Raw genomic sequence first — 72089 nt, forward strand, 5'->3', positions numbered from 1 at the left:
ACATGCAATACTTTACATGCCCCTTGTATACCCACAATTAGTGGAACCTTAATTCTGAAGCATGTAGCCTCAATTAAAATCAAAATTTTTATGAAATGATGTAAATAAAAATTCCTAACAATTATCAATATAAGCCTATTGAATTCCAGTAATATTTTTTAACCAATTGCTAAACTTCTCCAGGTTGCATGGTCATATTTTTTGTGAATATTATTTAGAGTAATAACTTGACGATGTCAAAGGTTTCAGATGATGAGTTTGATTTGGATATTGATGTAAATGAACACAATGCATTGATGATGGGAAAAATGCATAGTATGAAAAAAGACGGACAACATTCTGACCTCGTCATCAAAGTAGTAAGTGAAGAGTTCCTGGTTCACAAGAACATGATGTCAGCGGGTTCTGATTATTTTAATGCGATGTTGTCACATGATAACTTGGAAAGCAACACTGGAATTGTTGATATGAAGGAAGTCGATGTCAATTCTGTGAAAGTTTGCATTGATTATATTTACACTGGAAAAGCTTCAATTACTTTGGAGAAAAGTGAACGACTACTCCATGTTGCAGCTTTGATGCAATTATCAGTACTTTGTGATAAGATAGCTGTGTTTCTTGAAGCCAAGTTGGATGTGAAATCACTTCTCATCATCAAACAAATTGCTTCTATGTTTGAAATTCAAATATTAAAAACAGCATGTGATGAATTTGCATTGACTAATATGGGAGCAATTTCACAGGAAGAATACTTCAATGAATTGGATGTGGAATTCATCTCTTTCATGGTTGGATCGAAAAATTTAGCTTATTCTGAGGATTCTAAACTTGCTGTTCTTCTGCAATGGATCAAAGCTGATATTGGCCAAAGAAAGAAGCTTCTGGTTGAAATGATAAATCTGATAAACCTGAACAATGTTTCATCTCGATATGCAACATTCTTAGTGGAAAATGAAAGCCTGTGTGTTGAATCACCTTTAATCATGAAATTATTGTTTCTCAAAATGACAGAGAAATTTGGTGTTAAAGGAGAATCTGCAAAAATCCCCGCTAATGCATCTGAATTCAATACTTTTGCTGTTTTTGACAAAACTTCGACGAAAATCAAAACATTCCATTCAGAACAAAATGAATGGCAAGAACTAAAAAATCTGCATGATAGTATGGTAGACAGCCTTTACACTGCAGTCATGGTGAAGGATTTCATCTATGTTTTTATTGATGATAATCGTTCTGTATATCGTATTAATATTTCTGAACCAGATTCAACTTGGACGAGATTGTCTGATCAGCAATGTGACCATGACATGTATTTACAAGCAGCAGTTTGTAATGAATTCATTTATCTGTGTGGCAATGGTACATTGGAGGAGTACATTATCAGCAAAAATATGTGGAGTGTGGTGAAAAGTGAAAAGATTGTGCTAATGTATTGTACATTAGTTGGATTCCAGGAATCACTTTATGTGATTGGAGGTTACTCAGGTCGTAGTTTAGCATCTGTGAATCGATATTTACAACAATCCACTTGGTCTTCAGTCAAAGCAATGAATGTTCCTAGGCAGATTCCTGCCGCTACTGTTTATAGAAATCGAATATTTGTGGCAGGCGGATATGGTCTTGGATCCTTATCAAGTTCAGAGTTCTATGATGCACAAACAGATTCTTGGACAAATTTAGCCTCTATGACTGTTCCTCGGTATGGTTTTAGCCTTTGCACTGTTGGTGATGAATTATTTGCAATAGGAAGTGATAAAGTCGGATCACAATTAGTTGAGAAATACAGTTTTGAATCAAATCGTTGGGAGCATCATATTAATATTCCAGAAAATATGAATATTGCTCCACTTGCCAGTCTGGCATATAAACTTCCGTCTTAGTAAATGCAATATGTATTGCATCAGCATTAAGAATATAGGAAACAGGCCACTATGAGTTCCATTTGATTTTTAAGTGTTTCAATTTGATTAAATTATCTATTTTGATATTATATGTAGCAAACAATGAATGATTATTATAGTACAATTTTCTGTAATTAAGACAAATTTTATTGATATGCTCATATATATGATCTTATTATTATGTTTGAAAAACTTAAACAAGTTGAATCACGTATTAATATTTCTTTTCATTCTATAGTTAGTCTTCATATGTATGTGTAGTTCTATATACTATATCGTTTAAATTTGGTTTGTTCCCTGAATGCATTTTTATTCAAAACATAACTTGATGGTGTGAAACTGGCCACTGTTTTTTATACCTGGTTTGCCTATTCTCTCAAGAGAGAAGGCTGTTGAAGAAATGAGCTTTGATAAATACTTTTCCAAGAGAATTTTAATTTAGAGAAAAGGCTTTCATCCTTTATGAGCCTTGCTTGCGGTTGAATTCAAAGGATGTATGTAGTACGTATTGATTTACTGTTTATTATTACAAATATTGCACTACGTTTTTCATTTGTTACATTTATCTTTACATATTTTTTGGCTTATTGTCTAAAAATCCCCTTAGCTTACTGTATTCAATATTGGTTTATCGCGTCTCCCTTCACACTGAAATGCATTTTTTTATCTTTTTTTATCCAATGTTTATTTTTCGGCATGTTTAAAAATTAACTACTGATTACTGGTGGTTACAAAAGCTTAATTTGGGAGTGAGAAGGGACATTACACCCATTACAGTTTCAAGAAAATCATATTTCAATGACAAATATGACATGGTTACTGGGTTCATAATACAGTGGCTCTTGTTTTTCTATTATCCTGTATAACATTGTGAGCACATATATGATCGAACATCTTAGATTCAAATCCCATGGCCACCACCTAAATTAGTACGCCTTTTATATCACAACCTAGATCAGTGGTTCCCAAACTTTTTTGACCATCGCCCCCCTAAAGTAGTTTATACAACTTCATCGCCCCCCAGCACTACAAAAAAATGTAAAGTCAGAAACGAATATATTACAGACCAAATGAGAAGACAAATCATAGTTTATAGTGTTTGTTAATGAGATGGATGAGCTTGGTGTTCTTCAGCAAGTTTTTTATTAGTAGCACGGCTCAAAAACGCTTTTTCACCATATATTAGGTCGGAAATGAAAGAATCCAGGGTTCTATCTCCTTAAAAAACGTCGTGTACTCTTGCCTTATAGCATTTCACTTCCTAAATTCACCAAATTTCACATTAAATTAATGAAAGCAAAGTTAATTTTCGCATATATTTTTTAAAAGTTAAAAACGGAACAACGCGCGAAAACTGAGACAATTCGTGAACTCAACTCAGTCGTCTTATTAAAAAATATTACAATGACATTTAATGTGACACTGTCATGTTGATGCATCACGCTTGATAGCTTTACGACGCCAAGATTGGAACATTTTCTAAATGGGCATCACTAATCCCAGTTCTTCGCTTGTTCTTTGTAATGTCTCCATTTTCGAAAAAAATTGTTTGCACAAAAATATGTACTTCCAAACATCTAAGTGAATATTCTCGCATGGTTTGTGAAATTTTGATAAAGATTTTTTTTAGGAAGATACTTTCTTACAAAAATTACGCAGTGATGAATCTCTCGAATAGAATATGAATTTTAATTCCTTATTGCATTGCAATATATTCGAGTACTTACTGCGCTATTGAACCCCTGCCCTCAGCATCAACTTTTTTTCCTCGTGTTTCCATTTGTCTAATTATAATTAAATTCTAAGCTCGTTAAACGAGTAGCTAGCTGTTTAATAGAATTTTTAGGCTATAATAAAATTTAGTCTAAACGTGTCTCACGATAAATTCTGTTACGTAAAAAAATGTAATTTACTCCTCGAGCGTAGATAAATAAAATAAATTCATCGTCAAAACCGCCGTTTGGATGTTTCCCCGGGCATAGACTTCCTTGCTTACATCGTGACATTGGCCAATCAGCAAGATGCAAAAATAAACGTAACAATGCCCCCTTTCGCATCCGCTCAGACAGACTTTCAGGCGTGGTCGTGAACATTCCTCATTTTTGAATTAAATTCGTTAGTTTTTAGTTGTTTTTCGGAAATTTAAATAAAAATCATATAAGTCAATGATTACTTTGTCCTCCTATGAGTTTCAGTTTAAATACGGTAATCAAAAATTGGTGTAGAAATAGCTGTGATGGACTATAGGCTAAATTTTTTTATCGGTACTTTTAAAAAACAGATTGTTGAATGGTATGAATTAGAATGATAGTTTGAAACAAATACCCTATTTTACAGGCAAACACTCGCGAAACCACTCTTAAAAATAAGCACCGAAAATTTAAAAATGATAAAGTATATAGGAAGAATTTTACGCGGTCAAAAGTCGGGGATAGGTCTATTCAGTGAATCGTCCCGGGCCATATTTTTTTACTTAAGCCGTATTTTGTCGACCACTGGGATACGCCAACTACCGTACCTTACTGCGGAGACGAGTCCAGAAATCCTTTCGCGTGTGATAATTGACCACGTGAATCAAGTCTGCGAATGCACACAGCGTAGGCTACAGAATTGAGTGCACGATACGCAGAGCAATAACAGATTTCGCGAAATCGCCCCCCTATCGCCCCCTTCGACTTTTTCGCCCCCCTCTGTATCGTTTTCGCCCACCGGGGGGCGATATCGCCCACTTTGGGAATCACTGACCTAGATGATGTAAATATCATTTGTTAGCTTTTTATACTTTGCTTTCTTATATTCTTCATTTAATATTTCTTATACTTAGCTAATTCATTGAATCAGACATATGCATCGATGACAATAAAATTTTGAGTCACCAACAAAATTTGTTATTGTGCATTCCCAGATAAGGTTTTTATAATTTTAAATAATTGTGTTAAGAAGTTGGAATAAAAATTAATCAGGAATTTCTTCAAATAAGTTATTACCGGTTCGATATTAAAAACATCACAAAAATATTCGATCTTGGACAGCCGTCCCTATTACCCAGTCAATTCAATTATATCATATTTTATATACATACAAGACATTACATAAATGCCTCTTGTCTACCCACAATTAGTGGAACCTTAATTCTGAATTCTGCTTCAATTGAAATCAAAATTTTTATGAAATGATGTAAATAAAAATTCCTGACAATTATCAATATAATCCTAACCTGTTGAATTCCAGTAATATTTTTTAACCAATTGCTAAACTTCTCCAGGTTGCATCACTTGCATGGTTATATTTTTTGTGAATATAAGTTAGAGTAATAACTTGACGATGGCAAAGGTTTCGGATAATGAGTTTGATTTGGATATTGATGTAAATGAACACAATGCATTAATGATGGGTAAATTGCATAGTATGAAAAAAGATGGACAACATTCTGACCTCGTCATCAAAGTAGGAAGTGAGGAGTTCTTGGTTCACAAGAACATGATGTCAGCGGGTTCTGATTATTTTGATGCGATGTTGTCACATGATAACTTGGAGACCAACACAGGAATTGTTAAAATGCAAGATGTTGATGTGGAATCAGTAAAGGTTTGCATTGATTACATTTACACTGGAAAAGCTTCAATTACTTTGGAAAAAAGTGAACAACTACTCCATGTTGCAACTTTGATGCAGTTATCAGTACTTTGTGATAAGATAGCCGAGTTTCTCAAAGCTAAGTTGGACATGAAAACACTTCCCTTTATCAAACAAACTGCTTCTATGTTTGAAATCCAAACAATAAAAACAGCATGTGATGATTTTGCATTGTCTAATATGGGAGCAATTTCTCAGGAAGAATACTTCAATGAATTGGATGTAGAATTCATCTCCTTCATGGTTGGATCGAAAAATTTATCTTATTCTGAGGATTCTAAACTTGCTGTTCTTCTGCAGTGGATCAAAGGTGATATTGACCAACGAAGAAAACTTCTGGTTGAAATGATAAATCTGATAAACCTGAATAATGTTTCTTATCGATATGCAACATTCTTAGTGGAAAATGAAAGCCTGTGTGTTGAATTACCTGTAATCTTAAAATTATTGTTTCTCAAAATGGCTGAGAAGTCTGGTGTTAAAGGAGCATCTGCAGAAATTCCCACCAATGCACCTGAATTCAATGCATTTGCAGTTTTTGACAAGACTTCGAGAAAAATCAAAACATTCCGGCCAGAAAAAAAAGAATGGCAGGATCTAAAAAAACTGCATGATGGTATGGTAAATAGCTATTACACTGCAGTCATGGTGAAGGATTTCATCTATGTTTTTATGGAGAATCGTTCAGTATATCGTATTAATATTTCTGGACCAGATTCAACTTGGAATAAAATAGCTGATTACCAATTTGAACATGGCCAGTTTTTGCGAGCAGAATTTTGTAATGAATTCATTTATCTTTTCGGCATGAAAACATTGGAGGGGTATGATATCAGCAAAAATGTGTGGGGCCTGGTAGAAACAGAAAAAAATACACTATTCAACTGTACATTAGCTGGATTCCAGCAATCAATTTACATACTAGGAGGTTCTAATAATGGTAGTTTATCATCAGTGAATCGATATTCACTGCCATCCACTTGGTCTTCATGCAAAGCCATGAATGTTCCTCGGGAGCTTCCTGCTGCTACAGTTAATGGGAATCGAATATTTGTGGCAGGCGGATTTAATAATATCTACGGGTCATTATCTAGTTCAGAGTTTTGTGATCTACAAACAGACTGTTGGACAAATTTAGCCTCAATGACAGTTCCTCGGTATTATTTTGGCCTTTGCACTGTTGGTAATGAATTATTTGCAATTGGAGGTGAAAAAGGCCGGTCAAAATCGGTTGAAAAATACAATTTTGAGTCAAGTCATTGGGAGAATCTTATAAATTTTCCAGAAAATATGAATATTGCTCCACCTGCCAGTCTGGCATATAAACTTCCACCATAGTCAGTGGCGCAGCCAGGGGGGGGGGGGGGGGGGGGGGGTTCGGGGTCGAACCCCCCCCCCCTTTTGAATTTTCCGAAAAGTGAAAAAGTTGCCGATAACACGCGCAATTGCCTTCTGCTGAAATCGCCGTTCGTTTTCATCAACGCGGCATGTTATTTATTCCGTGAACGCCCTTTACATTGGTGTTTATTCTCTTCAAATCACAAATTTGTGCCGCGGGAACAATGGTAACTATTTTATTTTTGTACCCGCACGGAAATGTGAAAACTGAAAAAGCGTGCAATTGCCTTCTGCTAAAATCGCCCATGTTTTCATCAGCGTGTTATTTGGGCCGTAAACGCCCTTACGTCGGTTTTTATTCTATCTAAATCATAAATCTGTGCCACGATAAACATGATAATTATTTTATTTTTGTACTTTGCACGAAATTGTGAATTCGTGAGTTATTATACGTTCATCGGTGGCGAGGTTCTAAAGACAAAAGACGGAGTAAAATCGCGATCTAAATTTGATTGAAATTATAAAATACTGAAAATAAAACCGTAAACAATATAAGTTTTGTTGAGTCCCGCGACAGTCTAAAAACGCTTTTCTAGTCGCAAAATCGCAAAATTTCTTGTGCCTATGGCGCACATTATGTTTGGTCACCGTTTAGGAACATACCGTCACTAAAATCGAAACACGGTTAATTGTGGGTGGGATTTGCCTTTTATCCATTACTTTAAAATTGTCGTAGAAAATTTTCGTGTTATCATTAAACAAGGTTGAAAACGTGATTTTTTTCCCGGTTTGTGATGATATATAAGATAATTAATCCGAAGTATATCCATCAATTTTTATTGTACTGAAATAAATTTTACTCCGTGAGAATTCACAGCAGATTTACGGATTTTTCAGGAGGTTTTATCTTTAAAAATAATCGGAGTGTCAGCATTGCGATTGAACGGAGTCAATGTTACAAGCACATCTCAAATTTGTCGAATTTGCAGAATAGAAAAAATACGGATCAAAACAATATATGATAGGCGACGGGCAGTTACCACAAATTTTTATTTTTATGTCAGCAAATGGCCGAGGTATTTTAAAATTGTGAATTGTAAAAAATTGTTTTGTTTTGTCGACGCAAACGCTGGTTAAATTGAAGACAATTAAATTAATAAAGCAAGACATTTTAAATATGCCCTTATCGGTCACGAATTGATTACTTTGCACAACAGAAAAATCATTTTTCGTTGTAAACGTCAGCTCTTTTAACAAGTGGCGTAATCGCGGCGATGAATATGTATTTTTGATTTAACCATATACTTCATACGCATTTTCATTGTGCGAAATAAAATTGTACTTTTCGGGATTTTATACCAGTTATTGAGATTTTTCTAACGGCGGTAACGAGTTGGCAAGATTCCAAAAATACGTATTAAAATTAAATACACCGTTTATCCTCATATTTTACTTATTTCAGAGAACTAATGTTTTAGTTTTGACGTAAGAAGAAGCAACCGCGAGTTACGTTGGACACAATTAAACTAATATATAAAGACATTTTAGAATTTTGTAGTTGTCAGAGATTGAATATTTCACGCGACAAGAATAATCATTATACGCTGAAAAGACGTCCCTTTAACGAGCGCGTAATTCGAAGACTGTTACAGACCGCAATGGGAAGTTATGATTATGAAACCCCCCCCTTTTGAAAATCCTGGCTGCGCGCCTGACCATAGTCAATGCTATATTTATATCATAAGCATTAAGAATATATGAAACAGGCCACTATGAGTTCCACTTGATTTTTAAGCGTTTCAATTTGATTAAATTATCTATTTTGATAATATACATAGACAATGAATGATTATTATAGGGCAATTTTCTGTATTTGAGCCGAATTTTATTGATATGCTAGTTTGAAAAACTCAAACAAGATAAATCATGTATTAATATGTAGTTTTACTCTATAGTCTTCATATCTATGTGTAGTTCTATACGCTGTATCGTTTAAATTTGGTTTGTTCCATGAATTTTATTTTTTATTCAAAACATAACTTGATGGTGTGGAACTGGCCACTGTTCTATATTCTCTTTGCTGACTGAATAGCTGAAGGAAGAGTTCTATGAAAAATTCACCGAGGTTTAATTTTAGAATGAAACTTCTTATCTTTTAAGATTTGTTTGTGGCTGAACTCAGAGGGATATGTACTGATTAATTTCTACTAGTATAAATATTGTTCGTTTTTTATTTATTGCAATTATTTTATATATTTTGCAGCTTATTCGTATTTGGCCAAGTTTCTATTAATCTCAATCTATGTGAGGAATTTAGGTCTCAGTGCTAGTAAACCATATCCTATAATTGTTACCTTTAGTATTTATATTTTTCTTTAGCGTAGTGTTGGGTGCAAAAGCTTAATTTGGCAGTGAGGAGGGACATTACGTCCATAATAGTTGGAGAAAATCATCTCACAATATATAACATTGTTCTGTGTAAAATTGTGAGAACTGGTGTTCGAACTGAGTTAGCATCAGATATTAATATCTTAGATACAAACCCCATGGCCACCTCACCGAGTACGACTTGTATATCACAACCTAGATGATGTAACTTTCTTTTGTTAATTCATATATACTTTGCTTTCCTATATTCTTCATTTGATAATACTCATGCCTGGCTATATTGATCAATCAGACATGTCTTGTAGCATTGAGCAAGCACTGTTATTGGCAAAAAATTTGTAGTCACCAACAGAATTTGTTATTGTGCATCCCCAGTGCATTCTCAAAGGAAATTTTTATAATTTTATATAATTGATTTAAGAAATTGCGGTAGGTAATCAGAAATTTCTTCAAATATATGCAACATTTTACTGCATTTAATAACTTGTTGTATTATATTTAGTTTTAAATCTAGTGAGTTGTCTAAATATTTGATTATAATGGAATTTGACTCTGGTATTAATGAAAATGAACACAAAAACATAATGATGACGAAATTTGATGATTTGAGAAAGAAGAATACCATTCTGATCTCACAATCAAAGTATGAAGCAGAGAGTTTCTGCAAAGTTTTCAATCTCAAATTTTGGGTTTCTCTGAAATAGAGTCAGAATTTTCGCCAGCATGGAAATGTATTCGAAGTCACAATCATTGTTAACCCAAATTGGATTTGCAAAATCAATAGGTGTTTGGAAGTGGAGTCAGTTGAAAGTTTTCCAGGACCACATAACTCTTCTAGTCCTATCAATAAATATCTAGAATGAATATTTAACAATTATCATTCTTTCTAAAGTAAATGTTTTTAGATCTTGACCGAATATCTGAATACTATCGCGTTCCGTTCCAACTTCTGAAAAACACAGAGGAGGATTTCTTTGCGAAAGGTTCGGTTAAAGCTCAGCGTTTGTTGACTTACGTACAGAAAGAATCACCTGAACATTTGAATGGACTTTTAGATGAGATTTTCAAAAGAATCTGGGTCGACAATGTTGACATTTCTGAAAATAAAAGCTTACGAGAAGCGTGTGAAGCAGCTGGATTGTCCTCCATAGAATCTTCCAATGCTTTGAATGAAATAAATCATCAATCTGTCAAGGAAGAACTGAAGAAAGGTACTTCATATGCTATTGAGTGCGAGGTGTTTGGCACTGCTACATATATATTACACAAAAATGGAAGATGGAATGGAAGGACATGTTGTTTGGTACTGATAGAATATTCCTCCTTGCTCATTATTTGAATGAGCCATGGCCAGTGTTCCCAAATAATGAATGAATATGAACTAATTCCTGTGTCAACTCTATTGATAAATATGATTAAGGGGACTTAAATATTATAAGTATGATTTCGGTTAATATTGTACACAGCTTATTGCTGACATACATAAAAACACAGCTACATAAAAATATCAATCGAAAAGCTGCCGAAAATTGAACAATTTTTCCATCTTTAATGCGATTGGCGAGTCTATTATCCACATGACAAACTACAGATGTCTTTTGTCACCTCTTTATCTATAATCTCTGATTTGATTGTTGTAAGCACAGTACCTCATTATTGCTGTTGTTTAAATATATATTACACCTTTGTTGGAGGTACTTAAACCACTGCTATCTTTAGATGTGACCGATTGAAGTTTAATACCGTATTACCCCGAATATAAGTCCTAGCCTGAATTTCAAAAATGATTAAAATAAGACCTAATCGATTATGCAAAATATTTTTTTGACTTAGTTGATAGCAATAAATTTCTCCTACACGTTTTGAAGGATTAGTCAAAAACGTATGAGAGAGAAAAAGGTTTAAAGATCTGAATAATCTATGTTTAGCAGTTTTTTAAACTAAAAATATGTTATTCATAAGTAAATTGATCTCGGTTTTCATATTTTGTATATTTAAAAATCTTTTAATTCTTTACTGTGTAATTTCGTTTTTGATAAATGAAAATAAAAAATCCTCTAAAAATAAGCCCTGGTGTTATTTTTTGAAAGAAAATTGAAATAAGACCCGGTCTAATTTTTGAGGAAACACGGTATACTTCTTGTATTATATTATTTTGACTTTGTAGCACACCCATTTTGTGCACCAATGTTGTCATAAAAATTTCTTTAAAATGTTAAAATTTTATTGGGTTATTTTTAAATTATTCATTTTGTATTGCTTTCATATCATGTAAGATTATTGCATACTTTGTCAATGGCCACATTTAAATTTACATTTTGATGAAAATTTTGAGTTAAGTTCCATTTGTCTTTGAATGTGATCATATTTTTTGTTCATTTGCTCGGAACAAGGCTTTAGACAAATTATAGCAAAAATATATTTGTTGTTGAACCGATTAACCATCGTTAGTATAATAGAAAAAGCCTTTTCATATTCATCCCATAAGGAGTGAAAATCAATACCATAGCTTAGTCATATAGTGAACTACTTACTGCCTCTTATTCAATTACCAGACCAAGAGGTATATTTTCTCTGGTTATTCAGTCTAGATCAGTGGTTTTGAACCTTTTTGGTGTAGCGAAATATTGCCCTTCGCATAACTGGTTTCTCGATATTTCTCTCACCTTCATTTTGTGTTAAAAAAATGCCTAGTAACCTGTTATCAGCAACTTCACGCATGTTCATAACTGAAAGATTCAGTGATAAACACCGATTAGAGAAAAATATTCGATTCAAGTCGAAAAATTATTCGATTTTGGACAGCCCTACCTATTAGCCAGTCAATTGAATCATATTTTATAAACATGCAAGACTTTACATGCCCCTTGTATACCAACAATTAGTGGTAGCTTAATTTTGAAGCATGTAGCTTCAATTGGAATCAAAATTTTTATGAAATGCTCCCTTTGATAATTTCTAGTAGCTATCAACATAAACCCAACCCAATAAATTCCAGTAATATTTTTTAACCAATTGCTAAACTTCTCCAGGTTGCATGGACATATTTTAGTGAACATAAGTTAATTAGAATAATAACTTGACAATGGCAAAGGTTTCGGATAAAGAGTTTGATTTGGATATTGATGTAAATGAACACAATGCATTGATGATGGAAAAAATGCATAGTATGAGGAAAGACGGACAACATTCTGACCTCGTCATCAAAGTAGGAAGTGAGGAGTTCCTGGTTCACAAGAACATGATGTCAGCGGGTTCTGATTATTTCGATGCGATGTTGTCACATGATAACTTGGAGACCAACACAGGAATTGTTGACATGCAAGATGTTGATGTGGAATCAGTAAAGGTTTGCATTGATTACATTTACACTGGAAAAGCTTCAATTACCTTGGAAAGAAGTGAACAACTACTCCATGTTGCAACTTTGATGCAGTTGTCAGTACTTTGTGATAAGATAGCTGAGTTCCTCAAAGCTAAGTTGGATGTGAAATCATTTCTCATCATCAAACAAATTGCTTCTATGTTTGAAATTCAAACATTAATAACAGCTTGTGATGATTTTGCATTGTCTAATATGGGAGCAATTTCTCAGGAAGAATGCTTCAATGAATTGGATGTGGAATTCATCTCTTTCATGGTTGGATCGAAAAATTTATCTTATTCTGAGGATTCTAAACTTGCTGTTCTTCTGCAGTGGATCAAAGCTGATATTGACCAACGAAGGAAGCTTCTGGTTGAAATGATAAATTTAATAAACCTGAACAATGTTTCTTATCGATATGCAACATTCTTAGTGGAAAATGAAAGACTGTGTTCTGAATCACCTGTGATTTTGAAATTATTGTTTCTCAAAATGGCGGAGAAGTTTGGCGTTGAAGGAGCATCTGCAGAAATCCCCGCTAGTGCATCTGAATTCAATGCTTTTGCTGTTTTTGACAAGACTTCCAAAACAATAAATTCATTCTATCCAGAAAAAAGTGAATGGCAGGAATTAAAAAATCTGCATGATAGTATGATAAACAGCAATTACACTGCTGTCATGGTGAAGGATTTTATCTATGTTTTTATTGGTAATTGTTCAGTATATCGAATTAATATTTCTGAACCAGATTCAACTTGGAATAAAATTGCTGATCATCAATGTCACCATGGTCAATATTTACGAGCAGCAGTTTGTGATGGATTCATTTATTTGTGTGACAAGGAAACATTGGACGAGTACAATATCAGTCAAAACATGTGGACGGTGGTAAAAAGTGAAAAAATTACGCTATACAATTGTACTTTAGTTGGACTGCAGGAATCACTTTATGTAATAGGAGGTTTTTTAAATGGTAGTTTATCCTCAGTGAGTCGATATTCACAACAATCTTCTTGGTCTTCAGTCAAAGCGATGAATGTTCACAGGCAAAATCCTGCTGCTACTGTTTATGGAAATCGAATATTTGTAGCAGGCGGATTTGATGGTGTATATTTATCTAGTACAGAGTTCTATAATCCACAAACAGATTCTTGGACAAATTTATCATCCATGACTGTTCCTCGGGGTGGTTTTTGTCTTTATGCTGTAGAAAACAAACTATTTGCAATTGGAGGTAATAGACAGGGATCAAAATCAATTGAGAAATACAATTTTGAATCAAGTCGTTGGGAGCATCTTATGAATTTTCCAGATAATATGGATATTGCTCCACGAGCCAGTCTGGCATTTAAACTTCCACCATAGTCAATGATAAATTTATTGCATCAGCATTGAGATTATAAAACAGGCCACTATGAGTTCCACTTGTTTTTGAATGTTTCCATTTTATTGATTCATATATTTTAAAAATGGGATAATGAAGGATAATATTTGTGAAGTGATTTTTGTGTCAGTGCTGAATTGTACTGACCCTTCCATCTCATCTTTGAGTTTGAGAAACTTAAACAATTTAAATCATGTATTAATATGAACATCTCCTATACTCTCTATATCTATATAGAGTTTTATACTCTGTATTGTCCTAATTTGGTTCCTTAAATTTCATTTTTGTTCGTTACATGACTTACTGGTGTGAAACTGGCCACTGTTCTTATTCTCTCTTTTATTTGTCTTTACTGGCTCTATAGCTGAAGCAATGAGTTCTATGAATGATTTTTCTGAGGTTCAATTATAGGAAGAAACTTCTTATTTATAAGTTTTGTGTGCGGCTGAACTCAAATTTTTCATTCAGTGCAATTATTTTACATATTTAGCAACTTATTTGTATTTTGGCCAAGTTTCTAGTAATCTCAATTTATGTGAGAAATTCAGGTCTCACTCCTAGTGAACTATATCCTATAATTGTTACTTTTTGTATTTGTGTATTTCTTATCTTACGAGTGTTATAAAAAGCTTAATTTGGGAGTGAGAATGAACATTACACCTGTTATGGTTTCAAAATAACATACAGTTTTTCAATAATAAATATGACATGGTTGCTGGGTTCATGATACAGTTATCACTTAATTTTCTTCAATATTTTGTAAATTATTGAGATCACATGGAATTGAACTACGGTATGTTAGGATTACAGTTTAACATCTTGGATTCAAATCCCATGCCGACCACCTCACTTAGTATATCACAACTTAGATGGTCTAACTTTCTCAAGCTGACCCATATATACTTTGCTTTCCTATATTATTCATATAATAATTCCTATACTTGGCTAAATCGTGGAATCAGACTTGTGTCGTAGCATTAAGCAACCACTGTCAATGGCAATAAATTTTGAATCACCAACAGAGTTCGTTATTGTGCATTGCCAAACGAGATTTTTATAATATCTGTGTCGAAAAGTTGGAATAAAAATCATTCAACAATTTCTTCACATATATTGTATGCTATGCATGGAACTTCCTCTGCATTTAATATTGTGTTGTATTATATTTAGTTTTATATCTAGTGTATATCTAGATGATGTAACTTTCTTTTGTTGTGGAGTCAACTCTCCTATCAATAAACATCTGGAATGAAAAATAAACAAATATCATTCGGTACATGTTTGAATTTCTTGACCGAATATCTGAATACTATCATGTTTCGTTCCAACTTCCGAAAAACATAGAACAGGATTTCTTTGTGAAAGGTTCAGTTAAAGCTCAGCGTCTTGACATTTCTGTAAATAGAAGTTTACAAGAAGCATGTGAAGCAGCTGGTTTGTCTTCCACAGAATCTTCCAATGCTTTGGTACTTCATATGCTATTGAGTGCGAGGTGTTTGGCACTCCTAAATATATATTACACAAAAATGGAAGATGGAATGGAAGGACATGTTGTTTGGTACTGATAGAATCTTCCTTCCGCCAGTGTTCCCGAAATAATGATTGAATATGAACTGATAAGTAAATTGAACTCGGTTTTCATATTTTGTATATTTGAAAATCTTTTAATTCTTTACTGTGTAATTTTGGTTTTGATGAATGAAAATAAAAAATCCTCTAAAAATAAGCCCTGGTGTTATTTTTTGAAAGAGAATTGAAATAAGACCCGGTCTAATTTTTGAGGAAACACGGTATACTTCTTGTATTATATTATTTTGACTTTGTAGCACACCCATTTTGTGCACCAATGTTGTCATAAAAATTTCTTTAAAATGTTAAAATTTTATTGGGTTATTTTTAAATTATTCATTTTGTATTGCTTTCATATCATGTAAGATTATTGCATACTTTGTCAATGGCCACATTTAAATTTACATTTTGATGAAAATTTTGAGTTAAGTTCCATTTGTCTTTGAATGTGATCATATTTTTTGTTCATTTGCTCGGAACAAGGCTTTAGACAAATTATAGCAAAAATATATTTGTTGTTGAACCGATTAATCATCATTAGTAAGTATAATAGAAAAAGCCCTTTCATATTCATCCCATAAGGAGTGAAAATCAATACCATAGCTTAGTCATATAGTGAACTACTTACTGCCTCTTATTCAATTACCAGACCAAGAGGTATATTTTCTCTGGTTATTCAGCCTAGATCAGTGGTATTGAACCTTTTTGGTGTAGCGAAATATTGCCCTTCGCATAACTGGTTTCTCAATATTTCTCTCACCTTCATTTTGTGTTGAAAAAAATGCCTAGTAGCCTGTTATCAGCAATTTCATGCATGTTTATAACTGAAAGATTCAGTGATAAACACCGATTAGAGCAAAATATTCGATTCAAGTCGAAAAATTATTCGATTTTGGACAGTCCTACCTATTAGCCAGTCAATTGAACCATATTTTATAAACATGCAAGACTTTACATGCCCCTTGTATACCAACAATTAGTGGTAGCTTAATTTTGAAGCATGTAGCTTCAATTGGAATCAAAATTTTCATGAAATGCTCCATTTGATGATTTCTAGTAGCTATCAACATAAACCCAGCCCAATAAATTCCAGTAATATTTTTTAACCAGTTGCTAAACTTCTCCAGGTTGCATGGTCATATTTTTTGTGAATATAAGTTAAATACAGTAATAACTTGACAATGGCAAAGGTTTCAGATGATGAGTTTGATTTGGATATTGATGTAAATGAACACAATGCATTGATGATGGAAAAAATGCATAGTATGAGAAAAGATGGACAGCATTCTGACCTCGTCATCAAAGTAGGAAGTGAAGAGTTCCTGGTTCACAAGAACATGATGTCAGCAGGTTCTGATTATTTTGATGCCATGTTATCACATGATAACTTAGAGACCAACACAGGAATTGTTAAAATGCAAGATGTTGATGTGGAATCAGTAAAGGTTTGCATTGATTACATTTACACTGGAAAAGCTTCAATTATTTTGGAGAAAAGTGAACAACTACTCCATGTTGCAACTTTGATGCAGTTATCAGTACTTTGTGATAAGATAGCCGAGTTTCTCAAAGCTAAGTTGGACGTGAAAACACTTCCCTTTATCAAACAAACTGCTTCTATGTTTGAAATCCAAACATTAATAACAGCTTGTGATGATTTTGCACTGTCTAATATGGGAGCAATTTCTCAGGAAGAATACTTCAATGAATTGGATGTGGAATTCATCTCTTTCATGGTTGGATCGAAAAATTTATCTTATTCTGAGGATTCTAAACTTGCTGTTCTTCTGCAGTGGATCAAAGCTGATATTGACCAACGAAGGAAGCTTCTGGTTGAAATGATAAATCTGATAAACCTGAACAATCTTTCTTCTCCATATGCAACATCCTTGGTGGAAAATGAAAGCCTATGTTCTGAATCACCTGTAATCATGAAATTATTGTTTCTCAAAATAGCTGAGAAAATTGGTGTTAAAGGAGAATTTGTACAAATTCCTGCTAATTCCTTTGAATTCGATGTCTTTGCTGTTTTTGACAAGTTTTCGAGGAAAATCAAAACATTCCAGTCGGAAACAAATGAATGGCAGGATCTAAAAAATCTGCATGATAGTATGGTAAATAGCTATTACACTGCAGTCATGGTGAAGGATTTTATCTACGTTTTCATGGAAAATTGTTCAGTATATCGAGTTAATATTTTTGACACCGATTCAACTTGGAATAAAATGGCTGATCATCAATGTCACCATGGCCAATATTTACGAACAGCAGTTTGTAATGGATTCATTTATTTGTGTGACAATGAAACATTGGCGGGATACAATATCAGAAAAAATATCTGGCGTGTGATCAAAAGTGAAAAAGTTATGTTGAAGTTTTGTGCATTAGTTGGACTGCAAGAATCAATTTACGTGTTAGGGGGTTATTTTGAAGGTCGGAGTTTATCATCAGTGAATCGATATTCCCAACTGTCCCTTTGGTCCGCAATCAAAGCGATGAATGTTGCTAGACAGGTTCCTGCTGCTACTGCTTATGGGAATCGAATATTTGTGGCAGGCGGATTTGACAATGGATCCTTAGCCAGTTCAGAGTTTTATGATCCACTGATAGATTCTTGGACAAATTTAGCTTCTATGACTGTTCCTCGGTATAGTTTTTGCCTTTCTACTGCTTGCAGTGAATTATTTGCAATAGGGGGTAAAGAAGACAGAACAAGATCAATTGAGAAATACAATTTTGAATCAAGTCGTTGGGAGCATCTTTTGAATTTTCCAAGAAATATGAATATTGCTCGAGTTGCCAGTCTGGCATTCAAACTTCCACAATAGTAAATGCTATATTTATTGCATCTGCATTAAGAGTGTATGAAACAGACCACTATGAGTTCCACTTGATTGTTAAGCATTTCAATTATTTAAATTATCTATTTTGATAATATATGTAGCAAACATAGAATGATTATTATAGGACAATTTCAGTATACAGTGGTATACTGAAGCATACATTCAGTATACAAGTGGGCCAGATGAAATACTTACCTTAAGTGGGCCATAATTTGCCCACTCCTGTTCTATACTCTGTATCGTTTAAATTTGGTTTGTTCCTTAAATTTATTTTTCTTTAAAACATAACTTGATGGTGTGAAACTGGCACCTGTTTTTTTATGCCTGTTTTGCTTTTTTTCCTGAATGACAAGGCTGTTGAGGAAATGAGATTTATTAAATTTCTTTTCAATACGATTTCAATTTAAGGAAGAAGCTCCCACCCTTGATGAGCCTAATTTGTGGCTGAATTCAAAAGATATATGCACTGATTTACTGTTTATTATTATATATATTTATATATATTGTATTTTGTTTTTTATTTACCGGTATCACATTTATAACTATATATTTTTTAGCCAAGTTTTTGAAAATCTTCTTTTATGGGTAAATTTTTGGTTCCATTGTAAGTGAATTATATCTTATAATTGTTACCTTTTGTATTTGTATTTTTCTTCAGCTTGCTGGTGGGTGCAAAAGCCTAATTTGGGATTGAGATGAGACTTTACACTCATCATAGTTAGAGAAAATAATTAATTTGACAATGTATGCTAATAAAAAGGCATGGTTACTGGGTTCATCATACAGTGGTCATTTGATTTTTGTATTGTTCTGTATAACATTGTAATCACATATGATCGAACTATGTTAGGATCATAGTTTAGGATCTTGGATTGAAACGCCATGCCCACTGCCTCACCTAGTACTAATTGTATATCACTCACAACTTAGATGATGTAACTTTTTGTTGTTGACCCATATATACATTTCTTACCTCTATTTTTCATTAATAAATCGTGGCGGTGTGGCTCATCCGGCTAAGCGTCGAATCCCATGCGTGGATAGGTATGTGTGAGAGGATTGCTGGGCTCCTCGCCGCCATATGGTGGTTTAGTAACCGCCGGTCAGTTACAGCATCCTCCATCAAGTCTATGCTTCCGAAAACAGATAACTAACTAATTCCATACCCGACATAAGGTTAAGTTGTGTTATCGACTTTCCTCTCCCCCGAGATAAATATGTAAATCCTAATCTCATACTTGGTTAAATCGAGAATAAGACATGTCTTGCAGCATTGAGCAAGCACTGCCAATGGCAAAAAAATTTAGAGTCATCTACAGAATTTGTAATTATGCATTCCCAATCGAGATTTTTATAATAATTGTGTTGAGAAGCTGGAGTGAAAATTTATCAGCAATTTCCTCAAATATTTTGTATGAAATGCTATACATGTAACACTTTACTGACTGCATTTAATATTGTGTTGTATTATATTTAGTTTTATATCTAGTGTATTGTCTAAATATTTTATTACAATGGAATTTGATCTTGGTATTGTTGAAAATGAACACAAGAACATAATGATGAACATGATGATGACGAAAGATGATGATCTGAGAAAGAGGAAACGTCATTCTGATCTCACAATTAAAGTAGGAAATGGAGTTATTATTCATTTGATTATCAATATTGATGCTCATATTCGATTAGAAAATTGCAGAACCCCTGTACTGTATTGGAGACACCCTTAATTGAAAACCACTGTTCAAGATTAATGTCACAGATATAGATAATGAATACCTTGCACCTGCGAAATATCAAGCGTTCCTGTCACTTATGATCATCTCACGAGATTCTAACTTGCATGTTATCAGCATTGCAATGGCAAGCTTGTTCCAAAATTACCTATTAGTAGGGCTGTCCAAGCGAACAGAGTATTCAAAATCGAATCGCAAGTTTTTCGAATCATTTTTGGGCTGATTTGCAAATCGCGAAAATTTGGTACATAAAGCGAAAAAAGCCTATTGACTACCTTTGCACAGCGTTTTTCTACCTTTGCACAGCGTTTTTCACTGAGCAACCGGCAGCGCCTTGTGCTTAGATGACTCTCGTCTTTCGCATAACTGGTTTCCCGATATTTCTCTCTCCTACATATTTCGTTAAAAATGAATGCCTGGTGGTACGTTATTAGCAATTTCATGCATGTTCATAATTGAAAAGTCATTATCGATTCGAATCAAAAAACAATTCGATTTTGGAAAGCCCTACCTATTAGCCAGTCAATTTATATATCTTATAAACATGCAAGACTCTACATTCCTCTAGTATACCAACAATTGGTTGCACCTCAATCATGAAGCATGTAGTTTCAATTAGAATCAGAATTTTTTCGTAATGCTGTATTCGAAAATCTCTAGCAGTCTCTATCAACATAAACCTAATCTAATGGATTCCAGTAATATTTTTTAACCAATTGCTAAACTTCTCCAGGTTGCATGGTCATATTTTAGTGAACATAAGTTAATTAGAATAATACCTTGACAATGGCAAAGGTTTCGTATAATAAGTTTGATTTGGATATTGATGTAAATGAACACAATGCATTAATGATGGGAAAAATGCATAGTATGAGAAAAGACGGACAACATTCTGACCTCGTCATCAAAGTAGGAAGTGAAGAGTTCCTGGTTCACAAGAACTTGATGTCAGCTGGTTCAGATTATTTTGATGCAATGTTGTCACATGATAACTTGGAAACCAACACAGGAATTGTTAACATGCAAGATGTTGATGTGGAATCAGTAAAGGTTTGCATTGATTACATTTACACTGGAAAAGCTTCAATTACTTTGGAAAAAAGTGAACAAATACTCCATGTTGCAACTTTGATGCACTTATCAGTACTTTGTGAGAAGATAGCTGAGTTTCTTAAAGCTAAGTTGGACGTGGAATCATTTTTCGTAATTAAACAAATCGCTTCTATGTTTGAAATTCAAACATTAAAAACAGCATGTGATGATTTTGCATTGACTAATATGGGAGCAATTTCTCAGGAAGAATACTTCAATGAATTGGATGTGGAATTCATCTCCTTCTTGGTTGGATCGAAAAGTTTTGCTTATTCTGAAGATTCCAAACTTGCTGTTCTTCTGCAGTGGATCAAAGCTGATATTGACCAACGAAGGAAGCTTCTTGTTGAAATGATAAATCTGATAAAACTGAACAATGTTTCTTACCGATATGCAACATTCTTGGTGGAAAATGAAGTCCTGTGTTCTGAATCACTTGTAATCGTGAAATCATTGTTCCTCAAAATGGCTGAGAAGTCTGGTGTTAAAGGAGAATCTGCAGAAATTCCCACTGATGCTTCTGAATTCAATACTTTTGCTGTTTTTGACAAGTTTTCAAAAAAAATTAAAACATTTCAGCCAGCGAAAAATGAATGGCAGGAACTAAAACATTTGCACGATAGTATGGTAAGAAGCTTATTCACTGCAGTCAAGGTGAAGGATATCATCTATGTTTTTATGGAAAATCGTTCAGTATATTGTGTTAATATTTCTAGAACAGATTCAACTTGGAATAAAATGGCTGATTCTCAATTTAACCATGGCGAGTTTTTACGAACAGCAGTTTGTAATGAATTTATTTATTTGTGTGGCAATGAAACATTGGAAAAGTACGATATAGTCGAAAATATGTGGAGTGTGGTGAAAACTGATAAAATTACACTATTCAACTGTACATTAGCTGGATTCCAGCAATCAATTTACATACTAGGAGGTTCTAATAATGGTAATAATTTATCATCGGTGAATCGATATTCACTGCCATCCACTTGGTCTTCATGCAAAGCCATGAATGTTTCTAGGATAATTCCTGCTGCCACTGTTTATAGGAATCGACTATTTGTGGCCGGAGGATTTAATAATGTAAACTTATCAAGTTCAGAGTTTTATGATTCTCAAACAGATTCTTGGACAACCTTATCATCTATGACTGTTCCTCGGTATATTTTTTGCCTTTGCACTGTTGGTGATGAATTATTTGCAATAGGAGGTATCGGTAATAAAGAGGGATCAAAATCAATTGAGAAATACAGTTTTGAATCAAGTAGTTGGGAACATCTTATGAATTTTCAAGAAAATATGAATATTGCTCCACTTGCCTGTCTGGCATTTAAACTACCACTATAGTTAATGCTCTATCTATTGCATCAACACTGAAGATGTCTGAAACACTCTAATATAATATTATACTTGTTTTTTAATTGTTCCTATTTCATTAATTTATATACCGGTATTTTAATAATGGGATAATAAGGGATATTAATTTTGAAATGATTTTTGCGTTCGTGCCTAAATTGTACTGACTTGTTCCATCTCATCTTTGAGTTGAGAAACTCACAACAATTTAAATCATGTGTTAATATGAAATTTTTCTTATACTCTTCCTATACTCTTTATATCCTGATGCAATAATATTGTGTAATTTAATACTCTGTATTGCTCTCATTAGATTTGTCCCATAAACTTAATTTCTGTCCGTTACACGGCTTACTGGTGTGAAACTGACAACTGTTCTTTATTCTCTGAAGAAATGAGTTCTATGAAATTTTTTACCAAGGTTTAATTTTTGGAAGAAACTTCTTATCTTATAAGTTTTTTTTGTTGCCAAACTCAAAGGGATATGTACTGTTTGCTTTGTATTAGTATAAATATTGTACAAAGTTTATGATTTATTTCAATTATTTATCTGTATTTTGGCCAAGTTTCTATTAATCTCAATTTTTGTGAGGAATTTCAGGTCTCAGTGCTAGTAAACTATATCCTATATTTATTAATTTTCTTTATTTGTTCATGTTTTTAGCTTACATTTGATTTAATATACTGGGTATTAGGATCGGTGGCGACTCGAATACCTAAATCTTCAGAAAAACAAAAGAAATTAAATTAAAATTCTAATCTGTAAAGGTTTCCTTTTTACGATCTTCTCAAATGAACAAAAATTTGTTTCACAAAGACTGAGCATGTGGCTTTTTTTTACGCATAGCAGTTTTGTACACTGTACAGCACTTCTTACCGTGTTTCCCGAAGTTTAGACAGGATTTAGATTTATTTTCTTTTGAAGAAGAACACTATGTTTTTTTTTTTGGAAGAGGTCTTTTGTGTTCATTTATCAAAAATAAAATTACATTGTAGAAAATCACAAGATTTTTCAATAAACATTATATAACAACCGGCATCCATTGATTTTATTTCTATTTTCTATACAAAAATCAAGTGACAAATATCATAATTGTGTTGTTGTGTGACATCACACAATCTTGAATAGTGGTGTTATCTCCATCTTACCTCAGGTCATTAAACCTTTCCTCTCCCACACATTTTAAATTTATTATAAGGGTAGGGTTTAATTAAAATCATTTTTAAAATTCAATTTAGGTCCTAATTTCAGGCCAGGTCTTATTTTCGAGGAAACACAGTAGTTCTGCAATGATTAGCCATTGCTGTGTTCTGTGTTATGTCATAAAAAGTTAAATTGGTCGCCATAAGCTGTAGTAATAAATAGTGGGTCTCATCTCTAAAAAGTTTGGGAACCACTGACCTAGATGATGTAGACCCATATATACTTTGCTTTCTTATATTTTTCATTTAATAATTCTCATACTTGGCTGAATCGCTGAATTAGACTTGCGTTGTGGCATTGAGAAAGCACTGTCAACTGCAATAAAATTTGGAGTCACCAACAGAGTTTGTTATTGTGCATTCCCAGATAAGGGTTTTATAATTTTAAATAATTGTGTTCAGAAGGAATAAAAGGTAATCAGCACTTGCTTCAAATGTATTGTATGCAATGCTATGCATGGAATATTTTATCGCATTTAATGTTGTGTTGTATTATATTTTGTTTTATATCTAGTGAGTTTTCTAAATATTTGATTACAATGGAATTTGATCTTGGTATTGATGAAAATGAACACAAGAACATAATGATGACGAAACTTGATGATTTGAGAATAAAGAAACGCCATTCTGATCTCACAATCAAAGTAGGAAGTGAAGAGTTCCTGGTTCACAAGAACATGATGTCAGCTGGTTCTGATTACTTCCATGCGATGTTGTCACATGATAACTTGGAGACTAACACAGGAATTGTTGACATGCAAGATGTTGATGTGGAATCGGTAAAAATTTGCATTGATTACATTTACACTGGAAAAGCTTCAATTACTTTGGAAAAAAGTGAACAACTACTCCGTGTTGCAACTTTGATGCAGTTATCAGTACTTTGTGAGAAGATAGCTGAATTTCTGAAAGCTCACATAAATTCGAAATCCTTCTTTAACATTAAACAACTTGCAACATTGTTTGATAATGCCAATTTGGAAACAATCTGCGACAATTATGCTGTATCAAACATGGGCGCAATCCTGCTAGAAAACGAATTTAAACTTCTTGATATGGACTATATTTTGTTCCTAATAAGTACCAAGAATCAATCATATTCCGAAGATTCTAAGCTTGCGGCATTGTTGATCTGGATCAAAGCAGATGTTGAGAACCGACGTGAGAACTTCGTTTCAATGTTGCAGCAGCTTAATCAGCATAATATTTCATCAAATTACATTAGATATCTCACTGAAAATGAGAGTTTATGCTTCGAATCAGCAGAGTGCATGAAACTGTTTGTAACGATTATGGTGAGTGAGTCGACAAGTATTCCTGCCAGTGTCCCGCAACATTCAACTCCGATACGAAATGCTCTAGCGGTTTTTGATAAATCATCCTCAACACTGCGTACATATAAACCTGCAGAAAATAAGTGGGCAGAATTTTGCAAACTTGAGGCTGATAGAGTGACAGGAAATTTTACTTCTGTCTTGTTGCATGATTACTTATACTTAATCAAACAGGATCGCAAAGTTTACCGAATTAATATGAATAAGGAGGATTCGTCTTGGGATGAACTTGCAAGTTTAATAGGAAACCATGGAGGTTTCATTACTGCAACTGTTCATAACGGTGTTGTTTACGTCGGAGGTGAGAATGCGATAGAGCAATACAGCTACAGAAGAAACGAATGGATCGAACTTCTGAAAGACGATGTTGTGAGAACACAGTACACTTTGATTGGAAGCCTGGATCATATATATTGTTTGGGTGGCCACTCGAAAGTAAGTCTGAAAAATGTAACGAAGTACTGTACTGAGACAGGTATTTGGTCATCAGTGAATCCCATGAGGTTTGCAAGACGAACTCCTGCTGTTGCTGTATACGCAGATAGTCTTTATGCAGCGGGTGGATATAATGAGGGTAGAGTAACTCATGCAGAATGTTTTGATTTGAAAACACAGACATGGGTTACGCTGAAACCAATGGCTATTCCCCGTACCTGCTTTCGACTCTGTGTTATTGGAAGTGAATTGTTTGCAGTTGGAGGGGAAGAAACTGGCACTAACTCAATTGAAAAGTTCAATTTGTCAGAGAAGACATGGCATCATGTAACAAATCCTACTGGAATGGATATAAGATCAATGGCAACAGAATCAGTGCGGATTAATGATTGAGATTTAAAACTTGAAGCGTTTCTGACTGGCTTTCAGTATAATGACCTGATTTCTGATATTTGCCTAAAATGTGGAAAGAAGCTTGATGGGTATTCCTCAAAGAAAACTTTTTTCATTGCATTCATCAGAAAATCTGATTTCATTCACATTAGCGCTGAACGAACTTCATTCGCCGTGATCAATGAGTCCGGTTATAGTGCAATGGCCAGAGCATAAAGGTTTGACCTTATCTATCATCTATTCATGGTTATTTTGGCTGAATTGTTTTTTGATATGGTCTTCCAATTCTTAAATGCACGACGGTTGGTGCATCGCGCTTGCTATCGCACATTGGTCCTCTGCGTTTTGTCACTTTTGTGTTTGTTCGTTTGTTGTTGTCTTGTTTTATAGCAGAGCGACCGAAATAAAATTGATTGATTGATTGATCTGTTGAGCCTGCGTGAATCTGCAGGTTTAAATCCTGTGGGGATAATTAACTCCTTGCCACTGTAGGGTGGTTCACGTAGCCGCTGGTCAGTTACGATTTCCTCTGCCATCAAGTTCATGCCTAATTAGTGTCTACTAGATACAATTAAATTGTAAAAACATGCACTAAATCCACTAATTTTAACTTTTTTACCAGGGAAATTCTGCATTCATTTTGTATTTTCTTTTCTCTATTCTTATTAATTGTAACTGTTCATTCATTGCGTTATACTTTTATAATGTAGAATTGCCAAAGGAATTCAGTTTAATCATGATAAGAATTTGATGAAAACTGGATTCACATAACTTATAGAATAGGGATACAGAGTGTTTGGGGTGCCATGTAATGTTGCAAAAACATACAATATTTAGGTGATAAAACAATTTGTAATTAGACCGGCCTTACTTCAATCGTACTATAAGTGAATTGTATAGTATTTCCATATAAGATTTGCGATAGCATTGATATTGCTTTTTGAATCTTATATTCAAACGAATCCATGTTTTTATACATGAAATGGAGTATAAGAAACCGCTTTAGTCCTGACATAAAGCTCATAACTGGGCAATGCCAATCGAAGATAAGATTTGCGGAAAACATGTAACAGCAAGTTCCTCACTGCTGCAGATGTATGGGCATATTCAATAGATAAATAGGCAAATCTTCTTTGCTTCCATATTTAGAATAGTGAGAGACCAATTTAGTAAAAATGTGCCATGCCTGTTCTAAAATATATAATTTTAAACAACACTATCACTGAACTGACAATTTTATTGTTCGTGATAGCAGCTAAATGCAGTTTATATCACAGATGCGAGTTTATCAAATCAAAAAAATACCGATAATATAATCATTTTAGGTGAGTGAACACGTACCACCACTTCATGGCAAAGCCTTCCATATTATATTCTGTATGTTTTAAAAATATATCTATGGTTTTGTTTGCTCCTGATTTCATAATCAGTTTTTATTGATTTATTTTTATCGATCATTTCATTGCCTTTCGTGCTGATTATAGAGTGGAACTAAACTTATACTCATTTAAAAAAATATTTTCCAGTGTTTTCATTAATCTGAGATAGTGAATTAGTGAAAGTAACTGAAAATGAATGTTGATCTTGGTATCAATAAGGCAGAGCATAATGAACTGCTATTAAAGAAGCTTGATCGTATAAGAAGAAAAAATCAGCATTCTGATCTCACAATTAAAGTAGGAAGTGAAGAGATCCTGGTTCACAAGAATATAATGTCGGCGGGTTCTGATTATTTTGATGCAATGTTGTCTCATGATAATGTGGAAAGCAAATCTGGAATTGTTGACATGCAAGATGTTGATGTAGAATCGGTAAAGCTTTGTATTAATTACATTTACATCGGAGAGGCTTCAGTCACTGGTACCCTTGATAAATGTGAGAAACTACTTCATGTAGCATGCATGATGCAGTTATCAATTCTTTGTGATAAAATTGCAGATTTTCTGCAATCTCAACTCAGCCCCCAGTCATTCTGTAACATAAAGAGAATTGCGGATAAGTATGATTGTAAAAACTTGTCTGAGTTTTGCCAAATATATGCATCTGAAAATCTGGGTATGGTTGCCAGAGAGGCGGAATTCAATAGTCTTGACTTTGACTATATATCTTTATTAATTGGTTCAACAGTTGTGAAACATCCGGAAGATTCAAAACTTGCTATAGTTTTGCAATGGATTAAAGCTGATATCATAAATCGCCAAAAAAATCTCTATGGTTTGATGTCTAAACTGGATCTTGGGAATATTTCATCTACGTATTTGAAATTTCTTTTGGAAAATGAAAGAGTTTTTTATGAATCACCAGAATGTATGAAAATGTTGTTTTTGACACAGCTGAGTGATGCTGATATTGAAAGCCTAACACCAGAGTCTGCACACTCGTCTCCAAGAATGGCAAATGCTCTTCTTGTACTTGATACTAAATCTCAATCTCTTCAAGCGTTTGTAGCAGAAAAAAAGGTTTGGACAAAGCTTCAATCCTTGCCTGAATTTATGCTTTATAACAGATTTGCGATCGTTATTTTGACAGGATTTCTATATGTTTTGATGGATACCAAGGTTTATCGGCTGAATTTAACCTCTAGGAAGCCTAGCTGGACAATTATGCGTAGTATGAAACACAAACATGGATGTAACATTCGGGCAGCGATTTATAATAATTGTATTTATGTCACTGGTGATGGTAGAATGGAAAAATACAATCCTAAAGACTATGGTTGGCAGGATGTGAATTGTAATAGAACCCCTGTAACAAGTTGTGCTCTGGCCAGTGCTTTTGGTTTTCTATATACAATTGGTGGCGAAGAAAATGATGAAAATGAAAAAGACTGTGAAAATGAAGACGATGATGAAAATAATGAAGAAGAGTCCTCATATGTACTTCCATTAGCAGATGTTAACTGTTATTCCTATTCATCAGGTTGGTCTCCTGTTCCTCCAATGAATGTTGGCAGATATACTCCTGCAGCAAGTGAATTCTGTGGTAAATTATATGTTGCGGGAGGGGCAAGTACTAAACGATTGAATGATGTTGAGTGCTTTGATCCAAAAACCAATATTTGGACAGTTCTTGCTCCCATGGAAAAGCGTCGAGATGAATTCATTCTTTGTATTATTGATCATAAATTATTTGCTGTCGGTGGTGAATGGGGCAGTGACCAATTTGATGGACATGGCATGGAAACTTATGATGCGGACACAGAAGAATGGAGTATTCTTGAAAACTTGGAGGGTTGCAGATTTGATTCACTTTGTAGTGTTGCCCACTGTTTTGAATTAGATGAACTGAATGCCTTGGAAAAATGATACATGTAATCTGTATGCAGCTTCATATTCATTTTTGAATTCTGCAATTTATGATAAAAAATAATATGTTTTTATAATAACTTTAACAGGCTAATTTCACATGTGACATTGTTTGATTTGGCTTTTTGCAATTAATTTACTGCCATATAATTTTCCACACCTGATTTACGGTAGATATTTCATCCCAATCTTTCCAGTTTGAATTAACTGACTACCAGTTATGACAATCGTGCAGCAATTTTGAGGATGCTGACATTAATAGTTGTGGGGGTGTTACTTTGAAATGTTCAAAGGTTTTGGTATGGTGGTTGGAAAGTTTTTTCTATGTCTGGGCATTTTATTGTTAATAAGATGTTGTTATTATGTGAGCTATGCAGTATGTGTGAAGTAATGATACTTAATACTGACCCCAATTCTTGACCAAAGAAGAGGTAATTTTTCTCAATTTTATCTTTTATTACTCCCGCTTATGATGTGAACTTTGATAAACACTATATTTGATTTAAAAACAAAGCACAATTGCAGACTTTCAATGGTAAAAATCGGAGTCAAAAGTTTTTACGATACCAGTATTAAAGAAGACTTACATATACAGATTTTTTATATCTTAGGAGTCAAAAATGGGGACAAATTTCTTCACAGCTTAGCTGCTTAATGAATGAACATTATATTGATTATGCTGTACTAAGTAAGGGCCACCTATGTTATTTCATCTTCTCACAAATACATTGCTCTTCTAATTCTTTCAAGCCGCGAGTCCTAATTCTTTCAAGCCACGGACTCGCAACTCGAACCTGTTCCATACTGGATAGGATTTACATATTTATCCCGGAAAGAGGAAAACCAGTAAGACAGCTTAATTACATGGCGAACTGCGGCCTCTCACCAATCCAGGTCGGGTATGGGATTAGTTAGTTGGAATCAGTTAATTGTCTCAAATGCATGGACTCAATGTTGAGGCCGTAACCGACCAGTGGTTACAGTTAAATGAACCGTCTTACGGTGACGAGGACTCCAGCAATCGCTCCAGAAGTATGTGTACCAATATGGAGGTAACTAATTTTGTTCGCCTACTTCACGTCAAGTCGTGTAAAGAAACGGAAGCCTATGGGCAGGGGGTATATTCACTTGGCTAACACAAACAGCCCTCAAACTCGTAATAGAACTCAAATAAGGAAAATCGAAATAAAATTATGACCTAACCCGGTACACATACTACGAGAGTACCATTGGGTTTTTGATGCCTAGAATTCCTGGTTAATGCTTCAGATCAAATCGTAAGATGATATACATAGCTTAGTGATGTCTATGTTATGTCCATAATATACCATTTAAGCATCCTGAACAGTTGTGTGTTTGCCCACAAACAGCCAGAAATGACCAATCAAATACCAACTACCAAATATTTCAAAATCTCCACCTTTCTTATAATAATTCTTATAATAGACTACTGCATTTAAAGCTTCCACTCTCACATAGCACTTGGCTGAAAATTAATACATCGCTGTTAGGTTTTTCGTATTTATTACAATTACAAACCAAGCCTAAAACAGTGATTCTTTTTCATAGGATGTGCATATATTAATCACAAAATCAAGCAAACACTTGTGGATATAATGATTCATCCAAATTTGGATAATCACAAAATTATTTAAAATGAATCTACTGATAAATCACATTATGGTATATTGTGATAACAATACAAAAATGATTGTAAAATTGAATGATTTCACAAACAAGATTAGCTGCTTTCTTTTAGAGCAGGTAATTATTCTTAACTGGGAGCCACAATCCTAGGCACCAAGTGGGATTTGCAAAATAAAACACTCTAAATGACTCTGTGAACCTTTGTAGTCAACAGATAACGGTCAAACTTAGTATATACAGACTCGCTATTGTAAACGTAATAATATGTAGAAAAATGTTAAAGTTTCTATTGCCCAAGAATGACAGTTAAGTTTAATAAGTTACCTTAATTAACCAAGGTAAAACGAGACAGTCTGGAATGTGCATAATTCTTGTATTCGTGGAATGGTGAAGCCCATGAGTACTAAAACCCTATGGAAAGAGGCTGGGAACCACAGTTTTAGAGCATGCTTCCATGTTTGACCATATTAGGAGATGGATTAAATCAAAATGACTCCACGATTAGAGGTACAAATGCAAAAAATCAATTATTATAGTCTCGATCCAGGCATTTTTTCATCCAGATAATGCGCCAGAAGAAATAATCTATCAGTACCAAAAAGCAGTTGGGGTTTACCATTATGCTCCACTACATATGATGGCAACCCAAACGCACCATAGCTTACAGCCTCATTGGTTGTTTTCTTCAAAGCTTCTTTGATCTCTGGATCAGATGTCATGGCAACCAGTTTATTTGCAGTTTCATCAGACAGATTTGCCGCAAGACAGGCTTCTCTGAGACTACTGTCCTCAGTGATATCTTGATCATTGAAGTATATCCTCGAATACAATTGTGTTGATACATTGACAAGGTGTTCAGGACATTCTTGTTTTACGGCTGTAAGCAACCTCTGAGCTTTCATGGATCCTTTGACAATCATTACGTTCATCACATCCGTTGGAAATTTGAATTTCACGTCATAGTATTCCGCAAGTCGATAGAGGTCTTTTGTCATGTAACTAGAAAATATAAGTAGTAGATGAGTATTAAAATAATCCCAGATTCAAACACTCAATCAATATCTATTACTACCGTGTTTCCCCGAAAATAAGACCTAGCCTGAATTTTTAATTTTTGAATATATGTTTAGCAGTTTTTTTAAATAAAAATGTGTTATTTATGTAAATGGATAAGTAAAGTATTAACTAAATGGATATCGGTTTTCATATTTCGTTTATTTGAAAATCTCGTAATTCACTACTTGTAATTTGTTTTTGATAAATGAAAATAAAAGATATCCAAAACTAGGCCCTAGTGGTCTTTTTCAAAAGAAAATTTCCGGGGAAACACGGCACTAGGATATTGAGTATTGAACTACAGACCCTATCTACTGTCTTCTTCCTACCATGGATTGGTATGCCACAAGCACACTTGACCGATATAGTATCGAAGTGATAAATTTAAGTGTAACATGATCTCTTTTCACAATATAGCAAGTAGATTTATTAGCTCTCATTGGTTGCTTGCTTCCGTGGAGAGAGATTATGTTATTCTTATTAGCAATGGTTGTTAAAATATGAAGTTTATCTTAGCGAAATACTTTGAGACTAGTCACAATATACTTGAGTATTTGATGATCAGCAAAGTAAATTGACTATCATTGTGTTAAATAAAGAATATGGCTCCTAGTGTGCCAAATCATAAATGTGTGTGTACATAGTTTAATGGCCGAATTATCCTCTTTGATATTCCGCTCACAATTAGCCAATTCCATAAACCAAAGATGAAGATGGAATTCACCCTTCTGCTGAATAAGAATAGTCTAGAACAGGGTGGTCCAAACCCGGCCCGCTGCTTCATTATCTGTGGCCCGCGTCACACTCGAAGAGTAATCAAAAAATCGCATTTCGTGTGGTTTCGTCATAAAATTAATAATCAGAAAAATCTTTTGACATATTGTCGCCACTAATGTCACTGAATTAAATAGTGTTATGGCTAACTGAGGCAACTTAAATAATGTGCTTGTTAGTCTAAATTGTTATCTAGTTTTCTAACTTTTTGGTCGGAAATATATGCTAACAATATAGGCATCAGAGAAAACTAAAAATCGAATGCGGCTTCTATTAGCCTAGAATGGCTATGCCTGAAAACTATGTGTTTGCACAATAAAAGTGTTTGTTTTGTATTGCACTGTTTACCTATTCTTGGCTTTATTGTGGCCCGCGAACAATGCAAAAATAATTTTGTGGCCCGCTGAGCCGACAACTTTGGACCACCCTGGTCTAGAAGGAAGTGTATTACAAAGTAGCTGATATAGATCATAATAACCATCAAGGTGACCAAATCCTATTAGTCTATATACCTTGCTCTAGCAGGCAGCATTCCTGGTGGTTGGTTCCCAGTGCTTTGCATGATTCCAGCAATAAGGGCAGGTTTGAGTTGCAAATCCATTTTTGTCCATTGTTCACTCATTCGAGTTAAAACATGGAATGCTATGCAAGCATATGGAGATAAAACATCATAGAATAGTTGAACTGTCTTCTTAGGAACTGACATTTTAGTAACAGGCCTAAGTGCCTGATAGAAACATAGAACAGTAGAATGGCATGACAATAAATTTTTTAAACAAAGCCTCAGCCTGGTCAAAAATGAAACCCTTCCCTGGTCCCCCAAATCCTGTGCTTACAAGAGGCGAACTCATAAAAATCCAAGGTACTAGATTATCATGATTTGACAGGTTTTTTATTCCAATTCAAGAAGTGACCTAACCCTGGAGTTGTGGACTAGACAATTTATTGATTAGAATAGGATTTACATATTCATTCCGGGGGAGAGAAAAGTCAATAAGACGGCTTACCCATATGCAGATATGGCGAACCACGGCCTCTCGCCCGGTTACTATACCATGTCGGGTATGGACTTGATTAGTTAGTTATTTGTTTTCGGTAGCATGGACTCAATGGTCATGGTGGAGGAAGCCTACATGAACCACCCTACGGCGGGCAGCGAGGAGTCCAGTAATCCTCTCGCACATCAATATCCTCGCATGGGATTCAAACCCAAGTGCAGTTTCAAGTATTCTGTGGCGTCTGCAGCTGCCGCAAAACCATGGTGGTATTTCCATACCATGGCCACTACGGCCAAACCTATGGCGACTGACTTTTTTTTTTAGCTGCAGCTGCCACAAAGGGGCAGCAAATTGAAAACCAATGGCAGCTAAAATTTTGCTGCCGTAACCACGGCAGGTGGGCGGTAAAGACAGGGAAGTCCCTTATGGTAATAAATATTGGGTAAGTTGGAACGTTTTTCGTATGGATACAGTTTTAATGGATTTGGGGTTAGGGTTTAAGTAGATATAATTTCGCATGATCAATTGGAATCGGGTACATTAATTTGTGAATATACTGTCAATACTGATTACTGAATAGCGCTATAAAACCATGGCAAGAGCTGCCGCGGTTCGTTCGTTGCAGGAGCTGCCATGGAATGGTAAGAACTGCGCCTCTTCAAACCTGCGATCCCACGCAGAGTAATCAGAGATGCGCTGGCGAGCATATTTATACAGTCTTAACGCTTAGCACGGTGAGCCACGGCTCGGCGGTGTGGCGCATCGTGCTAAGCGTAAGGAATACGCTCGCCACCGCATCTCTGATTACCCTTCGTGATTCGCAGGTTCGAATCCCATGCGGGGATGATCATGTGCGAGAGGATTGCTGGACTCCTCGTCGCCTTAGGGTGGTTCATGTAACCGATTTGGAAATTAATAAAAACATTGGAAATTGGCAGCAAAGCGATTTTTACTGTTTAATTTCGCCATAATCGCTACTTTTTTTGCCCCCTGAACGTTTTCATATTACCGCCTTTGTTCTTGTGCGCAAGTATTAATTCTTGCCGATCGGCGGAGATCGAAGTTTCATATTTTGGTATAACTATATGTAGGGTTACCATATTTTTGTGACTTCAAAGCGGGACGGGACGCCTCAAAAGACAACGACCCCTTGGCTGTGATTTTGTAACTTTACATTTTCCGATTTTACTACATAGGCCTACATTCCTACATTTAAAGCTGTTCTTATTGACCATATTGTTATCGAAATTTCATGCTCATATCTTCTGTCCAAATATCGGGTTCAGTTCGAAAATAGAAAGGAATTGACGGTAACGATACCGGTACAAATAATTCGAATTTAGACTAATTAGTATTGGTTTTACATACGTCTGCTATCGATGAGAATCAGCGGAAAACAAACGCATCCACCTCCTGTAAGTAGGCTAGCGTTGCGCAACACAGAAACAACATTAACGAGAACATGTTCGTGTATTATGCTGGATGGCTGAACGCAAAAGCGGGACATTTGGCTGACTTGTCGGGACGACGGGACAAGACGCCAAAAAGCGGGACTGTCCCGCCTAAAGCGGGACGTATGGTAAGCCTAACTATATTCGTTCACATCGGCATTTCTTTTCCAACAAAACAATACCGCGACCATTATCATAGCTAAAATCGTTACCTACAAATTCACAATTTTATTTACGGAATTTGCAAATTCAACACTTCACTTGACGATTTTGATGATGCCACGCCCTAATTATTACTGCAAGAAAAGCTTCAAAATGCAACGAATGTAATCAACTCCTATGATGACTCCATTCATGGTCGAGTATAATGTTCACATTTTTGAAACATTATTTGGTCAAGAATGGAATGGATCACTAAAAAATACACGCCGAGATAAAGTCTATTAAAAGGGAATATGGCCTGTCATTTCTTATCTGGTTACAAGTTTTTTATACCGACTTTTCAAAACTCTGACTCGCCGTTTTCAAATCAACTCTATTTACATTATTCGAATGACGTCATAATACTTCGAAAAGGCAATTTTTCGCGGAACACCTGGAGGTCTCTCACCGGTCGAAATTGAATTACCGGTCGAAAATCACTGGTCTAGATCATCCCAAACTTTTGAGCTCGCGGCCCCTTTTAATATATTAAAATTTTTTGCGGCCCTTGTTCACGATAATAATGCTAAACAGTTCAAAATATGCATTTTTGATATTTTATTGACACAGCTAATTTTCAACTATTAATAGGGCTACTCAATAACAAAAACATATTTACTCAGATTATTCAATGTAATGGGTGCGAATGCTTCTTGCTGCATAGCAAGTTCAGCCGTGGCGCAATGTTTGTTTATGCAGGCCTAATGATGAATTACGATGTCTGCCCACCGACGACCTGGTTCTAATACGGAATTGTTCACTCTTATTGATCAAACTCAGCATAAAGCAGTGGTTTAATATATCAAACATACCTTTGCATTAAAAATTTTATTCAAATTAATAATCGGAAAAATTTGAAAGAAATTTTAGGAATAATTTACAATGTTTAGTGAAATTTAATAAGCTGATTTTCATTTAATTTAAATTTGGCATACGACTCGATCACTCTGCATAGAGAGATTTTGTTAATTTTAGTCTCTCTATGCAGAGTGATCCCAGTTGTACGTCAAATTTAAATTAAATCACAATCACATTGCACGATTACATAAAACATGTTTTTCCATGTCATTTCTATGCATATTCATGTAACATAAAATGTTAGAAATAAGAATAAAATTATTTGACACTATTTGAGGACATGGGAATTTTCTTGAAACAAATTCAACTAACTGTAAAATATTCTGTTATTCGTTTTTCATATCTTGTTTTAAAGCTCCCGACGAACACAAACGCATTTCAGACAACATTGTACTACAAGATAATAAATATGCAGATTTATTTCATAACGTTGGGTGCCTCCGGTTTTGACTTTTTGAATTTCATTGAATGTTACATCTGGGGCGCGAAGTTCCGAGAGAAGCCTCGCAACGACCTGACACCACGCACCGACCGTATTTTGTCACCCCTAACCTGACACCACGCAACGACCGTTTTTCGTCCCCCCCAATCTGACATTCCGCCGTCCAAACCATATCAGAGATTTGAGATGTATGTAGAATGTAGAGAGGACTCTGAATACAAGTCTCAAACTCAAATACCCTGTTCAATTTGGGGACATTGATACAACTCATATTCTACCAAAGAACTCTGAAGGAAATGTACCGATCATTGTTAAATTTGTTCGTCGAAGCGTGAAACACCAAATTTATAGTGCTAAAAAAAGACTCCGCGGAACCGGCCTTTCTATCACCGAATCTCTAACCGAACGACGCCGCATCTTATTGACAGAAGCCCGGAAACGACTATCCTTCGACAATGTATGGACGATGAACGGCGAGATATATGGAAAATACAATGGCGAAAAGCGAGTATTTAAATCAATTGATGATATAGTAAAATTGAACTAAGTTTTAAATTAGTGCAACGATTTAGATGTTTACACCGGTTAAATATTCACCGGGTAATTAGAAAGTATTAATTAATGACTAGAAAAAATAATAATAATACTTTATCATGCCATGGTTGTAGTGGAATTATAAAAGAAAATGAATATAGTATTTTTTGCGACCACTGTTCACATTGGATCCATTTAAAATGCAGTGGGTTATCCCAAAGTGAATACAAGAGATTAGAAAAGGAACCCGACTGTGTTCCCTGGTGCCGTAGATACCATCTTAATATTAGCCTGCCCTCTGGCAGCTATCGAGATCAGAAGTTTTGACTTATTTATTTAAAACAACTCCTATTCCAAGTGGGGTAAGCACCCTAGACCCATCAGCCTTAAATGACCTTTTTATCTCTGATATCATCGACGACGAGCAGGACGGAATAGCCTCAGGTCTATGCAACTGTCAATATATAAGTAAAAACGGTATTAAAGAGATTTGTCCAAGCTCTTTGAGTTTAGAATCGGGGAATAAACAAAACCAGAGATAAGGATTAGAGCGCACATGGCGAGAGGAACATGTATTGCCAAAAGTTTTCCTTTTCTTAAGGTTTCAAAATTACTTCTACGTCTAATTTAACTTTCCATTGTCAGATTTGGGTGCACTAATTACCTTGAGGTCTACTAATTACTAAGATAAATATATATAAACTTGGGGTTATTTCCTTAATATCTTCGCACATATTTATAAATGTTATGTACTTCAATCGATTGTGGACGCCAGTATACTCGATGCTATTTTTACGAAATGATATTTTGAACATTCGCCCCAGCCTTTGCAGACAAGGCAATTACAAGGTTCATTTCGCAATTCTCGATCAGAAGTAGAAAACCTGAAACACTAGAAAGATATTAGATATTTCACCGATTGCGTATGAAGAAAGGAAAGATTTACATATTTATCCTGGGGGAGAAGAAAGCCGATAAGACGGCTTAATCATATGGCGAACCACGGCGTCTCGTCCGGTTACCGGTCTAGGTCAGTTAGCCAGTTTTTTGTTTTCGGAAGCATGGACTTGATGGTGGAGGAAGCCGTAAGCGACCAGCGGTTACGTGAACCACTCTACGGCGGCAAGGAGTCCAGCAATCCTCTCGCACATGATCATTCTCGCATGGGATTCGAACCTGCGAACCCACGAAGGGTAATCAGAGATGCGGTGGCGACCGTATTCCTAACGCTTAGGACGATGCGCCACACCGCCGAGCCAGACTTCAAATTACAAGAGACTTTTCTCCAAAAAGGTGTATGTATGATATTATTAAACTATAACGAATTAAGATGAAAGAATATTGGCCGATAGTTGATATATATCCAACAAGATTGGAATCTTTGTAATGCAATTGTACATATGAGTGAAATATATGGATATCACGTACTTAATTTAAATTATACGTAATCTGGTATTTCGCTTTGTCATCGTCGATATTGTTTAGGAAATGAGGTAAATGAAAAATCAATCCTACCATAGCGCCAAGTCTCTGTGGCTTACCCAAATGCAGTCTTGGGGTCAGGACAAATTAGGTGCATCTAATTTATTCATACAGAAATAAGTAGTATACATTATGGTAGAAAGTCATCGGTGGACCGCAATCTATAATACTAGAATCTACTATTATAGAATGTGGTCCACCGATGACTTTCTCTCACGCAACAGCAGCACCCAAAATTAGAGGTAGAGGGAAACTCGAAAAGCACTCCGAAAACGCAACCTAAAATACTTGCGATATAAGGAATGCACTGTGTGACGTCATAATTACATTTTAAAATATTTCGATTCTTCCAATATTTCAAATTTATATGATTTTTGACGCGACGACGAAATACCGAATCAAGTTTACCAAGGCCGGATTTCATAAAATCCGTATAACTATGTTCTCTGCAAGAAAATCGTGCGACATGGCACGCGGATATATTCCAAATATAAACGCAATTTACGAGGTACGATTTTTGATGTATTTTTATTTAAAAACGATGATTTACGTCGATTCAACCTAAATCGATGGTGTTTTGTCTTTATTGATATCCTGAGCAGTCACTAACATTATTTTAGATATTTATCATAGCCCTACTAATACGTACAATACTTTCGGATTGCACGGACACCCTATTTATCCATATATCATCTATGCCTGGTTGAAATCGTTAGCAATAAATCGAGGATAAAGAAGTGATAAGGGTTGAGGACAGCCTTAATATTTATGTGGCGTATATGAAGGCGTGTCGAATATATAATAAAACATTACCTCAAAAACTAAACTATAGGAACAGAGACAAACTAATTTTATTCAATACATATGGGAGTGTATTCCGCGCCCAGAGTGAGCCGACGCAACTTTCTCGCTCAACATTTTGTCTACATCGAATAGAATTGTATTCTGTATCAACTGTTTAGGTACGCTATTGTTCGGAGTAGTATTACTGTGGTCAGACTCGATTGTAACAAGGCGTTTTTGTTTGATGAATAGCCTCCACCAAACCGCCCTGTAGTAACAGCTTTTACGATTACCCACAGTAAACAACTTTCGATTTCTTATTGTTGAAAGACGCGTGGAAAAATATTTTCACTATTTGTTGCGAGCCGGAACGACCCAATTGTGATCGCAGGTTAATTCGACAAACCATACATGGAAGTATGAAAATGACGTATGCTGCTTTAGAAAATATAATTGTTAAAATCAGTTTTTGATTTGTGGATTCATGAAGTGGTCAGGAGAAGTCGGCGGGGTGACAGCGAAAGCAGTAACGGTTTTCTCAAAATAATATATAGTATTGCTCTATTAATCTCGAACAATAATGTCCTGCTGCACACTAACACGAATGTATTTCTGTAACGTTTTGTCCGATCAAAGACTTCCTCAGACAAGCATTTTACAAAATTTTGTAAAATACTTGTCTTTCTTATCTTTTTTTTATTTATTTGGTTTATCGTAGGTCAGGATAAGATAGTTCATTGCCCAATATAGGTTCTAACGCAAAGATAAACAGAATAAAAAATAACGGAGAGTAGCGAGACAATAACAAGATAGTACCAAATATATTTTTTTAAAATTGATCTTCATCTAACGCTATGATTTATTAGCAATACTTATGCTTGTCACCAAACAGATAGATTTGTATTTATTCCAGCTCTCGTCAACTGAATTTTTATGTCGAAATTTTACGCCATTGAAGCCGTTTTCTGCAGTTCCGATAAAGTAGAGAAAATGGAAAAGTAATTTAATTTAGAAGACAAAAAGTTTTTAATATTTTTCTGTAAACGTAGCTGAAATTTCAAATTTACCGTATTAATAACGTTCTGATATGCGAGAAATGTTTCAATCAAAATTACCAGTTCCCACGAACAATATGAGCTTGGAAATCGTGGTCAGTTCCTTTGTGCAGCCCACATCGCTCTCTTATTATTGATGCCTCACTCAAGAGTATCGAGTGGCAATTCAGAATTCAAGTAGTAAAGCGTCATACGGGACAATTGATACTCGTTTGCTATATAGTAAAGACGATACGGGCGATGATAGTAGGCTACCTATTTAAAGCGACTTATCAAGCAGAATAGCAAATATTTTTATGGCAATGCCAATAATTTATTTGATGAAATTGATTGGTATTTATCTTACTTATTTCGGACACTCAATGATGTCTAAGATGCAATTTTAAATATTAAAGATGACGGATAGTTTTTATTTCACTTAATAATTAGGTAGACCCATGAATGGGGTGTTAGCCAACAAGGGAATTCAGAAATTTCGCGTCTCTTATATGTGTCTACTAAAATACATTGCAGTGCAGAGGTATATATCTGTTTATTGTGGCAGGGGTGACTTTTCGAAAATTCCAGTTTGAAAATGCTAGGTTTAAAATTAACCACAAAAACCAGTGAATCAGTTAACCAAAAACTTTATTCAGTAACAACGTTTTTGTCAAGACAAGGGCGGAACCGTACATAGTTCATATAAGTGGGCAGTTGGGTTGGAGTAAAATTTTATGAAATTCGCAGAACTTTGATGCAAACCCTCAAACTATATTTTTTAAACCAGATTTCTTAGTGCGCCGAAAGCTTACATCTGTATTCGTTTATATACATATGCATCCTAATTTTTTGCTCACTTTTGTCACAGGGCTTTTTTATTTTGGCTCATACTGAGGTAGGGTTACGTCAACAAAATGTGGATTGTGAAAATTAAAAAAAGTTTACTCTCGTATGTTATCGGTCATCCTATTGGTCACAAGCTTAAAATAAACTATAATTTTAAATCATTAAACAAAGGCACGTTTTCGAATTTGCGATTGCTTCGTATCTCCGACCATTTGAAATAAATCGTCCCGATCGTATGAACTCGATTGAAAAATGACCTCTCCGTTTTTCGCACATTATCTCCTTCCGCTAAGAATTCAACATTTCTAATCCTGACGGGTAATCAATCGTAACCTGAACTACAAATCGGACAATATCGTCATTTTGAATCTTGGATTTTAACTTCTCGGACTTGACAACAATCATAGATAGGGTGTGCACGAAGTCTTGAAAATTTTTAAAATTGCAAAGGAAATTTACCGATACCATATATTGTTTTGGCCTTCACAGATGCATACTTGTAAGTAACATACTTGAACAATTACTAAAAACACCAAACAGGGTTAGGATTATTGAGACTGACTACATAACAAAATTGAAATTGTAAAAGGACTTTATGGACACCCTGTACATGCTGTGTGCTTTTCCACTTGTGTGAGTGTGGGTAAATGGCCACAAACACTGGTTACAGCGTTTGCCGTGAACACTTCTTTAGGTATCGTCCGTTTTGCCGATCTTTCAGAGGCCGTTGTCTGCGTTCTTTATTTTTTATTCATGTTCTGTGTTCTAGAGGAGTGTGCAACCTACGGGCCCACACGGGGAAATTGTGCGGCCCACGAAAAGATTTTTTAATTTACCGTATTTCTCCGCTATATTACGCATTTTCATGGTCAAATTTAGTCTCACAAATATAGGGGTGCGTATTATACATTGGTCTAGAAAATATCAAAAAATTTTAATTCTCATTTTATGCTTTAACTGGCTAATAATTGTCACATTTGTTAACCTTAAGTTTTTAATTTTATGTGGCAAAGTCTGTTAGAATCAGATCATCAGATCGTATTATCCATGGGTGCGTTTTATACACGGAGAAATACAGTAATCTGGAACGTGCGAGTAATTTCCTTTGTTTTGCAAAGCCTACGCCCGATTCCAATTTATTATCTATGTCTATAGTGTTACAACGCCCTAACAGCTAGCTAGTGTGAAGCAAACAACGCATATCATTCGATCGAAAATAACAAAATTTTTGTGTCTGCACGGTTCACGTTATTTGTATCTGTCTCTGCTATAATATAGGTTTCACACCCCCTGTTGTAGACAAAAGATCGACATAAAATTATATTGTATAGTATCACCTTATATTGAACAAATCTTTTATTCCGAACAGGCAATAATGGAAGATACTAGGCGAATACTAGTTAGTCTTGAAAGAAGATTTAAATGCATCGCACAACAACAATTCATATTTGTAACAGCACTGGACCGATGTCGAAAACAAAAATTTGAACCAACGAAGCAGATTTCAACGATATCACAAGTATGCAAAATAATTGAATAACTTATTGCCTAATTTTATGAATTGCAGGCACGGAGTTGTCTTGATTGTATTCTGAGCAGCGGTTCTCAAACGGTGGCGCGATCAACAGGGGGGCGTTGAAATTTTTGAGGGGGCGTGAATCTAAAAACAAAAAAAAAGTATTAGCTAGATTTAATCTTGCCCGCCTCATTTTGGATATTTACATTTTTTTGGGATATTTACCTTCCACCCACGTATGTTCAACGTTTTTTTTTAAATAAAACATACGTTCGCCTCACTATCTGTTATTTGTAGCTTATTGTTAGCTAGGTATTTTTGAGGTGGGGCACGAGACTTTTTCAAAAATTTGGGAACCATCGTATTAGAGAAAATATAACTATTATGCAAAGCGTGTGAGATTACTGAAACGTTTGGGTACATTCATGCACAAATTTCAAGTGTTGAATATTTTTATTTTTTTGTAATAGTCATCAAATTTATGGGTTTTGATTTGGGTTACTCTGCACTTCGAAACAACCAAAACAAAAATTTGAAAACCCCCAACCAATTATTGAAATCAAGCCTTGGGCAACATCCACGAAATTCCGGGTCCCTTCAATCCTTATATTTCAGATCTCTTCCAGCCTGAATATCTATCAAAGTATCTTATTCCAAATTCCCGTATCTATAAATAATTGCTGGTGCTGAATCTTAGTCACAATTAAGGTATAACGTTCTATAGTTGATAGGAACTGTGTCGAACTTTTCAAAACAACTCAATGATATAAATAGAACCAAAATTTGATAGATTTAGTCGACAGTGGGCGCTACTTGTAAAGAGCATTGAGATCTTTTGTACAAAGCCTCCGCCGCTGATGCAAAAATGTGAGATTTGAGAAAAACAGCCCCGCCATGTTTTACAATAACAACTTAGTAATTATTCAGTTGAGGTTGAAAATGATTTGAAAATTTGAATTCACAGTACAATCTGCCCTGAATGGATAATTACTTTTCTTATTTTAAGCGTTGGCTAGGGTTCCGAGATTGCACCAGACTGCCTCTATAGCAAACCAGTGCTTTTATATTTTTTTTTCAAACTTTTACCTCGGTTACCACTCGCTAAATCAATCTTCAATGTTACTTGTTTCCCGTATCAGACAAAAAAAAAAATGATACATTTAGTCGAGACTGGCTACTTATCAACCACCATTTCGTTATTTTCAAATAAAACTTGTTTTCTATTTCCTCAGGTACAAAACTACTACGAAGAAATTGCCGATAATGCAACAGATAAAAGAATATTCTCAATGTTTCTTTCGCTTGTACATGATCTGGTAGAATTTCGAAGAACACTTTCAAAAGTCGTGAAAAAAAAAGACGATAAATTGAATAATTTGTTCAAAACTTGGAAAAGTGTTTTGGAACAACGACAAGTATGACTTATGTTTATAATACTAATATCGTGAAAATTATGTCATCGGGATTTTTGAACCAGTAATCTAGAACAAGGTCCCGACTTTGAGGTAAAAGTAGAAATAATACTGATAGAGTTATTATAATCGATCATTGACGCGCTTTTTAGATTTTTCATTGTGATAGAAATGTAGGTAGTCAGTTAATTTCATCCAGAGGGAACTCTCAGATACACAATTCGGACCTCCTGAAGTATGCGCACCAAGATGGCGCACAACCTGAACTCTGGTTTTGTACAGGGTTAGGGTTCAGGTTGTGCGACATCTTGGTACGCATACTTCAGGAGTACCCAAAATTCGCTATTGTTTGTACACATGGCTTAGATTTAGAACTATAGTGAGTAATCTCTTGGTATGACAAAACAAAAAAAAATGTCGGTGGAAACGAGAGAGTAATTTTAGACAACTAAAGTTCGTTATAATATCTGTGAAATAAAAAAAATAAAAAAAAGAGGAATCGCATTTTGTCGATAGGGTAAATTTGGCCTGCTTCAAGTTTTAAAACAATCATAATTCTCTTCAGAATTTTGTAAATTGCAATGTTTTTTCATTAGGACATTTCACATATCCGAGCAAAATTTCCCAACGACCAAGTAAATCACTTGAGCTGCGATGAAGCGAAGAATCATTTTGGTGGCATCGTCAGTGTTATACCTGTAGCTATGGATTGTGCGAGAGAAGTCGTTGAAAGAATTGAAGCAACAAGAGCTTACAGAGCAAAATCGTCTTCCAGAGGTAAAAATTAGGAGCTCCAGAAGTGTGTGTACCAATATGGAGGAAACGAATTTTTAACATAGTCAAACTCGTAATAGAACTAAAATTAGGAAAATCGGAATAAAATTATGGCCTAACCCTAACCTGGTACACACACTACGGGAGTACCAAAAATCAACTGTTTATTGGCCTCTTGTTGTCAACGATTGGTAATTGAGGTGAAACGTACACAGTGTTCCATACTTTAAAATTTGTACAAAAATATGATTGTATGCAAGTTAACCAATGCTTCTACGTGGCGTTTAAAAAACTACCTAATCACACAATAAAAAAATTTAAAAGACAAACTTTCTATTTGGAAAGGACGATTGATGGAATTCCGTTTCCGGACATAAACTTCCTAATAAGGGAAATCAAATATATATATATATCATACAATAAAATTTATTTACTTTATAACTGTTCTTACTATAAAATGGGCAAAATTTTTAATTGTTTTTACTTAAAAATATGGCCAAATTTTGTGGACTCTCTGTATTTAAGTTGAATATCTCATATTCACTGCGAAGCGGTAAATTTCTTCTACACAGACTCACGTATTTGGAAAGAAAAACAGACTAGTCATTTTTACAGTGCAATATTAAAGAATATATCACTGTGGTAGGGAGATTCGTGTAACCGCTGGTCGATTCATCAAATCCATCTGAAACTATTATCTAGCTAGATATTCCTTATACCCTAACGCAGTGTTTCCCAAACTTTTTTGGCCGCGGACCCCTGTTTGAGAATCTTATTTTTGACGAACCCCAATCTATACAGTATGAATTCCTGTACCTAACAATGAAGAAGTATACGGCTTCATTTGCATGGCAACAACCCATACAATAATGATGTGTTGGATGAGATAATAAATTCGACTCTGAAATAAGCTTTTCACGTACTTGATTAAAACAAATTGTAAACTCGTTTCGTGGACCGCAGACCATTCAAAATTGGCCCTCCCGGGGGCCGCACATTTTTCTTGTGGGCCGCATTTGGCCCGCGGGCCAGAAGTTGCACACCCCTGGTGAAGATAAAGTATTATTTCTTTCATTCGTCTAAAGAACAAGTTACAACTTATTTATAGGTTATCGACAAACGAGAGAATCGTCGAGAAACGCAGAACCAGAAGATTGTCACATCCATGAAGCATGTCGAATGAAACCAACCCCAGCATCGCCCGTTATATCATCCCCTACTCAGTCTTTATCCCGAGCATCCATAAATTCTCACAAGTCTGAAAAGCCGGAAAAAGATTCCACTGAAGTTCGAAAATGCCCATCTACCTACGAAATGCAGTCCACTCAACGATCGAAAACACCAATATCCACCCGTCCCGCTACCGCAGGAAAGTCAACACAAACCCCTGGATATCTCGTATCAACATTGCGACCCAATCTTGATTATCCTCACCAGAGTACATCGGAAACCGAAATGAAATCGCTTATGCATAGCAGAAAACATAAAATTGCGAGGCCGAACTGGAAGCCGTAACTAACGCCATGAAGATGTGTTATGTACTCTTATAAAACATACTGCATCGTCAGTGAATTATTTTTTATAAAGATGAGACGCTTAATTGTGATGCTATATTATGCTTGTACTATACATATACTTCAATAAAGCAAATATATATTCCCACTCGACTGTTCTCCACGTCATGGTAGAAGTTCTTTAAGCCCAGGCTGGATTGAGTGTTAAACTGCGTCTTACAAGGCTTTCGTCTCCCTAGATCAGCGGTTCTTAACCTTTTTTTTTGTTTTGTGTCCCACTTTTGTTGCACAAAAAATTCTTTGGTCCATTAGTTTACTCGTGCAAAGGAAAAACAAAACTTTCTTTCATTTAGATATTTCTACTTTAATGATTGAAATGTAAATTGTCACTCAGTAGCAAAATCAGCATCATCTGTGTTAGCCAAGTGAATATACCCTCTGTCCATAGGTTTCGGTCGTCCCTTTACACAACTTGATGTAAAGTGGGCGAACATAATTAGTTATCTTCATATTGGTACACACACTTCTGGAGCGCCTATTTTTCCAATCGTAACCAAACCAATAAGAGGCCCGTTAATTTTTGAAGTTCAAGACAGAACGCAATTCGTAAACCGGCTTGAACGTGTTCTGCTCTTACTCTATTTTGCTGCGGAATGGTGAATAAAACTATCCAAAAGCATATAGATTACGCCGGAGATAGTGCATCAATACGCATTTGACCAGTAAAGTCCAAGATAATTCCGCCAAATTGTAATGAGTGCGTGCACTAGGTGTCATTGTTATTATATTTGGATAAATTTTCGCATACGATACCTTCGACAAAGTTTATAGCAAATTTAACAAAGTTTGAGCAAAACGTTGAGTTGCCTACCCAATTCAGTTGTGCACTCCTTTTTTGTATATTACGATTAAAACGTTATCGCGCGTTATCGTGTCTTTCATTTAGATTCATTGTAAAGTAAATTCAGTGTATTTTGGGGGTGACTTCAGTTTTTCTAAAATCAACTTTTTGAAATATCGCCTGGTTTCTTGGGTTTTCTATTATTCCACTCTATTTGAAATTTGTGTTTCCATGGTCAAAAAATAGTAAATTTTAATAAAAATTACTGAAAATGTACAATGGCAGATTCAAAGACGATCAAAAACCCGCCGATCAAACGCGCCCGTCGCTATGCTTTTCAACAAGTCGCAAGGGGGCGACGTAGAGCAGGTTTATGTAGGTTTGAAAAGCACCATATAAAATGAAAAATAAAAACAACCTGATCATATGGGGCCGATTATAAGGTACTCCCGGAGTATGTGAACCAAGATAAAGGACACCTGAACGTAGTATGTGTACCAGGTTAGAGTTAGGTCATAACTTAATTTCAATTTTCCTTATTTTAATTCTATTATGAGTTCGGGGACTAGCTAAGTGACTCTCGTAGTGTTCGTACCTGAAATCATGGCCTAACTCTAACCTGGTAAACACACAACGTTCCGGTGTCCGTCATCTTAGTTCACATACTTCGGGAGTATCGATCATAATTATCAATCTTGGCACGGATAGGGAAGCTTCTTCGATTACACTTTCACGGCACGTTTCAATGTATACGAACTCTCGTACAATTTTCTTCAAGTAACCGGACGAGAGGTCGTGGTTCGCCATATGGTTAAGCCGTCTTATCGGCTTCTTCTCCCCCGGGATAAATATGTAAATCCAATCCTATTAGACAAGGCTAAGCTTTCGATTGTCAAAGCAAATGAATATGAGCAAATGATATTATCCCGAACATTATATATATATCACAAGTCAACCAGCAGACGCGGCAATATCTAACTGTTAATCATTATTTACTTGTGATACCCAACGGACACATGCTACATAATTTGAAGGACAAATCACAAGTCACGAGATCACGATTTCAGTCTTTGAATGACTACATCTGCGCAGCCTCAGGTATGCAAAACAACGTCACTGATTGACCAAAACATAACCACGGCCTGCTTCCAAAATTTTACTGTTATTTAAAAAATTGGATTTAAATATTTTGAATTATTTTCATTTTATTGTATATCAAATCAATTCGATTTAATGTCCTCCGTATGAATTAGCACAGTAACTTTACTAGAATACATAAAGCGCAAAGTACTTAAATACAACCTTGCTCGAAGCAAAGTCCCGAGCCCTCAATTAAAAGTAAAAGAGTACTGAAAGAATAAATGCAAGCGACGACTAATGCGTTAAGAACTATATAATACTATAATATGAATTGAAATAATATAAAAAATAGAGAAAATTAATACGTAAAATTAGGAACCAAATTGATTGAAACTGTGGAAAGAATAAAATATTTTCAATACAAACATCTAACTAAGATATATATATATATCATACATACACAATTGTTCAACTACGAAGACTAATGCATTTTGTAGTATGTGACCAAATTCGTAGACTTAAATATACGGCAAAGCTACCATGATGGCGGACAATTTCCAAATGTACTAAGGCGTATTCAGGGTATTGATGAAGAGGATTGTCTAATGTTCGAATTCTTTGCAGTGAAGTTATTGCATCTAAAACCATTGCTCACGGATGACTTGAAATTTATACTTACTCAGTTTGAACTGTCCACTGACATTGCATTTCTGCATATCTTTTAAGTTTAATAATATAGCGGGATTCGAATTGTATTACAAGCTGCAGGTACTATCGACATAGAAGGTACATTCGACACCGCTATCCACTGTTTTCTCTCCAAATCATATTTTTCAACTGACAAAGTCCCATTATTCCCAACTGCGAATAAGATTTTGTAATCAACACAAAGGCTGAAGTTGCATCTCGGAATCCTCATTGGAGCCAAATTTGTCCAAGTATTAGTATCGGGGTCAAAAAACTCAGCACTTGAGATTTTTTTTCTTCCTCCCGCAACATAGATTCTTCCATTATACACGGTTGCAGCTGGATTATTTCTGACAACATTCATACTTTCCATACGGAGCGGGTACCAATTAGAAGGGGAATATTTAATTACGTTGGATCCAATGATATAAATATCGTCTCTGACGATAAAATGACTTTGTCCTGAATTTGGAAACCCCTGCCCTCTTTTCATGACGTCATCGTTGAAGAAACAGCATCGATTGGGGCCTCATTGTATGTTATTAGGTATTACTTATTTGGTGCTCCCGAAGTATGTGTACCAAGTATGTGGCGCACAACCTGAACATAATACCAAGTTAGGAATTATGCTTGTTCCTGTACTGGAAGTTATTACATAAGTTGAATTTATAAGTAATCGGCCATCGCAATCCGATACCGGTACGGTGAGTCCTGCGATCCCTGAAAATATTGCTGTGCAAACAATACCGCGTTTGCCGCTAATTAAAAAAACAGTTAACTTTTCCGCGAAAAATAGGGTCACATAGGACCGAGAGGAAATGTCAAAAAATTGGCACTAAAACAAAATATAAACTTACGCAAAATCTCAACCACCGCAAGGTGCGCAATTTTTAATTTAAATGACATTATCGCACACATAAAACGAATCCCATAGAAGCCACAGAATGTTTTGAAATAAATAAAAAATAAGCTTTCTAGCGGTGAACCACTGAAAATTTTAAATAAGTTGGTCCAATAGTTTATGACGGAAGCAATTTATTCATAACAAATTAATAAAAAGTATATTAACAAAAAGAATGCTCAAATATATGGACACAAAGGCGCGGCTCATCGTGCTAAGCGTTAGGAATACGCTCGCCGCCGCATCTCTGATTATTCTGCGTGGGTTCGCAGGTTCGAATCCCATGCGGGATAGTTATGTGCGAGAGGATTGCTCGCCGTCATAGGGTGGTTCACGTAACCGCTGTTCGGTAATGACTTCCTTACCATCAAGTCCATGCTTCCGAAAAACAAATAACTAACTAATCCCATACCCGACATGGACTGGTAACCGGGCGAGAGGCCGTGGTTTACCACATGGTTATGCCGTCTTATCGGCTTTCCTCTCCCCTGGGATAAATATGCAAATCTTATCCTATGACCAAAGCGAAACAGTAGCCTGCCTTATCTTTTACAGTACCGGTACCGTCAAAAAACTTCCGACTTTCGTGTAGCAAGAGAGTAGCACGAGAGAGGTTGAAGAACCGCTACAAATAATTTATATTGTTTTTCGAGAGGTCATCACATAAAATTTCATAACATATAAGTGAAAAACAAATTACATAGCCCGCAGAAACTTTGAAATAAATCAAAGTAAGAGCCTTCTGGCGAGAAATACATTTAACCACTGGAAATATCAACGTAGTTAAAGAGAAACGCGGTTTTTCTTCATACGACAAGAAGAAAAATACCAACAAGAACAACAACACATTATGTTCAATAAAAGCAATAGCCTTCTTTAAAACCCGTGCATATTTCATATGCTTTGAGAGAGTGAAATTTGATAATGTGAAGTCTCTGTCCGTTTTGTATTACAATTTTATCAAAACGATCGAGCATAGACCTGAATACATGTCCACTGGAACCGGTCCAGCAGTATGTGTACCATATGGAGGTAACTAATTTTGTTCGCCTATTTTACACCAAGTTGTGTAAAGGGACTGAAACGTATGGGCAGGGGTATATTCACTTGGCTAACACAGACAGTCCCTGAACTCCTAATAGAACTACAATAAGAAAAATCGGAATCAAATTATGGCCTAACCCTAACGTGGTAAACGTACTTCGGGAGTACCTCCACTGGAACAGACCCAGCAGAATACAGAAGAACTATTTCACGCTTCAGTGTTCGCGAAAAATTTCCAATTAACCTTTCGGTACGCAACATTGGACCGCCTATCGAGAAGGTCTGGAATAAATGTGTGCAGAATCCGGTTGCCGGATTCGTATCCAGCTTGATTTTCATAATTTTTCGATACCTGATTGGTCTTGAAAATAAGACTCTTCCGGATTTTGAAAAAATGAAATATTTTGTCGTTGATGGCGTTAGATACGTATTCTCCAATTTTGGATGACGAAACAATGAACTTTCTGTCGAGGCGTAGAGAATTTTTTGAGGGGGCCTAGAGCAAATTAAAAATGGAAATATTTATTGGATTTCATCTTACCCACCTTATTTTGGATATTTACATTCTTTATTGTTTAGAGATTGCGATTCCGTCCGCGTATTTTCTGAATAAAACATACTTTTGTCTTACTATCTGTTATATGTAGCTTATTGTTAGCTATATACTCATTTTTGAAGTGGCGAGCGAGACTTGACGAATTATAAAAAGGTGGCACGACTTAAAAAGTTTGAGAACCCCTGTTGTGGAGGATGTGTAAAAGCGATTTCTTGCTCTCGACTACCGTGTTTCCCGAGAATAAAACCTAGCCTAAATTTTGAAAATGATTTTAAAATAAGCTCTCCCCTTCAAATAAGACCTAGTTAGTCGATAGCGCGAATTTTTTTTTGACTTGTCGATAGCAAGAAATCTCTCCTGCGCGTTTTAATTGATTAATCTAAAATGCGTGAGGGAGGAAAAGGTTTTATAGGCAAACGGATTTAAAATTTTGTATATTTAAAATTTTCTACTTTGTAATCTTTGTTTTTGATAAATGGAAATGAAAGATATCCTTCAAAGGTAAGCGTAGTATGGAACAGAAAATGATAGCTCGTTGTCAAACGATTTATTGGTATAAACTGGGCACAGTACAGCCTTCGGTGACGAACTGTTATTTTCATTATCAAAATTGGTCATCGAAACGATCCGACAGAGTTTTCGCGTCTACCTTTTTATTAATTAATTTGTCATTTTGTTCTCAGATTATGAAATATAGAAGGTAATTTTCAACAGTCAAGCAACCCGCCATCCTCTGCGAAACAGGGTGCTGGCACTAGAGATGTACCTATGTATCGATATCTGTCATTTTTTTCGGTATCGGTCAAATGTAGACCAATATATTCAGCTTTTTACTCTTATCCAGAAATTTTTAAAATAAGTAAATTGCGGATGTTGAAATTATTTTTTGGTTATTAAATAGCCGCCACAAGTAGAAATGGGAACATGATTCTGACCTGTTCTAGCTATTTATCAGCCAACCTAGCTCAACTATTTTCGCTGCCAAATTTTATTATAATATATGTTATAGGCTATCGACATTTTGATATGAGATGTTAAATATGAAGAAATTTATCAATTGAATAATTTCTCATGTGAAAAATATAAAATACAACGTTACATTTTCACAAAATCCTACGGAGGCAATAACTCAATGTATCAGTTTGATATAAGACAAGTAAACATTTATTTACTTTACCAACTCATAGCCAAAACCCATGAGTTTTCTAATTGAACACCGAAATTACTAGCGTCGGTGCACAATTCATCTGAATCAATTAACGCATCTGGATCTCAAACACCAATTCTCATTGGCTGGGATACCGTAAAAGTGCCTAACTTCAAACATAAATTTTAAACGGCCTTATCTTGACTAAAAAGCGCCGTATATTGCCTATTTCAATTTTTATAGCTAGCGCTGTTATGTGTTCATGTATTCTCAGCCTTTTTATTGTTGCATAATCAATTTTTTGTTAAAAAAAACAAAAGTTTTATCGAAAAATAACTGCCCGCTATGCAACGGCGCAGAGCGTCGCTAGCACTTAAACTATCACCGTCAAAACACCATCATTCGATGGAGGGTGAAACAATGTATATAATTTATCAGAGTGATCGCAAGATGTCGTACGAGATTTAAATAGGACCTAAAATTCTGAATTATAAATTCCGTTAAAAATATTAAGATTTCAAGCTGCGTCAAAAGTTACTTCAACCTCACATAGATTATTTTCGCTCACTTCCGAGGCAACGTCACACTGCATCGCAGAAAGGAACTTTGACGCCCGACACAACGACGCCAAATTGACAATTTCCGTTTAGAGGGTGTTCCAGTGTAATATTTCTGTATTTTGTTCGGTTCATGTGTGATTATATGCCAAAATTACATTAATGAGAATACATGATTACTTAGTCATGCATTGCAAGTCAAAATGGCAGTCATAGAATAAAGCCTGGGTGAATTTGATTCACCCGAAGTAAAAATTCATTTATACTTCCCGCAAAAATCACGGGGCCAATCCCAATCTTAATTAACGAGATTAAATTGAAGATTAAACTTTACAATTGCGTTCGCCGTGTATTCGATGTCAATTTATCACGTCAATCAATCAATCAATCAATCAATCTTTTATTTGTCAACACAAAAAACAAGCATATAGAAAACTGTTACAATAAATGAAATATACTGATCATGTTAATTGTGTGACTGGAGTCGCGAGGGACCTATAAAGGTCTTCAAGCAGCGACACCTAGCTGATGCAGGTTAGTATAAAAAAGTAACTAAATAAGACACAACTACTGAATACCAGTAGTTGCGGCAGTATACATAATTGAGGCTACTGTGCAGATTATTTAACAAAATAAATGTATAACTATCACGAGAGAATGCACTGAAGAGAGAAAATGAGAGGACAACAAGAAAAAATAAAGAAAAACTTAGAGAGAATGCAAATTGCACAAAATATTTCTAACAAGTACAATTTTGAAAACTTATATACAAATGAAAAGAGTGAAAATTACCACTCTGATTAAGTTACAGCGAATAATATATTGCAAACAATACCGGTACGGTATCCTATTATACGTGTATAAAACTTGCAATAAGGGGGATAAAATATGACGAGAAAAAAAAACGGTCATAGTATTTGTAAATAACAGTAAACATACTTTCACTGAGTCATTAGGAGTTACCAGATTTAATGCGGCGGGTATTCTAGAATTAGACTCCTTGCACTTATTGTTGTTTGCCCGACTTGCTTGACAGCGAGCAATTTGGTAGGCGACACTGTCGAGTACCGGTACGGTACTTCAATGGTTACAGGAAGAGAGATAGTTACTAATGTATTTATTTTTCAAATTTTTTTTAAACATACCATACGATAGCGATCTAATGGCATTAGGTAAAACATTCCAGAGCTTTACACCCATATATTTGATTGACTTCTGTGTTCTGCTTGACGAGTATCTTGGGACGTGGAATGAACCGGACGAAGCTGATCTAGTGGAATGGGAATGGATAGTACTCTGCTTCGTAAAAAATTCAGTGAATGCTATGGGAAGTTTACCATCGAAATATTGATGCATAAGTTTCAATATCTCGATTTCATGAATATGACCAAGTTTAACTATGCTGCATCTGTGGTATAAAGGGTCAAGTCTAGACCGAAATGGTGCATTACATACAGCTCGGACGGCTTTATTTTGCAACACCTCCAATCTTCTAAGGAGAGTTGTCGAAGCGCTACCCCATGACATAATACCATACTGTACATATGACTGGAAAAGTGAAAAATAGACCATTCGAAGAGCTGGCATGGTAAGAAATTTTCTTAGTGTAAATAATATTCCGGAAGCACGGGCCACCTTTCCAGCGATGTAGTTAATATGTGTGGCCCATTTTAATTGGTCATCAATATAGATGCCAAAGTATTTATAAGAGTTGACATTTTCTAGCTGAGCTTTATCAATGCTAACATGAAACAGAGTTTTATTTTTTTCTTTATTTTTGGGACTAATCAATAAGCATTTTGACTTTTCAATATTTATTGTGAGCTTATTACTGGTCATCCAATGTGCAATTTTTTGCATTTCACAGTTCACGTATGAAGATAACAGCGTAATATCAAAAACGGTCGAGTATATTAACGACTTTACAAGCCCTATAAAGTATTTCATTGTACAGTAGATTAAAGCAGTTTGCAACAGATTAATTTGCATATGTTATTTCCCGATTAAAATGACTAACGCCCTATCGGGCTGATCTGACGTTACGAAAATAACGAAGAAATGAAACGAATGTGAACATAGCACGATGGAAGTTTCAAATAATGCCATTTCGCCGTCACGTTGAGATGTTACATTGCGACGCCGATCGAACGTCGGGTCCTCACGCAACGACGTAATTACGTCAAGCGCAGCCTCTTTTTCTCCGTACGTCGCAGTTACGCAGTGAGAAAAATGAGTGTCCGAAAGTGGGGCAGTGAAGGATAATGGCCAAATGTCCAGAAAATAGATTATTAGATACGTAGTGGACATAACGATCGTTTCAATATTATGTTGTTGTTTTCCTTCGTCAACATCATAATTAAAAAATCGCTTTTCTCTTCGAATACTGGACCAATTGCTTTGAAATTTTCAGTGGATAAAGATCAGCTATTCGTTTTTTTCGCTATGACGTCATTAAAATATTGCCACTGCGTGGCGCTACGTGTCCAAATATTTGAGCATAGATCTCTTGTTTCAACAGAAAAATGCGAAATTTGCAGGGAATGTAAAGTACCGCATGAATGTTTTACCGAGCAATTTTGGCGATGTTTGACCGATTTATTGATGAAAGTAAGGTCATTTTGTCCGAAGTTTGGCGCTTTTATTGTATCTATTTTCAAGCTGAAATATTGTGCACTGTGAATAATGACTATTGTTTTAACCCGTTTATCCTGCACACCTAAAGTAATAATTATATAGTATCGGAATAACGTGTCGGTGTCGAAATTGGCGTTTTTTATTGGTATCGATGGCAAATGTGGTATCGGTACATCTCTAGCCTGGCACATCACGATCCATTCAAGAAATTACGATAGGCCTGCAGTCAGGGATGGCCAATTCGAATAAAGTATTCGAATGTATTCGAATATCTCGTCATTCGAATATCGGAATTCACGTTCATAAGAATATCGGATATTTGTGTGACGTCACACATTTTCGACGCCGCTTTCAAGACGTTTCCGTTGAATGAAAACATTCTCGATAGAAACTTGCGCGTGATTGTTTTCATCACTCATCAGCGTAACGTGTTATTTAGGCCCGTAAACGCCTTTACGATTGTGTTATTTTATCTAAAACAGAAATTTTCCACTAATTTGTTCCACGATAACGATAACATTTATTTTTTTTTGTTCGGCACGGAATTGTGAATCTGGTAAATACGCTCATCGGCGGCGAGTTTCTAAAGACAACGCAACTTTTTGATTGAAAAGCGGCAATTTAAACTTTACTGAAAATAAAACCGTAAACAACATAAGTTTTATTGAAGCCCGCGAAAATTTGAAAAAACGCTTTTCTAGGCAGTGAAAATTGCAAAATTTCGTGTGCCTCTGGCACACATTATGATTGGTCGGCGTTTAGAAACATATCGTCACGAATTGAGGGCGGGATTTGCCTGATTATCCATTACTTTAAATTGCCGTCGAATATTTTCGGGTTAACACGATACAAGGTTTGAAACGCGACTTTTTCTCTGGTTGTGAGGATGCATATAATATAATTAATCTAAAGTATATTCAATCAATTTTATTGTGATGAAATAAATTTTACTCTGAGATATTTTACTTTGAGCATTTCGATCGAGCGGAGTCACTGTTAACAAGTACATCTAAATATTTGCCGAATTCGCAAAATACGGATAAAACAATATTTAATCGGACAGTTTACCTCACGTTTTTATTTTTATGGCCGCGGATTGCAATGGTATATAAGAGTGGTGAGGATTTTATTTTGTCGACGCAACCGCAGGTTAAATTGAAGACAATTAAATTAATAAGAGCAAGACATTTTAAATATGCCCGTGTCGGTCACGAAATCATCACTTTGCACAACAGAAAAATATATATTCGTTGTTATATTATTTGTTGTAAAAGTCGACTCTTTTAACAGGTGGCATAATCGCGGCGATGAATATGTAGTTTAAATTTACTGCTAAACTTTATATGTATATTCATTGTATGAAATGAATTATTCTCTACACTTAACAGGATTTTATATAATTATTTGAGATTTTTCTAACGGCGATAACGAGTTGTCAAGATTGCAAAAATGCGTATTTAAATTAAATACATCAGGCAGTTTATCTCGTAATTTTAGGTCACAGATTGCCGTGGAACGAATAGTAATGTTTTTTTTGACGTAAGAAGAAGCAACCGCGAGTTATGTTGGACACAATAAATTAATATATATAGATATTTTAGAATCTCGTAGTTGTCATGGATTGAATATTTTACATAACAGAATGATCATTATACGCTGACAAGAAGACGGCTGTTTTAACGAGCGCGGAATCGCGGTGGGCATTACAGGCGGCAATGAGAATTTCCGATTTCGAAAATCCTGGCTGCACGCTGGCAGTGGTGGTCATCTATTCTCTACTAATTTATTTCTAACTCCAAACACAACAATATGTTACACATAATAACAATATGGTTCACATAAATTTATATACAAATATACTGGTAGGTAGTAGAATACTCTAGGCTTAAATATTAGAATTTTCAAAGGCACAATGGATTTTCGATTGTTGTTGCCAATAAATTTTATTACTCTCAGAAAATATACACAATTATCTGAATACAAGTGGTATTTTTGTCAATAGACTCGACTATTATCGTAATATCATGGTACCAATGATAGAAAGCGTTAGACAACTCCTTGGCTATCTTTTCATATGGTCATTTGTACAAAGTGAATAATTTTAATAAACTGACTGTGTCACAAGTTGCTATTATTTTTTATTAATAGCTATAAACTATCAATTACTTTGTGTACATATACTGTTGGTCTGTGGCTTCATTCTGATATTTCTATTGAAGCTTATTTCCTAATTTACTGGGTTTTAATCAACTAAAACAAAAATGAGTTATTTTCGATTTTAGAATGTATTCGGAATTCCAGATTCGAAAACATTATTTTAGAATGTATTCGGAATAGTTTGGTATTCGGAAATGGCCATCCCTGCCTGCAGTTGCCGGTACTGTCAGCATGACAATTTGCGGCATATATATTTTTTATGACAGCAAAATTTACTCATCTAATTTTGCGAAAAACGTCACTTACTCAGAAATGGCTTTTTCTTGTCGACTTTAACTTTATTGCATGTCAGTCCACATGAACTCTGGCAACAAACTTCCGATTCTTCACAGTCGACGAACTGTAATAGTATTAATAGAGTATAGTAATTATAGTAGCTAAGTATATTGTTACAATTTCTCTAATCGGCAAATTATCAGTAAAAGTAATTACGGGCGAATGGGCCTGCATTCCATTGAATTGAAGAATAATTTCGGTCGAAAAAACGTCTTTGTGATATTGACACCGGCTGGTATTGCTAGATGCGAACACTTTGCGTGAGGTGAAAACATTAAAGTTTCGAATTTTATGTACAGTTAGGGTACTCGTTCCAGGCTGCCAGCTATATAGATTTATTTTGAAGACTCCATAATACACGCAAAATATAAAAGGTGAATTCTGAAGAGCGAGCAAAACCTTTAAAAAAGGTTAAAACATGAGAAATATCATGTGCCCGCCCACCAGCACACACGTAAAAAAAAAACACAAACCTTGTTAAGAAAGGCTTGGGTCAGAAATAAACAAACAAAAAAGATACACGAATGTATTGAACATTCGGGCTGTTTTACTTTTAATGCACTCAAGCTACAGTAATAATGATAGACCATCCATGTCTTCAAGGGATTGTTGAATCGGTATCTTCTGTGGCTTTCGATTAGTCCAATTTAAAATCCATCAACAGTCCATCAACGAAAATTGTGTGTAAACTGTGTCCAGTTTGTAAGATAATTTCTTGATCAAGACTTAACTTTTTGTTTCAAAACAACAACCTATCATTACGCCGCGCCGGCATCCTATCGTCACCGGTATTTCAAATGTATATCAAACAGCATCACAATAGACGTGGAAGAGTTTATGATTGAACTTGCCAGTGTTTAGCTAAATTTTCATTTGTTGAAAAAACCAACTGACTTACCAGAAATGAAAAGAAAACAACTTTCATACCCCTGATATTAACGGAAGCAACGACGACTCCTCGAGTAGTAAGACGATGCGACTAAGCAAGAGCGTTGCAGCTCACGTACAGACCAGGGCTGCCAGATCCCAGTGCTAAAGAAGCCAACAATTTCACCAAGCACAAAAGTCCCGTGATTTGAAACCCTTGGGCACAATAGTGGATTTACACAAAGTTAGTGAGCCACACCAAATGTCTCGTTCAACTGAAAGTTGTATTTTCGGTTGCTAGCATGACGATTTCCACTTCAGCATAATGATGGGTTCAATGATAAGACGGATTAGTGAATGGCAGAACCAGAATGTACATCCGGCACAATACAGAAAAGTTGACATCTACATAAAAAAGTTCAAAAACGTAATAAAAACAAAAAAAAAATTAAGCGGACAGCAATATTTTACAACTCAATATTTACAATACAGTAGACACGGTGCCGATTTAGGATGTGATATACGTACACGTTTCTATTAAACTTGCGATATATATCACTCAGAAAATTCTCGCCATACATTGCTATTGAAAATTTTTTCATGCTTGTTTTGAGACGGCTTAATCTGAGGACGAACCACGTCCTCTATTCAGGCAGGGGGATGAAACAAGCCTAGAAATCCACGCCCACATTAATAAAACAAAGTTATTTGCGTTACGAGTTTCTGAAGCTTCACGTTCCATTGCGATCACTTGATTTACTCGGGGACTGGTAAAGACGGTGGTATGTGCACAAAATATCTCGCTGTATATTCTAAGCTCAGCAGCCTATGGTATTTCATTAGGTTGGTTCAGTACTTTAATGTGGATAAAATACCAAATGCCGGTTGTCCATCTGAAGCCCTGTCTCTAGTTTAATCCAAGATAGATTAGATTTACCGTTGGCTTCAACAAGTAGTTTCCCCCTCAAGACAACGTAGGTACAGCAGGTTACTTGGCGTTCTATGAAACACCTCAATACTGCAATATTCTACCCGATCATTGTAACCTAGGGTCTAAGCTACTTTATTTCTTATGTTCTGTGAGTCCGGTACTGGGTTACGATCTTTTTAGTTACATACCCCCTAGTCCAGGGATGGCGAACCTTTTTCAATGAATGGGTCAAAAATTATAATTTTTCGCGGAACAGAAGAGAGTGGGTCACAGATATTTAATTCACGTTTGTATCTATAAGAAACTTCTGAAACAAATCTTATAAGCTGGTGTTGGTGTAGTTTTGGACTTTACTTATGCAGCACTTCTATCAGGGACTTTTTATGGCACTCGGTTTTATGATATTAGAGTACGAAAAAAACGCATATGAATTACCAAAAACGTTTAGGATGATGCGTTAAATTATTTTACGGTTCTAGTGTTTGGAGATAATTCCGCTTTGATAGTGTTAAAATTTTGGATCAGCTTCCAACCACATTAAGGCACTTTTACACTGCCCCATTGTTATATCAGATTTCTAGATTTTTATTTTAAGTCTGAAAGATTTTGTTTTCTCAGCGGCATTGTAGGCGAGAAACTAATAAAATGCAAAGTAGCATCTAGTTCTCGTATAACCCCTAAAACAGTGTGCAGATGCACTTCCGAAAGAGACAGGCGTTGCGAAAAATGAACAGATCAATTGTAATGTTATGTCATAAACGATGTCAGGCCCAATAGCTGAATAACGGTATACAAAAGTGCATACATGCGTCCAAGATTAGGGGTTTTGAAAATTACCATACCGGCCCGAAAATCAACATTTTGAATTTGAGCTATCGCAGCCCTGACTGTCCAACTGACGGTACATTATAATAGTTTAGTTATTGTTAGATTAATTTAAGGCCGGTTTTATCAATTTTTATCACAGATATGTTAGCCTTTTTTTTTATTTTATTCGTGCCTTCGCTTGGCGGGTCACAAATAAAACGCGGCGGGTCAGTGGTTCGCCATCCCTGCCCTAGTCTATAGGAGATATAATTCTACTATTATAACTCACGACTAACATACCATCACTACCGTACCGTATTCACCAAACTCTAAAAGTCAGAAACTACCAATTCTATTTCTCAAAGTCAACTCGTTTTTTCTTTTAGGCTACTTTTTTAGAGTTGCATAATTTGTATTATAGGCTATTTATTTACATCACTCATCAACATAAGTAATCGATGTTGCGTTCCACAATGCGATAGTGTCAGTGGATCTTGCACCATGTTTTTGGCACCATCCAAGCGATTTTGTTTCGGTTAAAAATTTATATGGGCAGACAAAATTGAAAAAAATGTGATTGGTCTGCAGGGTGATTCTGATATTAAACACCTGTATTTATGTGACGAATAAAATTCGTGAAGGGCACTTGGAAGAAAATGACATTCAAAAAAGTAACTTCAAGATATTAATTTTACATGAAAAGAGAGGAATATCCAACAAAGCCTCACAGTCGCGTCCTAAAATTGGTGCAATACCCAAGACGAACGCCAACTTTGAATAGATCTTCTCCAAAAAAAGAGGAAAGTATCTGAAAAAATATGTCATAAAAAGTTGCAAGACTTGAAAAAAGTGCATCAACTTATTCACACTCCAACTGCAGAACTGGACACACCAGGATTTAGAAGACAATATTCAATTTTTTTCTCAAGTCCTAATCAACTGCAGAGCAATCAAGTTTAGCTATAAATATTGATTCAGAGTTGGAGATGAGTGCAATTTATCATGGTTGGACTGGTGTAACATTGGAAGTCCTGAATAATTTTTATGTAAAAGACAAGACTTTATCAAATATCCTGCATATTATTTATACGTCGATCATTTGCGAGGGGATAATTGGCAGAAGCAATTCCAGTTCTACAACAAGTCAACATTTTGAAGTGATCCTTTCGAGATCTAATTCAAAAAATTCAAACAAGGGCTTCCACAGCTTAGATTGCTTGCTTTAGTGTATTACATATTTTTCTAATCATCTGTTTCAGGAATTCACAATGTTCACCACTGGTGTTGATATCATCATGTTATTACCGGGAAAATTTTACAATTTTTTCACTCAAAAAGGCCATAAAGCAGTAACTTCAGCTCATTCGCCTGAGTGTAGTACTGTCTATTTATTTATGTCAAATAACTTAACAACATTGCTACATGGGCACCTTGTTCGAGCAATGATAAGTCTCTTATCATTAATTTAGATCACTTAATTGTGAAATATTTATTTCTTCTGGGAAAAGATGCAAACAGTGTTTTATAGATTTTCCTTGTTTTACTTTTATTACGAGCTCGGGGACTGATAGCCAAGTGAATATACATACACCTGTCAATAAGTTTCAGTCCCATTACATAAATTGATGTAAAGTAGGCAAACAAAATTAGTTGAGGAGTGCCCAAATTTATAATTGTACAATTATTATTATTAAACAAATTCAATGTGCGCAATTGAGACAAATCTGGTAAGTTGTGTGTAATTTGGTTCAAAACCTGGCATAACTTAGTCAATTCAAGGCAATATTTGAAGATAAACCTATCTTTTCAGTCGAAGAAAATATTGTCTACGATTCAAAAAAAGATATGATGGTTGGCTTTGTTGACTTGGGTGAGTCGAGAAAAGCAGAGAAAGAGTTCCTGCACACAATGCACTGCAAGTTTATGCACATGGTTTAATTGGGAAGTTTTCAAAGCCCTTGACGTTATCCGCTCAGACCATCTCGCTAGCATTTTCTGAGAAAGTGTTGGAGAACTCCAAGGATGTGGGTTTAGGGCTCATCGCACTCAATACAGATGGACTTAGTGCGAACTAGGCTTGCACGTAATTTACGGATTTACGTAATTATTTGGAGTTACGGAAGGGAAGTTACGAATTACGTAAAGTCGTAATTATTGCATTGAAACGAGCTTTCTTCAAAGCAGTCAATTGCGAAAAATGAAAGCTCAACAAATAGAAGAAGTTAGAGTTCCGGTATTCGCAGCCGTTTTTTTCCCTTTTCTCTCTCTTGTTACGTAGGTGAAGGAAGGCATGACGCGGGCTATTTACTAACCTATTATCAACTTATCTGGCATGGCCAATGTAAATTATTAACGTAGTTAAGGGGGAAGAACTGAGTAGGGCCGTTTGACGCCAACACACCTGGTTTTAACTTCTCCCGCAACTTAACCGTAGATAAGGGATAGAATTGCGTTGAGACCGATTGACGCCAACACACCTGGTTTCAACTCCTCTCGCATCTTATCTAGCATGGCCATGGCCAATGTACATAATAACCGTAGATAGGGGGAAGAATTGTGTTACGACCGATGGACGCTAACACGCCCGGTCTCAACTTCTTCGGGTGAAATGACTAATGAACGCAGGAGATCAATCTATCAAACATGGTCTATCAAACATTTGTATCCATTTTACTTTTATTTATTATTTACTTGTTCCAGTTTTCCGTTACTTATGGTATATATGTTCCATTTCTATTTTATAGTCACGCGTTTAAATAGTGGGAATTCCCCACCAAGTGTGGATTAGCAATGCTTAACCATTCTTTATTGTTAATAACAAACACTTGATATATATATGAACATGGAATATCATACTGCTTTTGGCTGTTTTATTTCAGACTTGGGGTATAAACAGGAAAATATCCATAAACTTTCAACACGACGATCTTGTGAAATTTAACGAAGAGCTTTCGCGACGAATTGGAACCAAATAAGCGAAAAGAGCGATGGATCACTCGCGCCAATACCTCGCCGTGATAATTAATGTCGCTATTATCAAATAGCAATATGACGACAAAAGAGAGATTGCGTAATGAACCAACGCAACTTCGTCTTCTCGGCATCGGTAAAGCGATTGAGACGACAGAGAAACAACAAAACGACGGATTCCTCGCGGACCGCTAAAAAATTTAACTGCTATCAAATATGAGCCAGTGTGTTTATTCTGTGCGAGATCCATTTTCTATTACAAAATCTTGATGTTCTGTTAACGGTTTTATCGTTATATATCAGTCCGGACTTGGCCTTGCTCATGATGTTTTTCACAATTTCTCTCAATATTTCGGCCATATATGATTAACTGTCTTACCAAATGCGGCAACTTATTTTGATTTATCGTCGACTTGAATACCACCGGCACTCGACCAAATTTGTGTCAATCTTGGCCGATAGGATCGCCGACTTGAGTTAGCAAATAAATGTCGTGAGTGTAAAATAAATGTCACAAAATGCATTGTTTTGCGATATAACTTTGTATTTTCGGAGAAGGCATATCATATAAGTTCGGTATTTCACAAATAATATTTGATCCAAATTTATCGCAAATAATGTTATAAACATTCAGTCCGCGAAATGAATAAATGTAAAATGAAGCATGGTAATCGGAATATCGTCAATAAGTCGACGTCAATACTTATTATTATGAAATGCTAACAAGGCAGTAATGTCGGATAATGCAGAAGACGCTGCAAAAACAAGTCTTCGTCGCGAGGAAATCGCAAGTATAATCAAACGAGAGAATACGCTCGTCGTTGGTTAATTAATAAATTAGAAATCCGTAATTTTTATTCAGTACTAAGGTGGTTTTAAAAAGCTATCGTTTTCATAAATATCCGTATACCAGTGTCGGTAATGATAAAATAAAATTGATCGCATAAAAATGGGACGGTTAATTTGCGAAGGTGATAAAGGAAAACCAAAGCTAACACAAAAAATAAAAATCAGAATAAAATTAATTTGAATTCACTCCTTGATATTTGTATTTAACATCTGCCGCCGGCGTGTAGTACTGCCAAGAATATGAAAACCCAATTCAATGTCCCATTCGGAAAAGAAGTGGATTCAATTGGTTGTTATGATAGGTTTAAATGCGTGGAAAAATATCGCAATTACGGGGTCGTTACGTAATTGATTTTGCCGTAATTACGGAATTGATTTTTGTCAATTACGTGCAAGCCTAGTGCGAACCGTAAAATGTTCCAAGAGTTAAATAATTTGAAGTTAACTTTCCAATATACATGTATCAATGGTTCTGATCATTTCATTTACTCAAAACAGTACGCAATATTGTGTTTGCGAGTCACGCTGTTAGAATTCGCCTATAAAAAAATTTCGTGCAGTTTCATCCGAAAAGTTACGCTCCTGTAAATTGACGGAATCCCACTTGTGCTTTAAAGTGTGTGTCAAATATGCAGCCCAGGCGTTGGTCAAATTTTGGATACAAAATAGGGTGCTCTCGTAATATGTGTACCAGGTTGGGCGTTATCTTGGTACACACACTACGGGAGCACCTAAAAAATGCTCCGGCCATTCCATAGCATTGATGAGCCACTGATTTAGCTTGAAAATAATTTTCATTCCAGAAATACGCAACTGGAAATCATCTGTTGCTGGGACAACTCAAACAGTTCTAGATACGCTTTATTTTTATTATGCAACTTACATTGCCTATTGTCATAAAAATATACTATATTCCATGCATTGAACATTTTATGAAAAATAGGTTGCTTTGTTTAATTACTGCTAAAGAAATAAAAATAAAACTGGAATCACATCTAAACGCACTACCTTGCAAAATAAAGTGAAAAGAGATCATGCTCTTCATCTACATTTATTTTTTAAGCAGTTTTCGTAGGGATAAATTATGGTCATTTTTCAAGAGGGCGTTATTGACGATTCTGGCTGTTTGATGGCAGCATATTTTCAGGTAAAAGCGACATAAGTTTTCCAAGATGTCCAGCATGCTAGTATCGTTTTGGGCGATACCAAATGATTCTATATTGAAATTTTTAAAATCTGTGGCTATAACACCTTCATGAGGATAGTTTAATCTAAATTCAATTTTTAGCAGCTTACATAGTTCAAGGACACTGGTACGGTAAAGCGTTCATATTCTGTTTCCTGCATTATTGCAATCATAGAGTCAGTTATCAAACAGTCCGGTTCGGGATTCTTTTGCAGTCTTCCGGGTCTTGGCATCGTTTTGGCATTTTTTGTAAAATGAACCCAGCAATGTATTGGATTATATGGACCTCATCGTCATTCAATATGATAGAACTTGAATCTAGTAAATCTGGAAAACATAGGAAACAGGGGTGTAATATTAAGATGTCGCATTATTGATTACCATGAATGTCAATCAAACGGTGTCGAAATTAAAGTTGATCAAGCGCCCGTTAAGCTGGTGCGCACAATGTATGAATCAGGTATGAATAAAAACCCAATTAAGCAATTTTTGCCAGTAAGTCATATGATCCGTCAAATTATGGCATTTAAACATACTCAAATCCAGACAAATATTAAGCACAGCACCTTTCGTTTTATCCATTTCTTTGGCTGTGAATCTATCAATTAATTTACCGACAGACTGGAGGGTATAGTAAACCTGGAATACTCTGTTCCAGTGTAGGGATTACGCGAACTGCATCACAGCAGAAGGATAACATTTGATCACTTGGGACTTTTCTTCAGCAACAATTTTAAGTATTTGACCACATTTGGTGAAATAGGGACAGTGGCTGCAATGATCTTTCACTACAATTTTCTCCACGCTAATATCTCTGCCTAAAAAGGAAAAAATTCAAAATTGTTTTGACAGATTCATCCCATGGTGTTTAAAAAAAATCTCTTAAAAAAAATCTGCTCTTCATGTTTATCTTGAATGGAAGAAGTTGTATTAGTAATCATGGAATTTATGTAGGAGTCTACAATTATGTAAATATTACCTTGTTTGTGAATATGTTGAGTCAAAAGTGCCGTGATGGAAAATAACTTTTGACACGTTGAGCACCTTGAAATAAAACATAAGTTATTTTTTATAAATCACAGAATAAGTTGTTTATTGGCAAAAATATTGTCATGAAAATATCACATTTATGTGATATATTAGTATGTGATATCTATAGAATAAAATCCAGAAAATATATTGATGAAAAGATAGGCCTAATTGAATGCATGATCTGTTGGTGGTCCTGCATTCAACCTCTCCTAACACTTTTTGCCCTCTGTAGCTCTCTTTTTAATAGCCGTCTTACTTTTGCTCATTCAAGGTAAACTTTTCTTCCATTGCCTCGTCAAGATCTATGAATACTGTCAGTTTATGATCCTTTAACATGAATGAGTCTAGTACAGTACAGACAGACAGGTAATGTCTGAATGTATCCTCAAATTCAGGATCTGATTCAGGGATTTAAACTCGGCAGCTCTGTCTGTCATACATCAACACATGGTAGTTCCCTGAATAGTCACCCGCTAAGGGAAACACACTTATAACATATATCTAACGTATAGAAATGATAGACTTACGTTTGTTAGCCATAGCCATCGATTATATAATAACTACAGCCCGTGAGTGAGTCCGATGCAACCAACAGATATGGTGGAACCGCAGCAAAACGCTGGTAACTCGTGGGGCGTTAACGAATCAAGTCGTTGATTCAGGTAACCAATCAATGTCGGGTATGGGCTAAGTCACCCAGTTATTTGTTTCAGATGCATGGAATCGATGGTGGATGATGACGTAACCGACCAACAGTTACGAAACGAATATTAATCATTGATAATCGATACAGCGTTTTCTTAAGTTATGGTATATCACACGTGACTTGGCGCAGAAGCTTTCTTTGTTATGGTGTTTTTCAAGTTAGGCATCATTATCAGAAATTCTCCTTGGAAAGTAGAAAAGTTTAGCACGCCCCTGAATATAAACCTCGTGCACCTTTACGTGAGAGAAATCAATGCCATAAACGTACAAACTATGAATTTCTATGTTGTAGGAAAAATTACGCGGAGATAAAGATTTTACATAGCTGCATCAGGGCATATGCTGCAAAAAAACAGACGCAAATAGAGATGAGAAATAGGATGGGCAATGATTATCTGTCCTTCTGTTGCCTTCAGAATATTAATTATTATTTTGTTGTTGCGTTTAACATTTTTCGGCTCGGCCGCTCTCGACGCCTCTGCCGGCGACGCAGCACTTTCTCGACGCCTCTGCCGGCGACGCAGCACTCTCTCGCCCGCCGCCGAAGTCTCACTCGAATTGTTCGTTAGCGCTAGATTTCGCCCCTACGAACCTTTCCTTGGGTTAGGTTAGTTGCCTTGCCCATGCGGCCTCGGTTAGGTTAGTTTGTACTTTAATTGAGCTAATGGCCCAGAGAAAAAAATTCAAGAGAGCATTCAACTTACGAGCATGTTTTTACTTATCGATCTTAAGATCGGTAAGTATATTGATAGGTATTTGTCTGTATGTATGTCTGTCTGTCTGTTAGATGACCGCCCTATCTCGCGAATGCGAGGTTGAATCTGCTCCAAATTTTGCATGTGCATTCATCTTATCTCGGACCAGAAACCTATTGATTTTGGGCGAATTATGTGGTATAATTAGCGAGTTATCAATCAATTATTGATATAGCGATCTAGATTTTTGAGACCCGCCGAGTGTGTGTGTGCGATGCGCAGTGCGCAAGTTACAAGAGCGGATGAATCGAAACTGCAGTTTCTGTTTTGGGGGATCCCCTAACTATCGATCGATAAGTCTTCGGTTTCCAACCTATATTCTCGTTTGATACGTTGTTTCATCACGAACGGAATCCCCATTTTGAATATTAGGATACGGACCACATTCCACGGCTAAAGATTTAATTAAATAAAGTTGACACGATATATACGAATACAATATGTGTAATTACCTTTATTGTGTAAAATTGGATACTTACGTAGACACGACGATGGCATATTCCCAGACCAATTTTTGTCCAACTGACAAGTCATTGTCAATCCTGGCACATCAGGCTCATATCCGGTTGGGCAAATAAAACTGCAAGAATAATATTGACAATTAAATTATTTGAGCATAGACTGCAATGATAAATATCGTCACGCTAATAACGGAATTGCGTAAGTCATTTTTAGCAGTTTTGAGAAAAAACGTAAAAAACTTCCTAATGATATTGTTATGCCATTGAGAGTCAATAATTTGCCAAGGTTAAATTTTTTGATCGTAGCCGGATTTAGGTTAATTTGTAAGACGCAGTTAAGTGACGTCATAATGGCGCACTGTGACTTAGGTAGAAATGTGTCTATGACTTGGGGACATACGCAATTTTGCAAGTTTACTATGTGCACCAGACCTGAAAACTAAACATTCCAAAAACGAATGTAATTCTCAGTATCTACAATGTCTAATTCCCAAAATAGATAATCAGTCTCAATTACATTATTTTTTATGTTTAAAAATATATATTTCATCAATATAACACGTTTTGCACACCCACCGAAATGAGACTAAGATGAAATATAAAAAATAAAACAGCAATGCACCCAATATAAAAGCCAACCAAGGTGAAATGGACTCGGACATTGAATATCACAAGTGCAGGTCTTCCTATACTGTAGTATAAATTCAAATTAATACGCGCTAAGCTAGAATCCGAGATGCCAAAACTCGAAAATACTTCGCCGAGGTTATTTTGCCTTTGTGACGTCACAATAGTCCTGCGGTAACAATGATAATTCATTATGACGAAACAATTGCACAAATGTGCATGTCATACTAAATCGCCATTTTTATGGTTTCGGAATTCTTAAAATAAAATCTGAGTTAACAGACAGGTGCGCAGCATTACATAAATACCTATTTTATAAAAAACTCAAAATCGCCAAAAATGACTTACGCAATTCGGTTATTAGCGTGACGATATTTAAACTGATTCGCAGATTTTGTTTTGGCATATAGAGGACTTGCACGGGTCACGTGACTTTGTTTACTGGACGGCAAAAAAACAAAAACAGCCATTTGGCTCCTGTCAGTTGCAAGTCGGATTATAGTTTCCGTTTTGTTTGGCTGTTGGAAATGGTTATTTCGTATTGTTCCGTTGGCTGTACGTATAGTATATATAGACAAATGGTTATTTTTTGCATGACCACTGGTGTTAAACTTTATTTACCTATTCAACCTTTCACACTTAGTAATAGATTGCCTGCTAACTAGGAAAACAATACCTTATGGCAAATGATGATTAATTAATTCCTTACGCAAGTCAAGTCAGCAAGTAGCCTAGTCCTACCAATAACAGTAGTTTGTCATCTGCTTTCTATTGAAATGAGGGAGCTTATGAATATTTAAAGAAATTGATAACGGCACATTATCACTCACCATCAACGAAGTGCTGTCCGCAAACAGTGAACACAAGCGAGATGACTTCTGGACTTGACACCAAGCAATAGATCCTGCGGTCCTGCCAATAGATGATATCCACATTACGTGACGTTCTTTTGAAAACAGTGGAATATAACTATAGATCCATTACGTTGTCTATACTATACGTACAGCCAACGGAACAATACGAAATGACCATTTTCAACAGCCAAACAAAACAAAAACGTATAATCCGACTTGCAACTGACAGGAGCCAAATGGACGTTTTTGTTTTTTTTGCCGTCCAGTATACAAAGTCACGTGACCCGTGCAAGTCCTCTATACCCACCAAAAGGGCAAATTATGTAAACATATCAAAATCTTACCTGCATTTAATGCAAATTAATGTCTTGGTCCTGAGTCGGATTAGAACTTGTGAACTGTTTCTAATGTTTAAATTTCGTGAATTACTACGAAATGGTATATATTGAATAATTTATTTGTCTGTTGCCATTCATGTAGACCAGGGGTCACCAAACTACGGCCCGCGGGCCGATTACGGGTCGCGTCGTCATTTTATCCGACCCGCAATAACACGCAAAAATGGCCAAATATTTTTCCAAGAAAAATTATCCCCGAGCATGGTCTTCCCTGTTTATTTCATAACTTTGGCCAAATCAGCAAGATGCAAAAAAGTGACGTAATAATGGGCCTTTTCGCATCCGCTCAGACACCTTCGTCACCCTGTCCCTGACAGATTTTCAGTCGTGGTTGTAAACAATACTTCGTTTTTTGCGATTTTGAATGCTACTCGTTAGTTTCTGGTTGTGTTTGGGAAATTTAAGTATGAATCAAATAAGAGAATCATCATTTGCCTCTTTAGGAGTTGTAGTTTTAATAATGGTAATAAAAAATTAGTCTAGAAATAGCTGTGACAAAATAGGCTAAAATTCTCTACCGGGAGGCAACGTTTTCTGCGAAAGATGCACTCGTGGCGCGTTCATTCGACAAAATTGTTTACGTCTTTGTGCTAAAATGAACGTCGAATGTGAACTTTGCGCTAACAGTACTGTAATCCCTCGCGTACTGCTCCAAAGTCACACTAATTTTTGTACTGCTTAAATGCGGATGTTCATGTAGGTAAGTTACAAAAAAAAATAAAGTTTATTCGATTTGAATAAAACTGCGCTAGTGGATAGATCTGAGTGAAAATAAGAAAACAATACCCAGTTTATATAAAACGGTCAAGAAATAACGGAGATATCGGAATTTTAGTACCGCCCGACAGGCCAATTTTTTCCATAAGGATTGTATAACTTTTCTGAAAAGACTGTAATAAATATGAAAAAAAACACATATCAATCACTAATCTTTCGATCTGCGTCACATCTATGGTATATTGAGACTATTTCAGAATTCTATTCTGGCAACGGTCATTGACACCGCCGAAAGATCGTCGCAAATAAACGCTGGAGTTGTGCATGTTAGTTTGACAGTGGTTCATTGTGGGTTTAACGATGTTCTGATTGTACAAACTTCATAAAAATT

The 72089-nt window shown here is 35.6% G+C and overlaps 10 protein-coding genes and 1 long non-coding RNA gene across 12 annotated transcripts; 9 read left to right on the forward strand and 2 right to left on the reverse strand.

Moving 5' to 3' along the window:
* Positions 1 to 233: 233 nt before the first annotated feature.
* LOC144431358 (kelch-like protein 26) lies at positions 234 to 1880 on the forward strand. The gene has a single exon (XM_078119395.1). It carries the CDS (start codon positions 234 to 236, stop codon positions 1878 to 1880), a length of 1647 nt encoding a protein of 548 aa, XP_077975521.1.
* Positions 1881 to 5182: 3302 nt separating this feature from the next.
* On the forward strand, positions 5183 to 6875 carry LOC144431359 (kelch-like protein 26). The gene has a single exon (XM_078119396.1). The coding sequence runs from the start codon at positions 5226 to 5228 to the stop codon at positions 6873 to 6875; it is 1650 nt and encodes a 549-aa protein (XP_077975522.1). The 5' UTR covers positions 5183 to 5225.
* A 2897-nt stretch (positions 6876 to 9772) lies between these two features.
* Positions 9773 to 12295, forward strand: LOC144431178 (glutathione S-transferase kappa 1-like). The gene has a single exon (XM_078118999.1). The coding sequence runs from the start codon at positions 10159 to 10161 to the stop codon at positions 10600 to 10602; it is 444 nt and encodes a 147-aa protein (XP_077975125.1). The 5' UTR covers positions 9773 to 10158; the 3' UTR covers positions 10603 to 12295.
* LOC120332517 (kelch-like protein 26) lies at positions 11151 to 16706 on the forward strand. The gene has a single exon (XM_039399781.2). The coding sequence runs from the start codon at positions 12349 to 12351 to the stop codon at positions 13990 to 13992; it is 1644 nt and encodes a 547-aa protein (XP_039255715.2). The 5' UTR covers positions 11151 to 12348; the 3' UTR covers positions 13993 to 16706.
* Positions 16707 to 16731: 25 nt separating this feature from the next.
* On the forward strand, positions 16732 to 19900 carry LOC120332537 (kelch-like protein 24). The gene has a single exon (XM_039399806.2). It carries the CDS (start codon positions 16762 to 16764, stop codon positions 18406 to 18408), a length of 1647 nt encoding a protein of 548 aa, XP_039255740.2. The 5' UTR covers positions 16732 to 16761; the 3' UTR covers positions 18409 to 19900.
* Positions 19901 to 19922: 22 nt separating this feature from the next.
* LOC120332518 (kelch-like protein 12) lies at positions 19923 to 24324 on the forward strand. Its single transcript, XM_039399782.2, has 2 exons — positions 19923 to 20054; positions 20893 to 24324. Exon 2 carries the CDS (start codon positions 20946 to 20948, stop codon positions 22596 to 22598), a length of 1653 nt encoding a protein of 550 aa, XP_039255716.2. The 5' UTR covers positions 19923 to 20054; positions 20893 to 20945; the 3' UTR covers positions 22599 to 24324.
* Positions 24325 to 24349: 25 nt separating this feature from the next.
* Positions 24350 to 25972, forward strand: LOC120332516 (kelch-like protein 8). The gene has a single exon (XM_039399780.2). It carries the CDS (start codon positions 24350 to 24352, stop codon positions 25970 to 25972), a length of 1623 nt encoding a protein of 540 aa, XP_039255714.2.
* A 934-nt stretch (positions 25973 to 26906) lies between these two features.
* On the forward strand, positions 26907 to 29921 carry LOC144431176 (kelch-like protein 30). The gene has a single exon (XM_078118997.1). It carries the CDS (start codon positions 27544 to 27546, stop codon positions 29275 to 29277), a length of 1734 nt encoding a protein of 577 aa, XP_077975123.1. The 5' UTR covers positions 26907 to 27543; the 3' UTR covers positions 29278 to 29921.
* An 863-nt stretch (positions 29922 to 30784) lies between these two features.
* LOC120332536 (glutathione S-transferase kappa 1-like) lies at positions 30785 to 33576 on the reverse strand. Its single transcript, XM_039399805.2, has 2 exons — positions 33267 to 33576; positions 30785 to 31923 (listed from the first exon to the last, which is right to left on the reverse strand). The coding sequence occupies exons 1-2, from the start codon at positions 33458 to 33460 to the stop codon at positions 31455 to 31457; spliced, it is 663 nt and encodes a 220-aa protein (XP_039255739.2). The 5' UTR covers positions 33461 to 33576; the 3' UTR covers positions 30785 to 31454.
* Positions 33577 to 39090: 5514 nt separating this feature from the next.
* Positions 39091 to 46750, forward strand: LOC120332532 (uncharacterized). Its single transcript, XM_039399800.2, has 5 exons — positions 39091 to 39228; positions 42753 to 42902; positions 44132 to 44314; positions 44908 to 45088; positions 46194 to 46750. The coding sequence occupies exons 1-5, from the start codon at positions 39160 to 39162 to the stop codon at positions 46598 to 46600; spliced, it is 990 nt and encodes a 329-aa protein (XP_039255734.2). The 5' UTR covers positions 39091 to 39159; the 3' UTR covers positions 46601 to 46750.
* A 19073-nt stretch (positions 46751 to 65823) lies between these two features.
* On the reverse strand, positions 65824 to 67816 carry LOC120332543 (uncharacterized). Of its 2 annotated transcripts, XR_013480004.1 has the most exons (4): positions 67709 to 67816; positions 67129 to 67193; positions 66716 to 66967; positions 65824 to 66476 (listed from the first exon to the last, which is right to left on the reverse strand). It is a non-coding gene; the product is annotated as an uncharacterized LOC120332543 (long non-coding RNA). The 2 variants fall into 2 exon arrangements; XR_005568105.2 differs by lacking the exon at positions 66716 to 66967.
* Between the last annotated feature and the right edge of the window lie 4273 nt (positions 67817 to 72089).

Source organism: Styela clava, chromosome 13, assembly GCF_964204865.1.
Source record: "Styela clava chromosome 13, kaStyClav1.hap1.2, whole genome shotgun sequence".
Classification (NCBI taxonomy): Eukaryota; Metazoa; Chordata; class Ascidiacea; order Stolidobranchia; family Styelidae; genus Styela; species Styela clava.

Excerpts from the sequence above, each read along its gene's own strand:
- LOC144431359 (XM_078119396.1), top strand. The coding sequence starts at position 5,226 with ATGGCAAAGGTTTCGGATAATGAGTTTGATTTGGATATTGATGTAAAT.
- LOC120332536 (XM_039399805.2), bottom strand. The coding sequence starts at position 33,460 with ATGTCAGTTCCTAAGAAGACAGTTCAACTATTCTATGATGTTTTATCT. Across the intron at positions 31,924-33,266 it reads ATGCTGCCTGCTAGAGCAAG|TTACATGACAAAAGACCTCT; the intron begins GTATATAGACTA and ends TATATTTTCTAG.
- LOC144431358 (XM_078119395.1), top strand. The coding sequence starts at position 234 with ATGTCAAAGGTTTCAGATGATGAGTTTGATTTGGATATTGATGTAAAT.
- LOC120332532 (XM_039399800.2), top strand. The coding sequence starts at position 39,160 with ATGTTCTCTGCAAGAAAATCGTGCGACATGGCACGCGGATATATTCCA. Across the intron at positions 44,315-44,907 it reads GTGTTTTGGAACAACGACAA|GACATTTCACATATCCGAGC; the intron begins GTATGACTTATG and ends TTTTTTCATTAG. Across the intron at positions 45,089-46,193 it reads AGCAAAATCGTCTTCCAGAG|GTTATCGACAAACGAGAGAA; the intron begins GTAAAAATTAGG and ends ACTTATTTATAG.
- LOC144431178 (XM_078118999.1), top strand. The coding sequence starts at position 10,159 with ATGTTTTTAGATCTTGACCGAATATCTGAATACTATCGCGTTCCGTTC.
- LOC120332537 (XM_039399806.2), top strand. The coding sequence starts at position 16,762 with ATGGCAAAGGTTTCAGATGATGAGTTTGATTTGGATATTGATGTAAAT.
- LOC144431176 (XM_078118997.1), top strand. The coding sequence starts at position 27,544 with ATGAATGTTGATCTTGGTATCAATAAGGCAGAGCATAATGAACTGCTA.
- LOC120332516 (XM_039399780.2), top strand. The coding sequence starts at position 24,350 with ATGGAATTTGATCTTGGTATTGATGAAAATGAACACAAGAACATAATG.
- LOC120332517 (XM_039399781.2), top strand. The coding sequence starts at position 12,349 with ATGGCAAAGGTTTCGGATAAAGAGTTTGATTTGGATATTGATGTAAAT.
- LOC120332518 (XM_039399782.2), top strand. The coding sequence starts at position 20,946 with ATGGCAAAGGTTTCGTATAATAAGTTTGATTTGGATATTGATGTAAAT.